The sequence below is a fragment of the Apium graveolens genome, chromosome 4, assembly GCF_009905375.1.
Source record: "Apium graveolens cultivar Ventura chromosome 4, ASM990537v1, whole genome shotgun sequence".
Lineage (NCBI taxonomy): Eukaryota > Viridiplantae > Streptophyta > Magnoliopsida > Apiales > Apiaceae > Apium > Apium graveolens.
Genome location: NC_133650.1, coordinates 75,053,122 through 75,125,210, shown reverse-complemented (window position 1 = coordinate 75,125,210; position 72,089 = coordinate 75,053,122). Strand labels below are relative to the sequence as shown.

The 72,089-nt window shown below is 34.8% G+C and overlaps 1 protein-coding gene, 1 non-coding gene and 1 pseudogene across 2 annotated transcripts; 2 read left to right on the top strand and 1 right to left on the bottom strand.

Annotated features, from left to right (window-relative positions):
* Positions 1–12,363: 12,363 nt before the first annotated feature.
* LOC141722183 (small nucleolar RNA R71) lies at positions 12,364–12,470 on the bottom strand. The gene has a single exon (XR_012575208.1). It is a non-coding gene; the product is annotated as a small nucleolar RNA R71 (small nucleolar RNA).
* Positions 12,471–38,820: 26,350 nt separating this feature from the next.
* LOC141718638 (cinnamoyl-CoA reductase 1-like) lies at positions 38,821–39,663 on the top strand (annotated as a pseudogene).
* Positions 39,664–43,774: 4,111 nt separating this feature from the next.
* LOC141718067 (pentatricopeptide repeat-containing protein At3g60050-like) lies at positions 43,775–46,524 on the top strand. Its single transcript, XM_074520420.1, has 2 exons — positions 43,775–45,863; positions 46,023–46,524. The coding sequence occupies exons 1-2, from the start codon at positions 45,402–45,404 to the stop codon at positions 46,053–46,055; spliced, it is 495 nt and encodes a 164-aa protein (XP_074376521.1). The 5' UTR covers positions 43,775–45,401; the 3' UTR covers positions 46,056–46,524.
* Positions 46,525–72,089: the final 25,565 nt, after the last annotated feature.

Sequence of the window (72,089 nt, the reverse complement as noted above, 5' to 3'; positions counted from 1 at the left end):
ACCAACCTTGAAAAGGTGGATTCATCCAGTGGCTTGGTAAATATATATGCAAGCTATTTTTCACTTGGAATAAAATGTAGTTCCATAGTACCATTCATTATATGTTCCCTTATGAAGTGGTACTTGATGTCTATATGCTTTGTTCTTGAATGCTGTACTGGATTCTCAGTGATGGCAATTGCACTTGTGTTATCGCAGAAAATGGGAATTCTTTCCACTTGCAGACCATAGTCTAGCAATTGGTTTTCATCCACAAAATCTGTACACAGCAACTGCCAGCAAAAATATATTCAGCTTCTGTTGTAGAAGTAGAAACTGAATTTTGCTTTTTACTGAACCAGGATACAAGCTTGTTTACTAGAAATTGACAGGTTCCTGTTGTAATTTTCCTATCAATTCTACACCCTGCATAATCTGCATCTGAATAACCAGTAAGATCAAAACCAGAATCTCTAATGTACCAAATGCCAAGTTTTGGTGTACCTTTGAGATATCTGAAAATTCTCTTAATAACAATAAAATGAGATTCTCTAGGATCAGCCTGAAATCTAGCACAAAGACATGTAGCAAATATTATATCTGGCCTACTAGCTGTTAGGTATAGCAGTGAGCTAACCATGCCTCTATAACTTGAAATATCCACAGACTTTTCAGTAGTGTTTAATTCAAGTTTAGTTGCAGTGGCCATGGGAGTTTTTGTAGATGTGCAATCCATTAGTTCAAACTTCTTTAAAATATCATAAATGTATTTAGTTTGACTAATGAATATTCCATCACTAACTTTCTTAACTTGCAAACCAATAAAGTAAGTTAGTTCTCCCATCATGCTCATTTCATACTTACTTTGCATCAATTTGGCAAACTTTTTGCAAAGTTTTTCATCTGTAGAGCCAAAAATAGTGTCATCTACATAAATTTGAACAAGTATGCTAGAGCCATTAACATTTCTAAAGAATAAATTTTTGTCTACAGTACCTCTAGTGAAGTGATTTTCTAAAAGAAACTTTGACAAAGTATCATACCAGGCTCTAGGTGCTTGTTTCAATCCATAGAGTGCTTTCAAAAGATAGTATACATGATCAGGTAGATTTGAATCTTCAAAACTAGGAGGTTGACTGACATAGACTTCCTCCTCCAAATTTCCATTTAGAAAAGCACTCTTGACATCCATTTGATAGACCTTGAAATTTTCATGGGCTGCATAGGCTAAGAAGATTCTGATGGCTTCAAGTCTTGCAACAGGAGCAAAGGTTTCATCAAAATCTATTCCTTCTTGTTGATAGTAGCCCTTAGCAACCAATCTAGCTTTGTTCCTGACTATTATGCCATTTTCATCCATCTTGTTTCTGAATACCCATTTGGTGTCTATTGGATTCTTTCCTTTAGGCTTGGGTACCAGCTTCCATACATTGTTCCTTTCAAATTGGTTTAGCTCCTCCTGTATAGCTAAAATCCAATCAGGATCCAGAAAGCTTATACTACCTTCTTTGGTTCTTCCTTAGATAGGAAACTGCTATATAGACATTCTTCCTGAGTTGTTCTCCTTGTTTGAACTCTAGAAGATACATCACCAATGATGAGCTCAAAGGGGTGATCCTTTGTCCATTTCCTTTGTTGAGGTAGATTAGCTCTAGATGAAGAGGCCTCATTGTTGTTTTGATGTGTGATTGAGTTTTGATTATTAGAAACTCCCCTCGAGTTTGTAAATCTATGATTTGAGAAAGAGGGACTTTCTGTACGTGATCTATTCTGACTTTCAGCTTCTTTTGATGACCCGACGGATGGTGAATTATGAATTCCGATGGATGAAGTTGATTGTCTCCTGATGGATGATGCAGATTGTCTACCGACGATGAAGCATTTTGTAACTCGATGGATGTTGAGTTATTAGCTTCATTGGTTGTAGATTTTTCTGCACTATCCTTATTAGTGGTTTCTTGATCACTTTCATCATCACTGTCATCACTAACCATCTCCACATTGTCAAATTTGAGGCTCTCATGGTAATCTCCATCTTGCAGTCCTTCAATCTTTTTATCATGAAACATAACATGTATTGATTCCACAACAATGTTGGTTCTCATATTGTAGACTCTGTATGCTTTACCAACAACATATCCAGCAAAAATTCCTTCATCTGCTTTAGCATCAAACTTCCCATTCTGATCAGTTTGATTTCTCAAGATATAACATTTGCAGCCAAAGACATGAAGAAAATTTAGAGTTGGCTTCTTGTTCTTGAACAATTGGTAGGGAGTCATGCATTTTGCTTGATTAACCAGAGAAATATTCTGAGTGTAGCATGCAGTATTAACAGCTTCAGCCCAGAAGTATGTTGGTAACTTTGATTCTTCAAGCATTGTCCTTGCAGCTTCCATAAGTGATCTGTTCTTTCTTTCTACTACTCCATTTTGTTGTGGAGTTGTTGCTGCTGAAAACTTATGCATAATCCCATTCTCTTCACAAAATGTTCTCATGATAGAATTCTTGAACTCAGTTCCATTGTCACTCCTAATTCTTATAACTTTGAAATCAGGATGATTGTTGAGTTGCCTTATATGATTGATGATTATTTCACTAGCCTCGTCTTTAGACTTTAGGAAATATGTCCAAGAGAACTTTGAGAAATCATCTACAATTACTAGGCAAAATCTTTTCCTTGAGATGGACAACACATTGACTGGTCCAAACAAATCCATGTGTAGCGATTGCAAAGGTTCTTCAATTATTGAATCAAGCTTCTTTCTGAATGATGCTTTGATTGCTTTCCCTTTTGGCAAGCCTCACACAGTCCATCCTTAGAGAACTCCACTTGAGGAATATCTCTAACCAGTTCTTTCTTTACAAGATCATTCATGGTCATGAAGTTTAGATGGGATAGCTTCTTGTGCCATAGCCAACTTTCATCTTGACTTGCTTTACTGAAAAGACAAGTAACTGATTCTGCATTTGATGAGTTGAAGTCAGATAGGTACAGGTTTCCTTTTCTCACTCCAGTGAGAACCACTTTATTCATCCTCTTGTTTGTCACAACACAGGCTTCTGTAGTGAAGGTTACTGAATTGCCTTTATCACAAAGCTGGCTGATACTCAACAAATTATGCTTGAGACCATCCACTAAGGCAACCTCCTCAATAATGACATTGTCTTTTGAAATCAAGCCATATCTTACAGTATAACCCTTGTTGTCATCTCCAAAAGTAATACTTGGTCCAGCTCTTTCCTTGAACTTTGTGAGCAGGGTAGAATCTCAAGTCATGTGTCTTGAACAACCACTATCCAAGTACCACATATTCTTTTTATTTCCCTGCACACATTAAAATCAAATCAAGTTGATTTTGGTACCCAAGTTTCCTTGGGTCCTGCCTTGTTATCTTTCTTCTTTTGTTTCTTAGGTTTGATCTCATTTGACTTGGGGATATCAGATTCATCCTTAGTCATCTGAGTTGGACCTTTGAAACCATTCATTAAAACAGAATTATCATGCACATTTTGATTTACAGGAAATGGCATGCTATTTTCAAACATGTTAATCCAGTAGGGCATGCTAAATGGCATTTGAGGCATACTAAATGCAACATAATAAGGATTAGGTACAAATGGCATATTAGTAAACTGTGCATTCATATTTTGTGTAGACATAGCATTCATAGGCATAGAAGGCATAGCACTCATGTTGGGAAAAGAAGGTGGTACATTCATGGAAGTAGGCATAACAAGTTTGCAATTAACAGACAGATGATTAACACTACCACACTTAACACAGATTTTTCTAGGAGCATATTTATCAGGTGTGTAGTTGTTATGTTTGTTAATCACTACTTTCCCATTGTTAATCACTACTTTCCCATTTCTATTGTTTTTCTTTTTAGCCTCTGTTTTAACCTCAATCTTTTCTAACCTGTCATTCAATTGCTTTATGGACAGATGACCAACATTCACTTTCTTCTCCTTCTTCACTTGACTAGATTCTCCTGAAATAAAGTTTTTGGAAACTGATCCATATTTTTCATTTAACTTGGCAATTTTGGCTTTACTCACAGGTTTCCTTACGGCCGACGGATGAGGATTTATGTCACTCGACGGATAACCCTTTTGATTATCCGACGGATGACTCTCATCATCCGTCGAGTATGCATCTATTAGCAATCCTTCAACCAAATTGGATTCTAACTTCTCTTTACTCTTTTTCCAGGCTGCATCATAGAAAGACTCAATACCTTGAACTTTGGTGATTTGAGCATGGACATCTCTAGATGATTTCCATGTTTTAATCACCTCATGTTCTCGTTCAAGCTGCTTCTTCAAAATCTCTTCTTTCTTCAAGGACTCAGTTAATTCATCCTTAGCAATCTTACGTTCTATTCTCAAATTTTCAAATTCAATAAACTGAGACTCTAGCACATTATTCCTCTCACTTAAAAACAAATTGTTTTCTTTGATTTTAGCATTTTCCTTAGTGAGAGACTTAAGTGTAACACGCAAATGATATAGTTCAGTAGACATGTCATTTATTGCATCATTACACTCACCTTTAGATAAATGTGCAAGGTTAGTGGTGATTACCTGATTACTTGAACTTGTCTCTGTTTCATCAGACTTGGCCATTAGGGCTAGATTGACATAGCTGACATCTTCATCATCATCCAAACCACCTAATGCCCAGTCATTTTATTGTGTAATAAAAGCCCTTTCCTTTTATCTGAGCAACTCAAAATACTTCTGTTTATAATCCACATGCTCAAACTTTTTCTTGTTGGAATCTGACTTTCTACACTTACTGGAAAAGTGCCCTGCCAAGCCACATTTGAAACATTTGAATTTTGATTTATCCACCATGTTTCTATTTGGCTTAGCTGCTCCAAAGTTCTTCTTGAACTTGAGCTTGGAAAATATTCTGGAAAGAAATGCAAGATGTTCATCAATATCATCCATATCTTCTTGGCTCAAAGAATCTTCATTTTCTGCTACCAGCCCATTGCCCTTATTTTCACAGACCTTTGAAGTAGACTCAACAGCTTCTATCTTCATCTCATTCTCTTTCTCTAACTCAGCAACCGGTGCAATGGACCCTCCTTTCTTTCTCCCTTTCTCCATTCTTTTATCTTGCTCTATTTCAAGCTCATAAGTCTTTAGAATGCCATACAGTCTCTCTAGTGTAAACTCCTTGTATTCTTGTGAATTTCTCAAAGAGACTGTCATTGGTTTCCATTCTTTTGGAAGGGATCTCAGGAATTTGAGGTTAGAATCTTTGGTTTGGTAGACTCTTCCATACAACTTTAGAGCATTTAGTAGCTTTTGAAATCTACTGAAGATATCAGTGAGAGTTTCACCTTCTTCACAGTAGAAATGCTCATATTACTGAATTAGTAACTGCATCTTGTTTTCTCTAACCTATTCAGTGCCATCACAAATTATTTGAATGGTGTCCCAAACCTCCTTGGCTGTCTTGTAATTGATGATGTTGTCAAACATGTCACCATCAACTCCAATGAATAAGATATTCATGGCCTTCTTGTCTTTCCTGACTTGTTCAATATCAGGATCTGACCATTCATGCCTTGGCTTGGGAACTAATGGCTCATTTCCAGTTACAGCTCTCATTGGTACATGAGGACCTCTCTCTATACAATGCACATAAGCCTCATCTTGAGAAAGTAAATGAAGATGCATCTTTACCTTCTAGTGATGGTAATTATCTTTTTCCAGAAAAGGAATCTTGACTCCAACATCCTTCATGTTCATCTTGATGTTTGTTGTGATCTTTAAACTCTTTGTGCTTCAAGAGCTTGCTCTGATACCAATTGTTAGTCCCTAATAATACAACAAGAATTACAGAAGGGGGGGTTGAATGTAACTCTGGCTATTTTTTGAGATTAATAAAAAATTGGTTCTAACATAATAATATATAAGTGTTTGATTTGCAAAGTGCAGAATGAAGAGTTAGATAAATCAAAACACAAGTAATAAAAACATAAGTCTTTAAAACTTTCTGGTGGATTTGAATGTATCCACCAGATATATATGTATATATATATATATATATCAAGAGAACCCTGTGAAGCTTGAATAGCTCACAGCTGCTTACAAATATGAACAACTAAACTTACAGAGAAATGCTACAGGATACAGCTTACAATTGTTTCTCTGAGAATGTATTTGCTTAGTCTTCTTTTTTTTTCTACTTGCTACTCTTGGTTTATATATCACCAAGATTACATAGTAATAAGACAAGATTTTAAAACAAAACCTATCAAGTCTAATACCATGCTGCTTCACTACTCTATTCCTGCATCTTTGAATATCTTCATAATAGCATGGAAATGGTAATGCTTCTTTGTTCTCAAAAAAACCCAGCTGAATAGGATGCCACATTCCTTTTGCAAACACTCGACGCATGTGACTGTGTTGTCACTGTCAACAGATGTTTGAATTGATCATTCGTCGGGTATATGATTATCATCTGTCGGGTTGCTTTGTTGATCATCCGTCGGGTAGCTTTGTTAATCATCCGTCGGGTAGCTATTTGACACTTGACTTCATTTCATTTATGCAGAATTACAAGACATCTTATATTTACAATTAATCAACCTATTCTGTATTTCTAATTTAAGTCAACATGACTTTTATTCTACTACAGAATCTATACAAAGGTGTTTGCGGAAATGTGCTACATGACTTATTGTTACATAAGCTACTTACTCGATGGATGTCAAATCATCATCCATCGGGACTATATTGAGTCATCCGTCGGGACTATATTTGATCATCCATCGAGTGCTACATTTTTCACTAAGTTGAATCTACTAAGGTGTTTTGTTAATGTAATCATCAAGTTCACAGCATATTCCCAACACGTCCACTATCTCTGGTTCTGTCTGAGATAAAAAAGAATGGGAGAGACATTCATTCTGAAAGACTTTTCTAATATTCACACCAATATTACGATTTCCAATAATTAAATCAAGAGTGTGTGACTTAGATTATAATAAAATATCTCATAAAGTTTTCTCAATTGTATAACTATTATCGGACCCATGAGTATATCATGGTTCTCCCCCTCAACGTGTGCTTCAGTATTTGAAACTTGACTGTCATTAGTAAAGAATGGCTCACCAAAGTTTGATGTTATATGAGGTTTTACACTATCAGTATTTACATTAATTTCATAATTTAGATGTTCAGCATATGGTAATTCATTTTCAAATCTCAGTTGGTCATGATCATTAGCATCTTCAAAGCCAGTTAACTTCTTGTCATAAAAAAAACATGTATTGATTCCATGACCACCATTGTTCTCAAATTGTAAACTCTGAAAGCCTTTGTTTGCAGTGGATATCCAACAAAAATGTCTTTATCAGATTTTAGATCAAATTTGGCTAGTTGTTCATTATGATTTTGAAAACAAAATACTTGCAGCCAAAAATGAGAAAGTACTTCAAATTTGTCTTATTTCCTCTCATCGTCTCAGATGGTGTCGTGACATACTTGTTGATCAAGGTTGCATTCTGAGTGAAATAAGTAGTCTGCACAATCTCAGCCCAAAAATAGGTTGGCAGCTTAGCTTCCCCAAGCATGGTTCTTGTTGCTTCTATTAGAGTTATATTCTTTCTTTCAACAACTCCATTTTTCTATGCAGTTCCAGGTTAGAAATTCACTTTTAATGCCCTTGTATTTGCAGAACTTTTCTATAGTACTATTCTTGAATTATGTTATATTTTCACTTCTAAGAATCTTCACAGTGTGCTTTGATCCTTTTTATAGTTGTCTCACATATTCAAGGAGAAAAGATGGAGTTTCATCCTTTGTATGCAGAAAATACACCTAAGTGTCTCTCGTATACTCATCAAACATGACAAGTGCATATCTCTTCTTTGCTATAGACATGCATTAACTGGACCAAAAAGATCAACATGTAATAAGTTAAATGGATCAAGAATTGAGGATTCAATCTTACTCTTACATGAAAATTTTCTTTGTTTGGCCATCAGGAGTAAACTTCACTTTGAGCAATCCTCTTACTAGATCTTTATTCACAAGTTCATTGATGTTGTTGAAGTTCAGGTGCCAAAGTCTATTATTTCAATTTCATATTTCTTTCAATTTCATATTTCTTCCATAGTTATTCTACTTAGTAGATAATTGTAGAGCCATCAGTATTTATAGAGAGCTTGGCTTCATATAAGTTACCATGTCTATAGCCTATCATAATAACATTTCCAAATGATTTGCTAAAAATTTCATAGTGTTCATCGTAAAAATCCACATGATAACCTCTGTCACAGATTTGACTCACACACATCAGGTAATGCTTGAGTCCTGCAACTAGAGCTACATCTTCAATAATGACATTCCCAAGTTTGATATTATCATAGCCCAGAGTCTTCCCTATATTGTCATCTCCATAAGAAAAACTTGGGTCAGCCTTCTCTCAAAACTTTGATAGCATGATTTTTTTCCAGTCATGTGTCCAGAGCATCCACTGTCTAGGATTAGGATATTTTTTATGTTACCATGCAATCAAATAGGTCACTAGGTAGAATTTTGAAGGACCCATACTTGCTTGGATCATTTGGCCTTATTAAATTTATTAATATTTGCAGTAGAATTCTTTATACCAGAGTTTCTGTTAACAGTCTTAATATCAGGAGTTACACATGCGGAAATAACTTTCTTTTTATTTAAAGAGGGTTTCAGTTCATAATTTTCATAATACAAACTGTGATACTCTTTACATGTGTAAATGGAATTCGAAACACTACCATAATGAATGCAAGGTTCCTGTGGTTTATATCTAATTATTCTATTTCCAAACTCTGATTTAAAGGGAAACATTATTTATTTCTTTATTCTTTCTGCAAGCAACAACATGATTATTAGTACTACCACAATTTAAACAAGCTTTTCTAGATGCATTAGAAATAGGTTTATACTTTTTTATTACCATATTAACACCTACTTTATCATTTCTATTCTTTCTAGGCTATTTTTCTTTTTTCTTTGTGATTTCTTTCGGCTTTTGTTGAAGCTGTTTTTGAGACATCAAACCAATATTTACTGTCTTAGACTTACTCTGTTGAGAATTGTCAGTGTTAAAATTTGACTTGGCTCCTGATGAAGAACCCTTTTCATTTACTTATTTTAGTATATTAGCATTTAAGTCAAAATACAGGATTAACTTAGACCTATCCTTTTTTATTTGATTATCGGTATTTACTATTTTATATTTCTCGGTTCCCGTTCTCTTTCCTTTATCAGCATTAGGCTTGTCTGCATAACCTAATCCTGAATTCCAGCAACCTTTTTCAATTAAAGTCCGAGTTGATTTCCCTAAGTTAGTCCAAAATAGGGGTGTAATCAAGCCGAGCTGAGTCGAACACTGTCAAACTCGGCTCGAGCTCGATTAAAAATATTCAGACTCGAGCTCGAGTTTAACCAAACATTAAATTTTAAGCTCTAAACTCATCCTGTAAAATGTTTGATAGGCTCGAATTCAGCTTGAAAACTCGAATCCATTTCACCAAATATTGATAAAAGCTCGAAATGTAATCGGTTCAACTCGGGTTTGATTTGATTAAATATATGAAATATAAATTAAATAGTATATAATTATACAAAATACATTTATATTAAAATAAATTAAAAATAGTAAAGGCTTGATAAGGATCGCGAGCCTTACGTGCCGAGTAATTTGAAGTTTGAGCTCGGCTCAATAAAGAATTCGAATAGCTCGAGCTCGAGCTCGGCTCGATTACTACCAAGACGAATTCAAATATTTTATGAGCCGAGTTCGAGGAGCTCATGAACAGTTTGACTCATTTACACCCCTAGTCCAAAGCTTAACGATTTCTCGTTCTCTAGACAATTCCTTTTCTAGATAAGCATGTTTTTCAAGTAATTTTTCTTTAACATATAAAGCATCATCTATTTCTTTTTTTAACATCTAGCATAAAGAGTAAGTCAGCTTCTAATAGATCGTTCATTTTTTTAAGATCAAAATTTTCAATTTTAATCATTTCATTTTCAAGAGTTTGATTCCAATAGCTAACATGCATAGTTTTGAGGTACCTAAATCTCAAGAGTTGTAGAGTCAGTATCAGCATTTTCAACGAGTGCATAATTGACTTTCTCATCGAGTCTGAGGTGTCTGCCCAATCTTTCTTTTTTGTGATCAAAGCTGGCTTCCTTTCATCTTTTGACTTCCTGTAGTCAGTTTAAAAATGCCCAACTTCATCACAGTTGTAGCCTTTGATCTTGGACTTATCCAATATTCCTGATCTATACTCATTTTTATCGGATTTCTTGTAGTTCATCTTATCAGAATTTGAAGAACTAAACCTCTCATAGAGAATCTCTTTCCTTTCTTTATATCCTTGTAATCCATCTTCTCAAATTTTCTCACCATCAAGACAACCATTTGTAAAAGCTTCCCATCATCACAGTCATCCATATCAGAGTCTGTGGAATTATCAGTATCTGAGTCATCATTGGTACTTGATGACTCTGTATCAGAACTTAAAACCGTGACCTTTCCTCTTGAACGGTTCTTTCTCATAGAGTTCTCTTTAGGCTTCTCTTCAAACTTCAAGGCAACTGGCCTTGATATTGAACCTTTCCTTTTACTTCTATGCTCCATCTCAAATTCATGAGTTTTGAGCATACCATAAATTTCATCTAGAGATGTCTCTTCAAAATCAAAATTATCTCTGGTGGATGTTGCTTTTAAGTCCATTTTTCAGGAAGTGCAAAGAGAAACTTTAAATTGGAATCTTCAAGATCATATTCCTTGTCAACTAAAGCTAGATCATTTAACAATGTCAGAAATCTGTCATATAGATCTATCAGTGACTCATCAGATCTTGAGTCAAAGTGCTCATACTCATGATGAGTATAGTCATCATATTATTCTTTATATTTGTTGTGCCTTGGCATTTAACTTCCAAGGCATCCCAAATCTTCTTAGCAGTTTTACATCCAATCATCCTATTGGACATTACATTATCTAGGCTGCTATGAAGGAGATATCTCACTTTTGCATCCTTTATTATGGAGGATACATCTTTAAAATATAGTCCTTCTTTTCTTTAGGAACCATCTTCTTAGGTTCATCAGCAACAACAACTGCCAACTTCTTTGGCTTGTGAAGACCATCATATGTTAGGTACCGAAGCATCGTAGAATTGGATTGAATATGATACTCACTAAATTAAAAAAAAAATCAAATCTTTTGCGAGTAATAAAATTTAGTGTTCGGTTAGTGGTTCCGTGTTCTTTAGGTGAATAATGTTTTAAACATTAAAATGAAGAACACAAAATTTCGGGGAAACATATACTTATACATAAATTCTCGAGGAGTTTGCTATACTCCGGTGAATAAATTAATCAGTTACAATCCAAGAATAACAAAGTTCTTAGCGACAATAAAAATCAAAAAAATGAATCATATACAAAGATCTAGCTTTTGTTTTCCTAAGAATTTAACTACAGGATAACGAATATAATGCCCCGTAAGAATATACAAGAGTTAAATTTGGCATTATAGCATTTCTCTAGTAAAAAGTTTCATGAATAAAACTTAATGTGTATCTCCTCTATATCTCTTTGTAATTTTCTTCAGAGCTATGTTGGTGAAGATGAAGAACGGGACTACTTGTTTATGTTGCTTTGTGTAGACTTTTTATATCAATAAAGTTGATGCAGAGGTGCTAAGATTCGACAAGTTTAAAACCCTGCAATACAATCTTAAAACCCGACAGTTTAATTCTTCGAATTGAATTTAAGATCCGACAAATACATGGTCGGGCCTTGAGACTTGCATTTTAATTTCTTCTTTTTAAAGCCTGATAAGTGGCATTTTATACCACTTAGAATGTCTTATAATAGCTTGAATTGGTGTCTTGAAATCAAGTATTTTGTGTATTTGATGTATTTTTCTAGTGTTTGTGCATTTCAGGGTATTAGTTGCATTTCGGGAGAGATTTCATCAATAATATGCCTTGGCATGTGTTTAGCATTGCAAGTGAGAAGATAGGAGCAGATTGCAGTGAAAAAATGGAAGAAAAACATATCAATTTCCAGTAGGGGGCTGAGCGCCCGCTCAGGAATGCTGAGCAGCCGCGCAGGGTCGGATTTTCAGAATTAATATTTTAGACTCCTATTTATGTTTGACTTCCAACTTCTGAGTTAGCTGGGCTTTATGGGACTCCTATATAAGTAGATTTCAGAGACGTTTCACAAAGGTTGGATCGTAGTATTAATCGAAGAGCAAGAAGATAAGGAAGAAGACCGTTTTAGCACACCACTACTTGGCAAGATCTTGCGCAAAAGTTTCTGGTAAAGTTTTATCCAATGGCGAAGACTGTTGCTATGAGGAGTGCTCTTACTCAGTTTGCGCAACAACCTACAGAATCTATGTGCGAAGCTTGGGAGCGCTACAAGGAGATATTGAGAAAGTGTCCACATCATGGAATGCCTGATTGGATGGTGATCACTGGTTTCTATAATGGTTTGGGGGTCCAATCTCGTCCCGTGCTCGATGCAGCAGCTGGAGGCGCCTTGTGGGCCAAAAGCTATACTGAGGCTTATAATCTTATTGAGACTATGGCTGCAAATGAGCATCAAAACCCAACGCAAAGGATGATGCCTAGGAAGGTAGCAGGTAATCTGGAAGTCGATGCAGCTACAGCTATTGCAGCGCAGCTCCAAGCGCTGTCTATGAAGGTCGACTCTCTAGCCACCTATGGGGTCAATCAGATAGCTATGGTCTGTGAGATTTGTGCAGGTTCTCATGCTACGGATCAGTGTTCTCTTGTTAATGAATCTGTTCAGTATATGAACAATTATCAGTGATAGCAGCAGCCTGTGCCAGCTACGTATCATCCTTAGAACAGAAATCATCCAAATTTTAGCTGGAGTAATAATCAGAATGTTATTCAGCAATCATATCAGCAAGGCATAAGTAAACAGTTCAATCCACCTGGATTCCAGCAACCAAAGCATTATGCTCAAAGGCAATCATATCCTCAACAAGGAGGTGCAGCTCCACCCTCTAGTGCTGATTTTGTGGAACTTAAGCTGTTGTACAAGAGTCAGGAGGTTTCTATCAAGACCTTGGAAAATCAAATCGGTCAAATAGCCAATGCAGTGCTTAATCATCAACCTGGCACACTTCCCAGTGATACTGAAGTGCCAGGCAGGAAGGAAGCTAAAGAGCAAGTCAAGGCTATTACCTTAAGGTCTGGAAAAGTTGCTGATGCTGAAAAAGCAAAAGAAAGAGAAGCTGAAGTTGGTGATGAAGAAGCTAAGCAAAAGGAGAAAGTGGCGGAACCAAGGAAGACTACTGTTGAACACACTCTGCCTGCAAGTAATACAGGGGAGAAACAGCTCTATCCTCCACCACATTTCCCTAAGAGATTGCAATAATAAAAGTTGGATAAGCAGTTCGGTAAGTTTCTGGAGGTGTTCAAGAAACTTCACATCAATATACCTTTCGCTGAGGCTCTGGAGCAAATGCCTAGTTATGCGAAATTTATGAAGAGTATTCTTTCAAGGAAGGTGAAACTGAATTACCTTGAGACTGTTGCTCTAACGGAAGAATGCAGTGCTGTTCTGCAACAAAAGTTACCTTCAAAGCTAAAAAATCCAGGTAGCTTCACCATTCCTTGTACCATTGGCAAGTTGTCTTCAAGTGCCTTTGTGATTTGGGAGCAAGCATCAATCTGATGCCGTTGTCAATCTTTAAAAAGTTGAATTTTCCTGATACAAAGCCCACCTACATGTCTCTCCAATTGGCTGATCGTTCTATTACTTACCCACGAGGCATAGTGGAGGATGTGCTAGTAAAGGTGGATAAGCTCTTCTTTCCTGCAGACTTTGTTATTCTGGATTTCGAGGAAGATAAAAAGATTTCAATAATCTTGGGAAGACCTTTCTTGGCTACAGGCCGTACCTTGATAGATGTGCAGAAAGGTGAACTTACTATGCGGGTGCAGGATCAGGATGTGACATTCAATGTATTCAAACAATGAAATTCCCTACAGAAGATGAGGAGTGCTTAAAAGTGGATTTTATTGATTCTGCGGTTACGTCAGAACTTGATCATATGCTAATGACTAATGCATTAGAGAAAGCCTTAGTGGAGAATTTTGACAGTGATGATGAGGATGGCAATGAGCAACTACAATATCTAAATGCTTCTCCCTGGAGGTGAAAGCTAGACATGCCATTTGAACCTCTTGGTACTTCTGACCTCAAAAATGCTGAAGGAAAGCTCAAATCATCTATTGAGGAAGCACCTACCTTGGAGCTTAAACCATTGCCTGAACACTTGAGGTATGTTTTTTTAGGTGATGCATCTACTTTACCTGTTATTATTGCATCTGACCTTTCAGGTAGTGAGGAGGACAAGCTCTTAAGGATCTTGAGAGAATTCAAATCAGCTATCAGATGGACTATAGCAGACATCAAAAGGATCAGCCCTTCATACTGCATGCATAAGATTCTGCTAGAGGAGGGTAGTAAGCCGACTGTTGAGCAATAGCGCAGACTTAATCCTATCATGAAAGAAGTGGTGAAGAAAAAAATTCTGAAGTGGCTGGATGCAGAAATCATTTATCCTATTTCTGACAGTTCTTGGGTGAGCCCCGTGCAATGTATACCTAAAAAAGGAGGTATCGTTGTGGTAGCAAATGAGAAGAACGAGCTCATCCCCACGAGAACAGTCACAGGATGGAGGGTATGCATGGACTACAGAAAGTTGAACAAGGCCACAAGGAAGGATCACATCCCTCTTCCGTTTATTGATCAGATGCTTGACAGGTTGGCTGGTCATGAGTATTATTGTCTTCTGGATGGCTATTCAGGGTATAATCAGATTTGTATTGCACCAAAGGATCAAGAAAAGACTACCTTCACTTGTCCATTTGGCACGTTTGCTTTTCGCAGAGTTTCATTTGGCTTATATGGCGCTCCGGCTACTTTTCAGAGATGTATGATGGCTATATTCTCTTACATGATTGGAAATAATGTCGAGGTGTTCATGGACGACTTCTCCGTCTTTGGAAATTCGTATGATGAATATTTGAATAATCTTCGTGCAGTACTCAAAAGGTGTGTGGAAACTAATTTGGTGCTCAATTGGGAAAAATGTCATTTTATGGTGCGTGAAGGCATTATTCTTGGGCATAAAGTCTCTAGCAAGGGTCTTGAGGTGGACAAAGCCAAGGTGGGAGTCATTGAAAATCTTCCACCACCGATCTCTGTGAAAGGAATCCATAGTTTTCTTGGTCATGCGGGTTTTTATCGACGTTTTATCAAGGACTTTTCGAAGATATCTAAGCCGTTGTGCAACTTGCTTGAGAAGGATGTGCCTTAGAAATTTGATGATGACTGCTTGACGGCATTCGAGACTCTCAAGAAGAGTTTGATAACTGTACCAGTTATTACAGCACCTGATTGGACAGCCTTTTGAGATAATGTGTGATGCAAGTGATTATGCGGTGGGCGCAGTTCTTGGGCAGCACAAGAATAATCTCTTTCATGTGGTCTACTATGCTAGCAAGACCTTAAATGGGGCCTAAATGAACTACACCACTACTGAGAAAGAGCTCTTAGCTATAGTCTTTGGTTTCAAAAAATTTCGATCTTATTTGCTTGGGATAAAGGTGACAGTGTTCACTGATGATGCGGCCATTCGCTATTTGGTTTACAAGAAGGATTCGAAGCCGAGACTCATTTGTTGGGTGCTCTTGCTACAGGAATTTGAGTTAGAGATCAAGGATCGGAAAGGTACTGAGAATCAAGTAGCTGACCATCTCTCTAGATTGGAGAATCCCGAGTCTACTTCACATGATAAGACATTGATCAACAAATTTTTTCCGGATGAGCAGTTGTTCACGGTTCAGGAGGAAGAGCCATGGTTCGCAGATATTGTGAATGATCTTGTCAGCAATATAATGCCTCATAATTTGACCATAGTCCAAAAGAAAAAGTTTCTGCATGAGGTGAAGTGGTATATGTGGGATGAACCGTATTTGTTTAGACAGGGAGCTGACCAGATCATCAGGAGATGTATCCCATTCTGTGAGACGGAGGGGATATTACGATACTACCACTCCACAGTTTATGGTGGACACTATGGTGGTGAGAAGACGGCAGCTCGTATTCTGCAAGCAGGTTTTTTCTGGCCTACTTTGTTTAAGGATGCTCATCAGTTCGTTTTAAGGTGTGATCGTTGCCAAAGAGTGGGAAATCTTACGAGAAAGGATGAGATGTCGTTAAATGTGATGCTTGAAGTCGAGGTCTTTGATGTTTAGGGAATCGATTTTATGGGGCATTTTGTCTCGTCCTGCAATAATCAGTACATCTTGCTGGCAGTCGATTATGTCTCAAAATGGGTAGAAGTCAAAGCTCTACCGACAAATGATGCAAAGGCGGTGTTGAATTTTCTTCATAAGCAGATTTTTACAAGGTTTGGAACGCCACGAGTAATCATAAGTGATGAAGGGTCGCATTTCTGCAACCGTAAGTTTACTTCTATGATGCAGCGCTATAATGTGAATCATCGTGTTGCTACTGCCTATCACCCGTAAACAAATGGTCAAGCGGAAGTGTCTAACAGAGAGATCAAGCGCATTTTAGAGAAGGTTGTTTATCCGTCAAGGAAGGATTGGTCTTTAAAGCTCGATGAAGCTGTTTGGGCTTATAGAACAAGATATAAGACTCCACTTGGGATGTCCCCGTTTCAACTTGTGTATGGTAAGGGATGTCATTTACCTGCGGAGCTTGAGCATAAGGCCTATTGGGCGTTGAAGAAGTTGAACCTGGATCTAGATGCAGCTGGAAAGAAGCGAATGCTTCAACTTAATGAACTTGATGAATTTCGATTCCAAGCGTACGAGAACAACAAAATGTACAAGGAAAAAGTGAAAAGGTGGCACGACAGGAAGCTTCATCCTAAGTTATTTGTGCCGAGGCAGCAAGTTCTTTTATTCAACTCTCGTCTCCGACTTTTTCCTGGGAAGTTGAAATCAAGGTGGTCTGGACCTTTTATTGTCAAAACCGTATTTCCACATGGAGCGGTGGAGATTTTTGAGAATGATCCGGACCAAGCATTCAAGGTTAATGGTCAGCGTTTGAAGCACTACTATGGGGACACGGCAAACCGGGAAGTGGTTAGTGCCGTTTTATTGTGACTTGAGTAAGGTACGCTACGTCAAGTTAATGACGAAAAAGAAGCGCTTCTTGGGAGGCAACCCATGATTTGTTGTTACAGGAACCCTTAGAAGTTAGTAACCTATCCAAAACCACAAAAAAAAATCAGAAAAACAGGGCAAGGAAAAAAATTTCCAGAAGACCCCTGAGCGCCCGCTCAGCTTTGCTGAGCGACCGCTCAGCAAGCTAAGCGCCCGCTCAGCTCTGCTGTGCGACCGCTCAGGGGCCGACTGGAAGAAATTTTTTAAGTCCAATAAAAATCCAAAAAAAATTGAAAAATAAAAAAACAAAATACAGCCCATTACCCACGACCTATTTCCCCATTATCCCATGTTTTTAACCCTCAAACCCACTCCTAATCAAATTTTACCCTAATCCCTACCCTATATATACATACACCTATTCCATATACTCCCCATACACTTTCAAACCTTAAACTCTCTCCCAAATCTAAAAACACAGATCTTAAACACTTTTACTCAGTTTCGATGGCACCCAAGAGATCCAGGACTATCGATAGCAGTAGCACTGTCCCTACTGCTGATTCTTCGAGGGGTACTGTTGCGAGGCCTCGTTTGAATGATAGGGCTGCTGAGGAGGAGTATACTAGGCTTCTGGGTAAGCCGATTTTGAATGAGAGAGGGTTTTTACCATCAGGGAGGGATGGTGAGTTGTTGCCTATGATTGCTGAGAAGGGTTGGATTGTTTTTTGTGAGTCTCCTGAAGCAGTTCCGATGAGTATGGTTCGCGAGTTCTATGCGAACGCGAAGGCTGAGAAGAATGGGTATTCTGTGGTTCGGGGGATGACGGTGGATTATCACCCTGCGGCGATTCGCCGTGTGATTGGGCAGCGACAGAGGAAGCCCACGGAGGAGAATTGGAACGAGAAGACTGCTGAGGATTTTGACTTGGACTTGATTTGTGTTACTCTCTGTAGGCCGGGCACAGTTTGGACCTTCAAGAATGGGACTAACGAGTATCGCCATTTTCCGGCGATTGCGATGAACAGGTATGCCCGTGCATGGAATGCTTTTATTTGCGCTAATATTCTGCCTACTTCACATGCACATGAGGTCACAGTTGAGAGAGCACAGTTGTTATGGGGAATTTTGAATGAGGAGTACTATGTGGGCCTTGGTAAGTTCATCTACCAAGGAATTCTGAAGTTTTTGAGGGGAGCTAAGCACATGAACATCCCTTATGTATCCACGGTTACAAAGCTTTGCCGAGCAGTGGGAGTTAAGTGGTCGTCTCATGAGCAGTTGCAGTTGTCGGCCGCTCCTATTGACTCGGGACTCTGCATGCGATGCAGGAGTGGACCGGTGGTGAGCCCGAGGAGCATGGGTTATCATCTTCCAGGAGGGCGTCCAGCACGAGGAGCTACCATGGCGAGGCCAAGGCGAGATGAGGCTGGTTCTTCTAGAGCTCAGGAGGGTGCTTGGATGGCTGATGCCCAGTATAGGAGGCTGTCGAGGAGGATGGATGCTATGTATGAGACACAGAGCAGGTTTGCTCAGGAGCTCACCCTTGCACTTGGGACTGCTTTTCGAGGCCTTGGAGCTGACATCCAGTGGCCAGTTTTTGGTGAGGACTCTGCATATCCGCCTCCTGATACACCACCCTCTGAGGGTGATGATGATGATGATCTCTCCGAGTAGGTATACCCTGTGTTCCTTTCTACTACCTTCACTAGGGACAATAAAGATTTTAAGTTTGGGGTGGTAGTTAAGGAATATTTTGTGTGTCATATAGTTGCATATTCATGATAGTTTAGTTCATATAGTTGCATATTTTTTTCCATATATTTTTTTTATTTATAGCTTTATTTATCATGTCATGTAGAACATGCATATACCATGATCCCTTTTGCGCTGATTTACCAATTAATTTGTGATGTTGATGCGAGTGTAGTGATAGCCTTAAAGTGATGTTGAGTCGTGTAGGTTGATATGCATGCCAGAAACACTTGTAATTTCACCAAGTCTTAGAGAATGCTTAAGGACTAGATTGTTGTTATGGTTTGATGGTTTTCGAGGTTAATCTATTGATTATGCTTAGAATTTTATAATAGGTTCTTAGTGATAAAAGGCATGAAAAGAAAAAAGAATGGAGTGAAAAATGGAATTCATTGCTAATTGTGGCTAGGCGTCAAATGACTAGTAGCCGGCTCGTATTTTTATGCGAGTAGTCTAGGGTCGAGCAAGAGGGAGCGAAACGCACTTGCTCAGAAATTTTGAGAAAAAATAAAAAAAATAGAAAAAAATAGAAAAAAATAGAAAAAAGAAAAAAAAAAGAAAAAAAAGAGAGTTAATGCATAATTGATCACGAGTGGTCTCTTTGGTATTCGAGTTATTAAGTTCTTAGGGGACTTTGTGCCTAGTGACCTAAGGCTTTTATAGTCTGGGATCCGCTAACCTAACGCTCGCTACATGGATGCTATTGCATAAGTCTTTTGTGGACCTCACTGATTGCACGGTCAAATAAGCATTTGTTGTTATAAATAAAAAGCATGGTTCCGTAATAAGCTCCAGAATCTTGAAGTGGTATAAGTCACTTTGTGCCTAGAATTTTAATTTTTCGTATAATCATGCGATTGCCTTGAGGATAGTTGAGTTATGATAATTGATCTAGTTTCGAAGCATATCTGTTAAGCATCTGCACACACCACGTTTCTGACTGTATGTTAATTTGCATGATTTGATTGATCTTTATTCGCCTAATTGCATTTGTTGAGATGTCGTAAGTTGGTTGGTTTTGTCGTAGTAAGGGGGATCGTTGTATTTCATATAGATTGCATTCATGTATGTTTTCGTTTTGATTTTGAGTCTGTGACGCTTGAGGACAAGCATCGATTTAAGTTTGGGGGTGTGATAAGTGGCATTTTATACCACTTAGAATGTCTTATAATAGCTTGAATTGGTGTCTTGAAATCAAGTATTTTGTGTATTTGATGTATTTTTCTAGTGTTTGTGCATTTCAGGGTATTAGTTGCATTTCGGGAGAGATTTCATCAATAATAAGCCTTGGCATGTGTTTAGCATTGCAAGTGGGAAGATAGGAGCAGATTGCAGCGAAGAAACGGGAGAAAAACAGATCAGTTTCCAGTAGGGGTTGAGCGCCCTCTCAACTCTGCTGAGCGACCGCTCAGGAATCTGAGCGCCCGCTCAGGAATGCTGAGCGGCCGCGCATGGTCGGATTTTTAGAATCAATATTTTAGATTCCTATTTCTATTTGACTTCCAACTTCTGAGTTAGCTGGGCTTTATGGGACTCCTATATAAGTAGATTTCAGAGACGTTTCACAAAGGTTGGATCGTAGTATTAATCGAAGAGCAGGGAGATAAGGAAGAAGATCGTTTTAGCACACCGCAACGAAGAGGAAGCATATTTTCTTGTGATTCTTTATTTTCGTTGTAACGTTGGATGCTAGTTTTCTTTACTTTGAACCTATTACTCTTGTGACGTACTCTGGTTTAATATAAGTAGTTTTAGTTATTATTCTCGTGTGTTATTATCATGTTTTCATATGAACCCATGATGACGATGAGTGCTATCATGGGCTAATCGTGATCATGGGGTCGTAACGGATTTACTATGGAATTCTTTAGTTAGTTGTTTAATACCTTAATGTGTGATGATTGTATGATATCTAGTATTGGTTGTGCGTATTCGTCTTATGTGCGTCGCGAACATATAAGATAGGGTGTTAATCTCTTGTGAAGCGACGGTGGATCTTGAGATTTAGAACTTGTCATGCTAGCATAGGTTCATGTAAGAGTATGCATGATTAGTGGGTAACTCTAACCGTTTTATTCGCCCTATATAATCAAAAGGAATAACTTGTGCTTAAATCGTTATGTTGTTAATTTCTGTAGACATATAGGGACTCAACATAATTGATGCATATTCAACTTCTATCTTAATTGTGGATGCTTGGTAGAATGGTATTTGTACAATGAAAGTTGGCTTTTATCAGTTTCGTGTTATTCGATTAATATCATCACTGTTGCATGCTAAGGGTAATAACAATAGCTATTGAAGGAAGTAGTAATGAAGTTGTGATCTCATGAGTATTTTAATATTGTTAATTCAAGTCTTAATTAAGTGTTTAATTCTAGTAGTTAATTGTAGTTAATAACTAGTTAATTAAATCTAAGTGTTATTGTCTTAACATTGAGAAGTAATCATACACTGGTGAGTGAGTTAATTGAACATAATTAGTCTGAGTCTCTGTGGGAACGAACTAGAAAGTATTTTATATTACTTGCGAACGCGTATACTTGCGTGTGTTATTAGCGCAAGTTTTCGCCCTAACAAAGCCCGACACTATAATTTTTTCAAGCCTTAATCATTTGCTTTTTCTTTCCTTTTTGTTTAAAAACCAAACAAATAAATACCACATGCCTTAATTCTTTTGTACACTAAATTGGCCGCCTACTTTTCTTATTTAAGTTTAAATTATAAAATTAATTAATTTTTAAAAAATTTATATATAATTTATAAAATAAACTAGTTTAAGTTTATAAAATAAACTTATTGAAATTTTATAAAATAAATCACTTTAAGCCTATTAAATTAAATAAATTAAAATCCATTAAATGAATTTATAAATGTTAATAATTAGACTTGATTTCCAATTTCTCGAACTATTTAGTTGTATACCATGCACACCTTTTCTCGTACTTTAACAATGATATGTTCAATCCAAGTACGCTCTTCAACTTAACAATTCTTGTATAAATAATACTCAGATTCCTTTCACGAACCGCTGAAACCTAGTGCAACTGGTCTGGTTCACAAACGACTAACTTTGATTCACGTCTTCATATTATAGTGTTGATTACATTGTTAAATTTGTAGCAACTTCATTACTTCGAACACTGACTTTCAATAAACACTATACTTTCACTAAAATCCTTGTTGGTACTTAGACAACGTCTCCAATTCTACTACAATCTTGAATTGTTCATTCCCTGTTCTTCACCGACACTTGAACATATAAATGAACTCTTTTCAGTGAGTAAAACTTTAAGACTGCGGATATCTTCTTTAACCCTTGTTTATACCATGTCTTAAATTTTTCATATTCATATGCTTCGAACACTATATATCTCCAATCAATGTTAATACACTGAAATCTTATGGTGGCACTTTTACCCTGAATCCTCAACACTTCTGAAACCCTGAAAGTCTTCAAACTTTATTCTTCACTAAGGCATGCACATATTAATGAACTTCTTTCAGTGACTTGTAAGCAGACTTCAAAACTTCTTCAAATATTTAGATTCTTTGTATTTTCCTTGTCTTCATTTCTTCGTGATTTCTTGTATAGACATAGTATTGTTTATATATTACATTCTAGTGTTGAGTTATCACGTCTATTGTTGATACAACTTCTCAATCTCATCAACATCAAATAACTTGTCATGATATTCAGGAATTATGACTTTTGAGAATATATTAATCTTCATTTTCAAGTAGGGTATTCGCCAACCATCAGTATTCGGATTCTTATTATTTAATATTTACTTGTGTTAACACTAGTACTTGTAACTGGTGGTGGTTTTTGTGTTTGATTAGCTTTATCAGCCATTATTGATTGTTTTAATGGATCTTAAACTGTTTGTGTATCAACAACAAGCTTCGATACCAATTCTTAGGCCTTTAAATGTACTGTCGAGGGAGTGAAAATAATTTTAACAATCAATTCGATCAAATACGTTGTAATATGAAAAACTGTTTGTATGGATAACTAAAAACTGTTAATAGATTATAATATATTCTCTTAAATGATGAAAATATATTCTTGAGAGCTGTTAGGTTACACGAATTAATATCAATGTTACGTAATACAGATAGTGTAAACCTAATCAACCCTTTTAAAGTACACAGTTACATAATCAACCTAAAAATATGATAAACATGAATATGAAAATACTATACATATCTTATTGTTGATTGCTACGATTACTAAAGCCCTATACCAATATATCTCTACAAATATTAACTTTTCACAATAGTACCAATATTCTCCTATAAACCAGCTTTGATAAATACTGATGAGTAAACACTGATATCAAATATCGATATTGTCAAATGATGATATGGTGATAAACGTCGATATATTTTATTTTAGATATTAATGACAAACTCTGATAGTAAATACTGATATCATCAATTATATATAACAATCCCAACAAAGAATGAAAACCGATAAAAACAAGCATCGTCGAGATGTGGAGTTTAGGTTGCGACATGTGTTTTTGAGGTTGTAGCTATGCATGTAGACCTCTCTTTATGGGCGAGCAAACGAGAAATTGGCCCCATAATATTATGGTCCTTTCTCTATAAACCAGAGGGGGGAAAGTAACTTATCGCCTCGATTTAGCTTCCACGGCCATGATTCGTAAAATTTTCTATATCTCGCAATTGAAGCAAGCTATAGGCAATCATCCAGTGTCACATACCATCCCTGCCCACATATCTTATGATATGGTTTTCACAGCTGATCCTGAATGGAAGTACGAACTTGCACATATCTTATGATATGGTTTTCACATATCTTATGATGAAGGTTCTAATAAAATGGAAGGACTCAATAGTCTGGGAAGCAACTTGGGAAGATTTTGAAGACATGAATCTGCGATGCCCCGAATTTTACCTTAAGGACAAGCTAACAGTTTGGGCTAACTAATGGACAACCCCATTGCTGATAACATATTCTCGGGGTAATGATAACAATTTTTTTTTAATTTTGTTTAGTTTTAGTACGTTGGGTCTATGGAGATAACAACAAATTTTCCATAGTATGCTTTTAATAATCTAGTTGATGTTGGATTTTAAATGCAGCGGGGCATGGCAAAACACTTTTACACATACAAAATCCAAATAAAAGCATACAGATCATGAATAAAAATTCGAGAGATCGAATCTAACCTTTAAAATAATTCGGAGACAACGATCAGAGATCCTTAGCAGTTGCTCCTCAAGTGTGAAGCACTCCACCGGTATCCACCAAGAAAACGATGTTAAGGAGGAGGAAGGAGGTGGAGAGAATTGGGTTTTCCAAACTTTTTGGGTTTTTTTTGGGGTTCCAATAAAAATAGGGTCTATAATAGTGTATTTATAGGCAAAATTTTCAGCTGAAATTTTCCCATAAATATTATTATTATTATCCCATTTATTATTCTCATTAATAATTAAACCACCTTTTAATTATTAATTCTTTTTCTAAACACTTTAGAAATAATTCTCTCTCTAGATTTAATTTCCAAAAAATTAAATCCTTAATTAATAATATTAAGAACTTTTCTTAATTAATTTATAATCAATTAAATCTCATTTAATCAATTATTAAATTTTCCAATTAATTATTTATTTCACAAATAAATAATTATTTAGCCATTATTAATTAATTCCTCCACCATTAAATCATTCTCTTTTTATGGTGTGACCCTGTAGGTTCAATATTATGCCGGTAGTAGAAATAAATAATAATAAAACTATTTTATCATTATTTATATAAATTCTCTAATTTATTAAATATGATTAATTAATTAATCACATTTATTCTACATCGTGAGGGATACTTCTCAACATATCGCGACTATCCGGATAATATGAATTCACTGCTTAGAATACCAAGAACCTATTCAGTGAATAGTTACCGTACAATAAACTCCTTCTACCCTACAATATCCCGATTAAATACAAGGCATGGATCTCGTGTCAAGCCTATCTAAATCAATCACTTACTTACCATTTACTATGCGTAGTTCTATGCAAATTAGAAACTCCTTTCTAATTTCATTTACTCTGGCCATAGATTCCTGAACCAGCATAAGTGGATCAGCCTTGAACATTCGCTTCCTTCACTAGAAGGGGTAGATCCTTTATTGATCATACACTATCTTCGTGTACAAATTCCTATACCCAGAAGAGCCCTAATAATTGTCCCTGGAGACTAAGAACTAAACCAAAGCATAGTTCAGTGTACACAAGATGACTATGATGACCTCAAGTCTAAGGATACTTGTACAACTATCACTATGTGAACAACTGCTGACACGTGAGTGAACTCCATCAGTTGTTCAGCTGTGCGAGTCATGTTCAGTGAACTTATTCTATAATAAGCACCTACATACTAGCTATAGTGTCACCACACAAATGTCTATGAGAACAGACATCATTCATAATGAAGCAAGCATAGTATGTACCGATCTTTGCGGATTATTAATTACCAGTTAGTAATCCTATGACCAGGAACTATTTAAGTTTAGAGTTATCATCTTTTTAGGTCTCACTATTATGATCTCATCATAATCCATAAAAAGCTTTACTCTAAACTATGGTATATCTTATTTAAACACTTAAATAGATAAAGCCCGTAATAAAAAAAAATAAGTCTTTTATTAATATCAATGAAATCAAAACAGATTACATAAAAGTTATTCCTAAATCCTTATACATGATTGGACTTAGGACATATTCCTTTCAATCTCCCACTTGTACTAAAGCCAATCACTCTGGTATCTAATACCCATCTTGTCTTTATGACGATCAAAGTGACTTTCATAAAGTAGCTTTGTGAGTGGGTCTGCTATGTTATTATGTGTGTCAACTCTAATTTAATACAATACAAGAAATGTTACCGCGCTCCCACTAACCCTTTTGTAAACGCATGGTTCATCTACGTTTTTGATAAAATCAAACTCTTTGATTGTCTCATCAAAACGAATGTTCCATCTTTCGAGAAGCTTGCTTTAAACCACATATGGTTCGCAGTAGCTTACACACTAGGCTTTCATTTCCCTTGGAAAGAAAACCATCTGGCCATTTGCCAGATCTCATAGTTGTAGTAAGCAGCAATCGCAAGCAAAATCCGAACTGATTTTAACAGGGCTACAGGTAAAAAGTTTCATCAATGTCAATCCATTGCCTTTGTTTAAATCCTTTTGCCACAAGCCTGGCCTTATAGATCTCCACCTGGTCATCTGCTATAATCTATCTTTTGTATACCGTATACATAGATTCCATTCTGGATTTCATGGCACTATGCCATTTCTCTGAGTCAACACTACTCATAGCCTCATTATAGGTTACAGGGTCATCATCATCAATGATCGACAACTCATTGTCATTCTCAATGACAAGGCCATAATACCTCTCAGGTTGGCGAGATACTCTCCCTGATCTATGAATGGGCTGTTCCACAAAAGGTTGTTCAGTCAGAACAGGTGTTTCCACTTGATCCGTAATAGTTTATGCTTCTTGAACTTCATCAAGTTCAATTTTGCTCCCACTGTTTCCTTCAAGGATAAACTCCTTTTCCAAGAAGGTAGCATGTCTGGAGACAAACACCCGATGATCGGTGCAAAAGTAATACCCTAAAGTCTCTTTAGGATATCCCACAAAACTACATTTTACGGATCGATATTCCAGCTTATATGGGTCAACTTACTTGACATAAGCTGGACATCCCCAAATCTTAACGTGTTTAAGACTCGGTTTCCTTTCTTTCCATATCTCATACGAAGTTTGAGGAACAGATTTTGGAAGGCACCTTATTCAGTAAATATGCTGAGGTTTCCAATGCATAACCCTATAGGAATACTGGAAGATTTGCATAGCTCATCATGGACCGAACTATGTCTAACAAAGTTCAATTTCTCCTTTCAGATACTAATCTGGAGGAGTCCACTGGGAGACTATACCATTTACTTTGAGATAATCTAGAAACACTCCATTAAAGTATTCACCACCTCGATCTGATCGAAGAGTTATAATACTATATTTGGTTGTTTCTCCACTTCATACTTATATTCTTTGAACTTTTCAAAGGCCTCAGACTTGTGTTTCATCAAACACATATCCGAATCCAGATCTATCATCTATGAACGTAATGAAGTATGAAAATCCACTCATGGCTTGCGTAGATATTGGTCCACATACAACTGTGTGTACCATTCCTAGCAAATCTGCAGCCCTCTCTCCATGTCCACTAAATGGAGACTGCAGTGCCACTATAAAGTGAGATTTTCATTATCCCTTTTCTTTTATTAGTTTGTTCAATCTGAAGTAAATTATGTCACATATATACAGACCATTATTTAAAGTACCACGTCCATAAAGAATATTATCTCTAAGAATAGAACATTCATTATTCTCAATAATAAATGAAAAATCCAACCAAGTCTAACATGGGAATAATATTCCTCACAATCGAGGGAACAAAATAACAATTATTTAAAACAATAGTCTTGCCCGTAGGCATATGTAAATGAAATGATTCTACATCTTCAGCAGCAACTCTTGCTCCATTTCCCATCAGTAGAATCACCTCCTCTTCCTCAAGAGTCCTACTTCTCCTTGGTCCCTGCAACAAATTGCAGATTTGAGAACCACAGGCGGTATCTAATACCCAAGTAGAAATTTGATTTAATGACATATTCACTTCTATCATGAACATACCTGAATCAAAAGCGGTAGTCTCACTACCCTTCTTCTTCTTCAATTCTGCAAGATAAACCTTGCAGTTCCTCTTCCAGTGCCCCACCTTGTTACAGTGAAAGCAAACAACTTTGCTCTCGGGGTCTTCAGCTTTTGGTGGAACCGGCTTTTTTTCACCTACTTTCTTCTTCTTGGAAGGGTTCCTCTTCCTTTTCTTAGGATTGGAACCTTCACCAATTAGAAGAACAGAACTCTTCTTAGGGGGAAAATTCGATTCCGCAGTCTTCAACATGTTGTGGAGTTCAGGCAGGCTGACATCCAACTTATTCATATGAAAGTTCACAATAAACTGTGAGAACGAACTCGGAAGCGATTGCAAGACCAAGTCTTGGCTCAGCTCCCCATCCATGGCAAACCCAAGTTGTCCAAGACGTTCAATCAAATTGATCATCTTAAGTACATGGTCATTCACAGATGATCCCTCAGATATCCTACAACCGAACAACTCCTTCGATATCTCATATCGAGCTGTCCTCCCTGCCACATCATACACTCTTGTAGATGCATGAGGATAGTGTGAGCATCCATATGCTCATGTTGCTTCTGTAGCTCAATGTTCATGGAAGCTAGCATGATGCATTGAGTAACATTTGCATCATCTATCCACTTACGATACACAACATGTTCATCATTATATGCATCACTAGCAGGTTCAGTAGGCTTAAGTGAGTCAATCACGTATTCCAGCTTCTCAATCCTGAGAAAAATTCTCAAGTTTCGAAGCCAGTCAGCATAATTAGGACCAGTCAATTTGTGAGCATCTAGTATGCTCCTGAGTGATAGTGCAGAAGACATAACGTACAAAGTAAATCTGTAAGTGATAAACACATAACAACACTTAGCAAATATTTAATTTTATTTCAAAACACTATATGAATCGGGTCTTTATTCATAAGTGGCTCCCACTAGTTTATCTAATTTATTCAACCCCCTACGTGAAAAATTAAGCATTCATAATGCTAGTGGGAATAGGGATCCTACATTCCATTACACAACCCCGGCTGTAGCACGAACCGCCATGTAATGTTCAATAAGCAGACAACTCTTGTCAATTACATCTTATGTTATTCCCTAATCAAACTTTAGCCTCTTGAATAATTGAGTCTCGGCTGTAGCACGACAAACTCAATATTCTAAGTCAAGTCAAACCCAACATTCCGTACAGTTGAATCAGTCCCCAAAGGCCCACGGCTGTAGCACGTACCGACCTTTAGATTCTTATTCAATGTACACATCTCTATGTAATAGACAAGTATTTCTTATTTCGAAATCAAAACCCTCGGCTGTAGCACGAACCGACAATGATTCAAAAATAAGAACTATTTTCTATCATGTTGGAAGGTTATGACCGACACAAGCCCGTTGTGTCATTGGCCAATTACTACTTGATATTATTTAATTTTAGAGGGATTATATTACGTTACAATCATAATCATATTATAAAGAAATTCTTCCTTTTAAATTAAATATTTCAAATCAATAATCAATAATCAGATGATTCCCATATCGGGTGGAGCATTGTCAAGAGGCGTCACTTAATAACCCTTTCTTACAGATAGAAATCTGTTGTTGACAGAATCATCCTTTCTCTCATATCGAAAATTCATATTCAATTACGTGTTTCATAAACACAAGAATCTCATGATTGTATTCATAATATTATTATTAAGGTTATGAAACAATTTCACTATACTAGGTTGTCTAACAAACGCCTTATGTTTATTTAAGTTCACCTAAATCTATCATCGCATGATAAACTAAGCATATATCACATATATCAACATGAATAAACATCAAGGTAGGCATGTTATATCATCTAGCACATTAGTCTAAGCATTATACATCTCTATGTATCACATGAAGCATTTAAAAGCAATTAAAAACAGTCAAAAACAGCTTTAAAATACTTCATGGAAATATAAACAGTTCAAAACTTTTATATAAACTAAAATTGATCACTCCATTAGATCCGTCTCGGAAAAACGAATCCAACGATATATTGCACGCCCAAAACGGAGTTACGAAACTCCCAGAAAATCAATTTTAAAATCAACAGAAGGGATGTAACGCATTACAGGAACGCGTTACAGGACCTGTAACGCATTCCGGTGATGCGTTACACCCCTTTTTAGCCATTAAAGGGTGTAACGTATTCCGTGAATGCGCCAAAGGTGTGTAACGCATTCCCGGAATGCGTTTCACCCCTATTTTTTTTTGTTTTTCAGCAGCCGACAGCTTTCTTCCTCGGTTTGCGCGCCTGACAGTCACAACAGTACAGCCGCCTCACATGTCTGTTCTCTGTCTGCCTCCTTTTCCGTGCAGCAACAAACAACACAGCATATACAGACATATATATATATATACTATATATACATATATTTATACTTATTTAATTACGAATTTAATTGCAAAACTTCAAAAATTCATAATAAAAAATCTATACATCCTAAAATTATGAAAAAAATACTCAGACGATCTACAACACTTGTAGAACCCAGATAAACATTCAAAATTATTCTGAGAAACGATTTCTCATTAGACAAAATTAATCCATGATATAACTTGTAAAAATCATAATTAATTCATACAAGCACATAAAATTCTGAAAATTTTACCACAGATCTATATGCATACAACCTATGCTCTGATACCATTGTTGGATTTTAAACACAGCGGGGCATGGCAAAACACTTTTACACATACAAAATTCAAATAAAAGCATACAGATCATGAATAAAAATTTGAGGAATCGAATCTAACCTTTAAAATAATTCGAAGACAACGATCAGAGATCCTTAGCAGTTGCTCCTCAAGTATGAAGCACTCCACCGGTATCCACCAAGAAAACGATGTTAAGGAGGAGGAAGGAGGTGGAGAGAATTGGGTTTTCCAAACTTTTTGGGTTTTTTTTGGGGTTCCACTAGAAATAGGGTTTATAATAGTGTATTTATAGGCAAAATTTTCAGCTGAAATTTTCCCATAAATATTATTATTATTATCCCATTTATTATTCTCATTAATAATTAAAACACCTTTTAATTATTAATTCTTTTTCTAAACACTTTAGAAATAATTCTCTCTCTAGATTTAATTTCCAAAAAATTAAATCCTTAATTAATAATATTAAGAACTTTTCTTAATTAATTTATAATCAATTAAATCTCATTTAATCAATTATTAAATTTTCCAATTAATTATTTATTTCACAAATAAATAATTATTTAGCCATTATTAATTAATTCCTCCACCATTAAATCATTCTCTTTTTATGGTGTGACCCTGTAGGTTCAATATTATGCCGGTAGTAGAAATAAATAATAATAAAACTATTTTATCATTATTTATATAAATTCTCTAATTTATTAAATATGATTAATTAATTAATCACATTTATTCTACATCGTGAGGGATACTTCTCAGCATATCGCGACTATCCGGATAATATGAATTCACTGCTTAGAATACCAAGAACCTATTCAGTGAATAGTTATCGTACAATAAACTCCTTCTAACCTACAATGTCCCGATTAAATACAAGGCATGGATCTCGTGTCAAGCCTATCTAAATCAATCACTTGCTTACCATTTACTATGCGTAGTTCTATGCAAATTAGAAACTCCTTTCTAATTTCATTTACTCTGGCCAGAGATTCCTGAACTAGCATAAGTGGATCAGCCTTGAACATTCGCTTCCTTCACTGGAAGGGGTAGATCATTTATTGATCATACACTATCTTCGTGTACAATTTCCTATACCCAGAAGAGCCCTAATAATTGTCCCTGGAGACTAAGAACTAAACCAAAGCATAGTTCAGTGTACACAAGATGACTATGATGACCTCAAGTCTAAGGATACTTGTACAACTATCACTATGTGAACAACTGCTGACACGTGAGTGAACTCCATCAGTTGTTCAGCTGTGCGAGTCATGTTCAGTGAACTTATTCTATAATAAGCACCTACATACTAGCTATAGTGTCACCACACAAATGTCTATGAGAACAGACATCCTTCATAATGAAGCAAGCATAGTATGTACCGATCTTTGCGGATTATTAATTACCAGTTAGTAATCCTATGACCAGGAACTATTTAAATTTAGAGTTATCATCTTTTTAGGTCTCACTATTATGATCTCATCATAATCCATAAAAAGCTTTACTCTAAACTATGGTATATCTTATTTAAACACTTAAATAGATAAAACCCGTAATAAAAACAAAACAAGTCTTTTATTAATATCAATGAAATCAAAACAGATTACATAAAAGTTATTCCTAAATCCTTATACATGATTGGACTTAGGGCATATTCCTTTCAGTTGATAATTGTAATTTTGTTTTATCCTAACCCTGTGATATACATTAATTCTACTCCCTGCATACCATTCCAATAGTACACTTTGCAAAATAAAAATTTCTCAAAATATATGTCATATACTTTAACTTATGCAAATTTTATAGTTCTAATATTGACTAAATATACTTCTCATAAATATACTTGCATAGAAACTGAAAGTGCACAATATTTTATGATATTTTATGTGTGTGTATATGTATATATATACTTAGTTACTTATTATTGGAGTACGTGTAATTAATAAATGTGTATAAACTTAGTTGTAATATTGTGTAAAAAGAAGAAGAGAATGATGCATTTCTTATTTCTTAATACGGTTTTTATGTGGTATGCCCACACTAAGCACAAAATTTTATAATTTTGACTTGTTTTGATTGACCAACATTTTTTAATAGTGGTAGACCCCTGCATTTACAACGACTAAACCAATCAAAACACTCAAAAAATATAGATTTTAGTGCTTAGCATATGCTCATGGGCACACACTATAAGTTTTAGTGCTTAGCATGTGCCCATGGTCACACACTAGACAAACCCTTAATAAAGAAAACAACAAAGACGAAGCATATTAGATTACCATCAAGAGACAAGCTACCACTTAAGACGGCCAATAAAAAGGGGTGACAAGTCCCCATCATGCTAAAGTAAAACTACCGACTAAGGGCAAATCCAACGGTGATCCAAAGATCCAAATTTGGGGCACATTACCCCAAATTCCATTCCAACAGTGATCCAAATGATGATTCAAATTTGGATCACTACTGTTCACTGATTCAAATTTGGATCACTTGGTTTAATATAAAATAATGGTCTTGTTATTTGTAATTTATGAGATTTTAAATTAATTTTTAATTTTTTAATTATATAATTAATAACAGAATATAATTAATAGTTAACAAAATTTATTTTTAAAATAAAAATTAAAAGAATGAGAAAACATAATTTCATTAAAATTTAAATAGAATTACATTGCATAAAATAAAAAGTACATAAAATGCATAAAAGAAATTACAACACATAAAATAGAAGTGCCGGATATAGAAGTTGAGACTATTCCGAGCGATGAAAATACTCGATTTCAAGAATTTCTGAACCGCCATGGAAAAATATAAAATAAAGAGGCACATATTGCACTTAGTGATGCATTAATTGAGTATTTGTGGGAAGAATATACTAATTCGAAAAATTAGTGTGTATCAATAATATTTTGTATGTTAATTATTGCAGTAAATGTGTTTTTCGTGAATTAAGTGCACAATTTTAATATTTTTATGTGTATTATTTTTTTTATTTTATTAATTTATGAAATGTTATATAAATGATTAATAATGATTAAACGATAAATTTAAGATAAAATTGTTTAATATGATATTTTATATTATTATATGTAAAAGGTAATTTGGATCATATATTTGGATCACACTGTTGGAGTTGATCAGAAATTTGGATCAGTATTTGAATCAGTTGATGATCCAAATTTGGATTTTTGCATCACAATTGTAGGAGATGGTCTTAATATAATTGAGAAATAGAGATAAATGTGCTATGAATTTTAGCAATCAGACATTTAAATTTACTACTTAAGTACAAATTTCGCTGGATGTTGGAATTATCAGTTTTCGTCTATTATAATATTGGGTTTTTTGATGTGCGTCAAAATACACACAATAAATACTAACTCCCGAATTTGGTGTATTTTGATTGGTCCCATAATCATAAATATGGATGAACTCCTATTATTTATAACAACTTCATCAATCAATAAAAATGTACAAAACTCATAAAATTTAGTGTTTATAGTGTGTCATCGGACACACATTAAAAAGACTGTTATAATATTATATAATTGTGTAAAAGGACCCCGATTTCAAACATATTAGGTGCAACTGTAAAAGTAAAGTCCATATGAGAATGTTCCATAATAATACCATAAAGTACGTACCGAAGTTGCATTTGTTATGCTATCTGATCTACTTTTTTTGTTTTTTTACGGCAACTATTATTTTTTGGGTGCGCAGTAATAAAGCCTACGGATTTATGTAAAAACCTGCAAATTATGTGAATCAAGTATTTGATCTATCTTCCCTAATAAATAATTAAATAATCATGAAACAATCACTCTTCGCCTTACTTAATATAAATAAATATCATTTCGGATGAGCAATGGCGACTCCAGCATTTAATTTAAGAGGGAGCGAATATATATGTATTAATTTTCAAAGATGAAATACACCATTCCGTGCTTTTTTTTTGAAAAATATCTCTCCATTCTATTCTAAAAAGGGAGTTAAAATTAAGTCAAATGTCAACAAAAATACATAATAAATATTATAAAGGCAATTAATCAAACATTTGGATGTTGAACAAAAATACAGGCTTAAACGGACAACAAATTTTAAAGGCAGCCTCGTAAACTGAACTCAAAACCACGAATATGGAAACACTTTCATATTTCATTCTTACATTGTACCAAAATTTAATTTGGGACAATATCATGAATGAGTGAAAAACTGAAAAATTTTGTTAAACGGAAAATATCCAAAGTAAAAATATAACGGACCTTAAATTGAAAAACAAAGAGATAAAAACTGAAAAATGAGGAGATTGGTTGAGAAAAAGAGCAGTGTATAATTGTTGTAGGAGAGAAGAAAGAATAGAGAAAAGTAAGCATTTTTTGAAAGTAAAAAAAAAAAAGAATTACGAAATTTTTTAAAACCAGCGACTACATATTAAATTTAAGTAACATGTTTTTTAAATTTATATTGAATTTTTTGTAAAAAAATTACAATAATATGGATCAAACGAAGTTGATAATCAATATATATTCACATTAATGTTCTAATGAGTATATTGAAAACATGTGTGCATCGACTCATACATATACATGTTACGAAACATGTAATTTGTTGAATGAGTATCGTTATATATTTTGAATTGATTTTCAAAAAAATTCTTGAATGATGTGATACGATATTTGACCTGTTTTAATTTGTATTTATATATATATATATGAAAGATTATATTTTATAATTAGAAAAATTCTCAACTACACATGTTATATGTGATCAATTGGAAACGTTTTTGAAAACCAATTCGAAATATCAAGTATTTTTCTTGCGGAATTATTCTAAAAATATGAAGGAAACGACAACATATGCTCTTATCTGTGATGTATACCATAATTTTTGAAGAACTAATTGAATTCGTTTTCATTTCATATAATAGAAATGTTAATTCAAATATTAATACATCAAATTAACATTCGGACCCCGTCGAATAATTTTATTAGGGTGACTTACCAGTCAAACATCTTGATAATAAATTCAAATTTACAAAGGAAAAATAGACACCCATAATAAACAAATTAATTATATTTTACGATATGCAGAGGCTTTTAGTTTAATTAACACTCAAATATTTTAAATTGTCGGTTGAACGAATTTTTTATTTCGTATAATTTGATTATTAGCTCAAATGATATTGTTAAAATTAACGTATTCACGTCAAATAAAGTTATTAAAAAAACTTCGATGCAAACTTTGCGATTAAAACGTAATTATTGAACGAGAATGTTTATTAAATGTCAATCAACAACGTATCATTTCATAAATTGTCAATGGTGATAACTCCTTGTGGCGGGGCTGCTCCTTCGACGCCGTCCTGGATCCTTCGCCGCTGTAGAGGTGTAGCTGTGGTTGGGTTCCTACAAAACAACACCGGAAGGGGGGTTGGAGTCCCGCGGCGCCTCCGGCGTGAGAGTAAGAACTAGCTTTTTGGGAAGATGAAGATGAATATGAATGTCGGGTGGCTGTGTGTGTATATGAGTGTAAAAGAATGATTCACCCCAAAACCTCACCTTCTTGGGTTATTTATAGCTCAAGGGTAGGGTTTTGGGGTTGGTACCTTTGAATCGTAGCCATTGGTTCTGGGAGCGGGGGGCACCTGGCTGGAGTGGATGCTTTACACGTGTCAGCGCGGGACTGGTCGAGGAATGTTCTGAGGATCCTCTGACACGTACCCTGATTATTCCCACGATTGATGTGTGACAGTTGTTCCCGTCACGTGCTTGGGCCAACGTCTCACGTGTCGGGGTTTATCAAGGTTCCGCTTGCGGGACTGAGCTGGTCAGGAGTGTTAGTGTGCGGGACTACTCCTTCCAGGAGCTGCGTGGAGTTATGAGCCTAGGAGTAGGCATCCCAGGAGCTGTATGGAGTTAGGAGCTTAGGAGTAGGCCTCCCAAGAGCTGTATGGAGTTAGAAGTTTAGGAGTAGGCCTCCCAGGAGCTGTATGGAGTTAGGAGCTTAGGAGTAGTCCTCCCAGGAGCTGTATGGAGTTGAAAGCCTGGGAGTAGTCCTCACAGGAGCTATATGGACTATCAAGAAAAGCTTAACTCCTGATAAAAACAACCACCTTAGTCCTGATTCTCTGAACTCAATGCACTCCGGACTGGGGGCAAGAAAAACTCAACTCCTGCTAAAGACAACCACCTTAGTCCTGATTCTCTGAACTCAACGCACTCCGGACTGGGGGCAAGAAAAACTCAACTCCTGCTAAAGACAACCACCTTAGCCCTGATTCGCTGAACTCAACGAACTCCGGACTGGGGGCAAGAAAAGCTCAAGTTCTTTTAACAAAACAATCAAAAGCTCATGTTCTACAAACATACCCAAATTCACTCCCCCATCCAGAAAATCTGCATAAGGGAGTGGGGGGCACATGATAGTCCATATAGCTCCTGAGAGGACTACTCCCAGGCTTTCAACTCCATACAGCTCCTGGGAGGACTACTCCTAAGCTCCTAACTCCATACAGCTCCTGGGAGGCCTACTCCTAAGCTCCTAACTCCATACAGCTCCTGGGAGGCCTACTCCTAAGCTCCTAACTCCATACAGCTCTTGGGATGCCTACTCCTAGGCTCATAACTTCACGCAGCTCCTGGAAGGAGTAGTCCCGCACACTACCACTCCTGACCAGCTCAGTCCCGCAAGCGGAACCTTGATAAACCCCGACACGTGAGACGTTGGCCCAAGCACGTGACGGGAACAACTGTCACACATCAATCGTGGGAATAATCAGGGCACGTGTCAGAGGATCCTCAGAACATTCCTCGACCAGTCCCGCGCTGACACGTGTAAAGTATCCACTCGAGCCAGGTGCCCCCCGCTCCCAGAACCAATGGCTACGATTCAAAGGTACCAACCCCAAAACCCTACCCTTGAGCTATAAATAACCCAAGAAGGTGAGCTTTTGGGGTTAATCATTCTTTTACACTCATATACACACATAGCCACCCGGCATTCATATTCATCTTCATCTTCCCAAAAAGCTAGTTCTTACTCTCACGCCGGAGGCGCCGCGGGACTCCAACCCCCCTTCCGGTGTTATTTTGTAGGAACCCAACCACAGCTACACCTCTACAGCGGCGAAGGATCCAGGACGGCCTCGAAGGAGCAGCTCCGCCACAAGGAGTTATCAAATGGCATCCCTGAGAATACCGCATGAATAATTGAGCATGCAGATGCCAGATCTCACACATGCCCCATCAAGATTGAAATCAGTTGAGTAATTAAAATAAATCCGGGGAAGTGATATTTAATTAAAAAAACGAAACGGATTTGCTGCCTGACGAGGTTATTACGCAATAATGGTGTCGTACTTAATCTACCGCGACACAAATTACGCACGAAAATTTATAAATTTAAAATATTTTAATTTATTTTTATTTTATAATAGTGATGGACCACTCTTGCATTCGCGATAATTTCATCAATTAAAATAACCTAAAATTATAAATTTTCGCGTCCATAAGCACATAATAGAAAAATCTCATTATTTTATAATTACGTGCCAGGTACATTAAAAATATTCATAAAATTTTATTAAACAATATTTAAAATAACACCTGAATTTTGATTTGGAGATCCATATATATGCTTGTTGGGTCCCATATGTATTATAATATCTATATATCTTAATGACTACTTCTTAATTTACCCATGGATAAAAAAATTTACCTACGACCCAAATCATATATTATTTCCTATATTCATGAACAATCCAATTAGTTTCAATTGACCCATCATAATTAATATTTGACTAACTTTGAATTTCAAAAACAATCTATCTATGAAAATTCAAATTAAGATATTAACATGATTTTCTCATATCACTTATTATTTATAATATTTTTGAATTTTGAATTACTTATCTATGGAAAATATCAACCAAAATCAAATTGTGCATAATTGTCTCTGGTATGTTATACTCTCTTTCTCTCTCTCGCTCAATCTCCTCCACATCTCTCTCATATTTTAGTAACTTCCTCATTATCAGTAAAACCAACAAAATCAAATCATGCATGATTTGCTCCTTTATTTACTATATTTTTAAATTTTAAATTTCAAATTACTTATCTATAGAAATTATCACTCCTTGATTTCTAAATTGAGTTAAATTAGATTGATATACACGTCATTTACTCTTCTTCTCTCAAATTTCAAATCTCAGAATCTCATTTTATCTCTTCCTTTTTGCAGGTTACATGTAGATTCTAATTGAGTTTCATTTGCTAATGCAACACAATGAACAAACCGGTTCGTACATCATATTTCTTCTTTTCTCCATTTTTCATTTAATTCGTCTCTGCACTCCTTTCTTTATGTAATTTTAGTATTGTTTTTATATTGATAATATGTTTGTACTATTATTTTGTACATATATTAGTTTAGGCAGAAGATAACTATGGGTTGATTAATTTTATAGCAGTCATTATAGAATCACGAATGAAGGTATGTACACCAACTGTTTAATTTTATATCTCAAAAATCTCGGTTACAAAAATTTGAGTACTTATGTGGTTTGTATTTTTATCAGATAATCCGAAAAATGGCCATTTAAGAGAGCTGGAAGGTGCAAAGGATAGGTGGATGTTATGCATAGCTGATCTTCTTGATTTTGAGAGTTTAAGCAATGCCATTAGTGGTTGTGATGGTATTTTTCATTCTGCTTCTCCTATCACCGATGATCATGTACGTGCATATTTAATTTTTAAAGATTCTGATAATGATTTGGCCTGATAATGGTGGTGACATTATGTGTGCAGGAACAAATGATGGACCATCTGTTATTGTAATCAGAAATGTGATTGTTGCAGCCGCGGAAACAAAAGTACGACGAGTAGTCTTCACTTCATCAATTGGTGCAGTTTACATGTACCCTAACAGAGACCCTGATGAGGTCATTAATGAAGATTGCTGGAGTGATCTTGAATTCTGCAAATCCATCAAGGTAATTAAACTTTAGTGTCCTGATCCGTTTTTTAGTATAACATCGTGATAAACCAGTAGGTTTATTTCGTTTAGTTGTAAATTGATTTTTATTATGCGGAACTGGTACTACTACGGAAAAGCAGTGGCATAAAAGTCTGCATGGGAGGAGGCAAAACAGAGCGGAGTAGACATGGTGGTGACCAGTCCAGTTCTGGTGCTTGGTCCATTGCTGCAGCCCACTGTAAATGCCAACATCGTTCATATTCTAAAGTACCTCACCGGCTCAGCCAAGACTTATGTCAACTCGGTCTGGTAATCTGGTTACACTACATGCATATAGGAAAACGTTCAGAGACACTTTGCTGATTAATCTTTAGCTGCATATGTGTAAATTGATAAACTAGTAGGTTTAGTTCATTTGGTTATAAATTGATTTTTATTATGCAAAACTGGTACTGCTACGGAAATACAGTGGCAGAAAAGTCTTCCGGGGAGGAGGCAAAATAAAGAGGAGTAGACATGGTGATGATGAGTTCAGTTCTGGTGCTTGGTCCATTGTTGCAGCCCACTGTAAATACCAGCATCGTTCATATTCTCAAGTACCTCACCAGCTCATCCAAGAGTTATGTCAACTTGGTTTGGTAATATGGTTACACATATATGCATATAGGCAAACGTTTAGAGACATTTTGCTGATTAATCATTAGCTACATCCTTTGTATAGTTCTAATAAGTGATCTTGATTATTTTTATATGGTTGAACACATAATAGATATTGAGTTGATGGTTGTTTGCAAGTATATTGTATACTGGTATAAAGATAGAGCTTTTCCTATTTTTGTTTTCACCATAAATTCATTCTGAAATTGGAGGTGCAAGATGTCAAAGATAAGAGGAAGATCATGAAGACTGTCTACATTCTTTCAGGTATCCGATATTCATATGATTCCTACTAAATAATTGTGACACTTTCCGCTTCTTTTGAAAATTCAGTAAACAACAAGAGGTTGAGGACTTATGAAACACTACAAGAAAACAAGGCTAAATACAACTGCACAAATACAACCGACATCAAATTCAACCGTTTTCGGTTGAAACTAAGGGTGCGGCTAAATACAACCGCATGCGGTCGTATTTAAATACGGTTGTATTTACGCGGTCGAATTTAGTACTAATTACAACCGAATAAATACAACCGTAAATATATACAACCGTATACGGTTGAGTTTAGGCGTGCTCCTAAATTCAACCGCATTCGGTCGAATTTAGCCTTACTAATTACAACTGAATAAATACCACCGTATTTATATACAACCGTATACGGTTGAGTTTAGGCGTGCTCCTAAATTCAACCGTATTCGGTCGAATTTAGCCTTGCTAAAAAATGGAGGGAATTTTTCCCGCCAACGCATTTTGTACTAAATTCAACCGATTCAGTCGAATTATTTTTAAAAATGGCGAAAAATTTCTGGGAAAAAATATAGAATAAATTTACACGAAATTTATATTTTAGTTCTTGCAAAAAAATTATTATGGTAGGGAGATATTTATCGTTCAATTAATAATTATAGTTTGAGTTTCAATTTATTTTGTATTTATTTTTTTCTAAAATTTTTGTCATATAACTAAAATATACAGATATTGACATCCGTACGGTTGGATCATTCATTAATATTTTTAAAAATATCGAAACATCAATATGGGATTAAACACTAGTTAGAAGTACTGGTCAAACTACTGTTTGACTGTTAAAAAGGCAAACCTAATATATTTATTTTTTTCTAAAATTTTTGTCATATCACTAAAATATATTGATCTTGACATCCGTACGGTTGGATCATTCATTAATATTTTAAAAATATCGAAACATCAATATGGGATTAAACACTAGTTAGAAGTACTGGTCAAACTACTCCCTGACTCTTAAAAATGCAAACCAAATATATTTATTTTTTTCTAAAAATTTTGTCATATCACTAAAATATACAGATATTGACATCCGTATGGTTGGATAATTCATTAATATTTTTAAAAATATTGAATCATCAATATGGGATTAAACACTAGTTAGAAGTACTGGTCAAATTACTAGTTGACTGTTAAAAAGCAAACCGAATATATTTATTTTTTTCTAAAATTTTTGTGATATCTCTAAAATATATTAATCTTGACATCCGTCCGGTTGGATCATTCATTAATATTTTTAAAAATATCGAAACATCAATATAGGATTAAGCACTAGTTAGAAGTACTGGTCAAACTACTCTTTGACTATTAAAAAGATAAACCAAATATATTTATTTTTTTCTAAAATTTTGTCATATCACTAAAATATACAGATATTGACATCCGTACGGTTGGATCATTCATTAATATTTTTAAAAATATCGAATCATCAATATGGGATTAAACACTAGTTAGAAGTACTGGTCAAATTACTAGTTGACTGTTAAAAAAGAAAACCGAATATATTTATTTTTTTCTAAAATTTTTGTCATATCTCTAAAATATATTAATCTTGACATCCGTACGGTTGGATCATTCATTAATATTTTTAAAAATATCGAAATATCAATATGGGATTAAGCACTAGTTAGAAGTACTGGTCAAACTACTCTTTGACTATTAAAAAGACAAACCAAATATATTTATTTTTTTCTAAAATTTTTGTCATATCACTAAAATATATAGATCTTGACATCCGTATGGTTGGATCATTCATTAATATTTTTAAAAATATCGAAACATCAATATGGGATTAAATACTAGTTAGAAGTACTGGTCAAACTACTCTTTAACTCTTAAAAAGGCAAACCAAATATATTTATTTTTTTCTAAATTTTTTGTCATATCACTAAAATATACAGATCTTGACATCCGTACGGTTGAATTATTCATTAATATTTTTAAAAATATCGAATCATCAATATGGGATTAAACACTAGTTAAAAGTACAGGTCAAATTTCTAGTTGACTGTTAAAAAAGCAAACCAAATATATTTATTTTATTTCTAAAATTTTTGTCATATCACAAAAATATACTGATTTTGACATCCGTACGGTTGGATCATTCATTAATATTTTTAAAAATATCGAAACATCAATATGAGATTAAACATTAGTTAGAAGTACTGGTCAAGTTAATGTTTTGATTTTTTCAAAACAATTTTTGAATGATCCAACCGTAAGGATTTGAAGATCTATATATATTAGTAATATGATAAAAAGTTTAGAAAAAAATAAATTTATTTGATTTGCTATTTTAACAGTCAACTAGTAGTTTGACCCGTATTTCTTAATAGTGTTGAGTCCCATATTATTGTTTCGATTTTTTCAAAACAATTTATGAATGATCCAAATATAAGGATGTGAAGATCTATATATATTAGTGATATGATAAAAATTTTAGAAAAAAATAAATTTGTTTGCTTTACTATTTCACAAGTCAAGTAGTAGTTTGACTAGTATTTCTCAATACTGTTTAGTCTCATATTAATCTTTTGATTTTTTAAAAACAATTTAAGGATGATCAAACCCTAAGGATTTGAAGATCTATATCTATTAGTGATATGGTAAAAAATTTAGAAAAAAATAAATTTACTTGATTTGCTATTTAAACAGTCAACTAGTAGTTTGACCCGTATTCCCTAATAGTGTTTAGTTCTGTATTAATGTTTCGATTTTTTCAAAACAATTTATAAATGATCCAAACATAAACATGTGAAGATCTATATATATAGTAAAACCCAATAGGAGAATTTACTAATATTTCAAAACTAATTTGACTAAATAGTAAAACCCAATGGAAGAATTTACTCTAAGCATCCATGTATGAAATATTTTTTAAGTTATATCTTAAAAAAATATTTTTATAATTTTTTTAGTTTTATTTTGAATATGAAAATAAAGATAAGTTTTGATTAGTTGGAGTAAATTGACATCTATAACCGAATTCATAGTATTTGTTTTAATAAAAAAATTAATTGATCAAATGATAAATATTTGCGGTATTTATGATAAAATTGATCAAAATCATGAATTCAAAATAGTGATTTCTCAAAAATAAATTTTAAAATTTTGAATATTATAGTATTTTAGGGAAAATATTAATTAATTATATAAGTCTTATTAAAGGGAATAAATTATATAATAATAATAATAATAATAATAATAATAATAATAATAATAATAATAATAAGGACACTCCTAAATTCAACCGAATACGGTTGTATTTAGAGCCACGTCAGCGATCCGCGTGAGTTATATCTAACGGACCAAGTTCAACTACTATCGTATCAATCCAACAGTTGATTTTCCATTTTACAAGAAATATTTATAAATCAAAATAAAACAAAATTAAATAAACTAAAAATAAAATTTATTAAACCCCCACCCCACCCCACCCCACCCCATCCCATCCCATCCCATCCCATCCCATTACTCCGCTCACCATTCCTTCTTGCCTCACGGTTCAACCAACTCCCTCTGCATAACTCCCTGTATACACACTTTTTATTCCAAAATCATTCATATAATCATCAACAATCTCTACTATGGTCCCAAACTCACGTATAATCATCACTATCATCCCAAACTCACCCACCATTTTTCCACAACCCGTCCTAAACCCACCAGATCTGAACCCATCTAACCCAAAATCGTTCTAAACGAACCCGATAATAATTATAATATAGCTCGCCGGAGATCGAAGAATGGTTTCCGTTTGCGTTGAGGGTCAGCGACTGCAGGAGATGATAGTTCTTAGACACGTTGAATGAGTTTAAAGCGGGTGATATGACAAATATAAGTGTTGAGTGGTCAGATGTGATAATTGTTATGAGTTTATTTTGAATGCACAAAAGTTGTATGATGAAAGTCCTCAATGAGTTTTTTGCTGGTATTTTGAAACTTTGATTTTTTGGGGTACCGGGTTGAATGGGGTGCTTTAATTTGATGCAGATAATGTGTATTTTTAAAAGGCTCGCCGGAATCTGGAAACCTTCCGATTCCGGTGAGGTATTTTTTTTAAATTTGGTGTTCCTTATTTCGACTGAATGGGGTTGTATTTAGCAGTATATTTTTGACCATATGCTGTCGAATTTATTTTTTTGGGGACTGTTCAAATTTTTTCAAAAAATTTAAAATTTTGGGCGGGATTTTAAAATTTTAACTGAAAATTTAAATTTGACTGAATGCGGTTGTATTTATGCGGTTGTATTTACGCGGTTGTATTTAGCCGCTCGTTTGACCGGTTGTATTTAGTGTAAATACGACCGGTCTACTAAATATGACTCGAGTATTTTCGACCGGCCCAAAAAACGGTTGTATTTAGTTAAATACAACCGAATTCGGTTGTATTTAACTAAATACAACCGTTTTTTTGGCGGTTGTATTTAGGCGTTTTTTTGTAGTGAAAATTCTGAAAAATATTAGATGCCGACTACACTTTATACCACACTTTGAGGAGTAAGAGGTTGAAAATTCTGAAAAATATTGGAATGGAATAAATGGATCTGGTTGAATATATTTTTTTAAAACATACTTTCATGTGATTTTTCTGTATTCATTTATCTTCTTTGATCCTTACCAGTGTGAACTTATGCTCAGCAAGAGTCACTCTAAGAGTATAGATAGAAAAACTGAAGCAGTGGATCTTAGGACTCTTCTGATCAGTATGGGACACCACTTAAGATACTTGGGTGATTTTACTTATAAAATTTAGTATTTAGTAAGCTGAATAGTTGTCTGACATGCTTTGTTTTATAAACTAATTGTGCTACAATTTGTTAATTTTTTATTATGACATAAAATGATCTTAATAAGTTGAATAGTTGTCTGGCCTGTTTAGTATTTCATAAGTTGAATGTTGCAGATATGTATTTAGTAGGTCTGTTTAGGGATATTGACGAATATTAATTATGCCAATAAAACCAGGTACGCAAAAATGGGTTATAAGTTCTTTATGTGGGTTGGTAAACAAGAAAACTTTTTGCATACAGTGAATTCATATCATTTGATGATGAAGATTTTTGCGATTCTGAGGAATATAAAGCTATGTGGAGATTAGTTGATGAAATGATCGAGAAAGGATTACCGACAACTGCACGAATGTTCAACATTGTAATATGTACCTGTGGTCAAGCAGGTTTAGCTAGAAAAACTGTAGAAAGATTTGTTAAGTTGAAGTCATTTAGTTATAGGCCATTTAAGCATTCCTTCAATGCAATTTTATACTCCATTCTTACAGTGAAGCAGTACAAATTGATTGAGTGGGTGTACCGGCAGATGTTGATCGAAGGTCATGATCCGGATATATTGACTTATAATGTTTTAATGGTTGCAAAATATAGGCTCGGGAAGCTTGAACAGTTCCACAAACTACTAGAAGAAATGGGTAGGAATGGATTTTCTCCTGATTCTTATACATTTAACATCCTTCTTCATGTTATTGGAAAAGGTGACAAACCACTACCAGCATTTAATCTTTTGAACTATATGAAGGAAGTTGGCATTGAGGCAAGTGTTCTTCACTTCACTACATTGATAGATGGGCTGAGTAGAGCTAGAAATTTGGATGCGTGTAAATATTTTTTTTACTGAGATGACTAAATATGGATGTTCGCCAGATGTGGTTTGTTAATTACACTGTTATTATTACAGTATTTATTGTTGCAGGAGAGCTGGAGACAGTCAGGAATATTTTGCTGAGATGATTGTCAAATGCCAGGTCCCAAATGTCTTTACCTACAATTCAATGATCCGTGGGCTTTGCATGGCAGGGATGTTTAAGGAGGTCTGCTTGATGCTTGAAGATATGGAATCCAGAGGGTATAATCCAAATTTTCTCGTGTATAATACCCTGGTTAGTTACTTGCAGAATGCTGGAAAGATGTCTGAAGCTAATGAAGTTATAAGAGTTATGGTGGGAAAGGGGAGGTATGTTGATCTTATATCAAAGTTCAAGCGTTATAGAAGATGCTAAGGCGGCTAACTATGCGGAATTCAGCTGTAAATTTATAAGAGTACTTATTGGTGTAGATATACATGATGCTTCTTTTTTATACTGTGTAAGTTTAGCTATGTCATTGTTTAATAAGTTGAATCTTTAATAAGGGTTAAAAAATGTGTATACGGAGTATAAATTGTTACATAAACAGATTTTATGCAAGTTTAGGTTCTTAAGGAATTATCATATTAGTGCATTGCATTTGATTAGTGCATTCCATATGGATAATAAAATTAACATACCTAAGATTTGTATTTTCAATCATATTAAAGTATAATTTTTTAATTTTATATTTACTTATCATCTTTTATATTTTCTTTACAATTATACAAATTTAGATTTTATTTAGTAACATGCAAAGTTTGCAAATAACTATATAGTTTTCATTTATTTATAATATATATTTACCATTTTGAAAATTTCGAATTTTATTTTGCTAATATGTAACCAGGCCCGGTAAAAAAGGATGAAGAAATGAAAACCATAAATGTATCTAACGATTTAATAATATATTCTATAATTACATTTTTTAATTTAATAATATTTAAAATGTGATGTCATGGTGCAACTCAGAAAAGTTTATAATTGAATCTTCTAATTTTATAATGTTTCAAATTACTTATATTGTTAATTACATTTTTCATTTTGACAATTTTTAAAATTTTAAAATATCTATAGTTCTAAAACAAATTTTTATGCAAATCAATTACAAAAATTTTCCAATTATTTAAAGAAAAAATTATATATTTTATATAGCAAAATTATATTTTAATGCCAATATTTAATTCAACTTCAAAATAAATTATACTATGTATAATGATATTTATAATATTTTTCTGTCCGATTAACTTTTATATATTCAACAAGCAAATAAGTTATGGTATTCTAATATTTAGTATAGATAAATGATTGTAGTCGGCTTTTTATAGTTTCATTATAAGATCACTTTTCTAATCTAATTTTTTAAAATAAAAACGTTAAATGATAAATTATAGTTTTTGGATTTTAAAAAAGTACACTCATAATTTCTAAAAAAATTATAATCTTTTGCATTATAAAATATATATTTATATTTCTCAATATTTTGGTATTTAAATTTTAAAATATGGGATATAACAAACATGAATTCTAAGTTATGAAACTTTTTTTATTTTGACAATTATGAGTGACAAATTATATTCTCTTGATAAATAAGAGATTTTTTCAATAGTATGCCATAACTCAAATATTTTGACAATTATAATAAGATTATGTCATTTTAAATTTTTTTTGAGCAAACTCTGTTCAAAAAAAAATTACAATTTTATAAATTTTTTTGAAAAATTAATTTTATAATGTTTAAATTAGGAGGTGTCACTTTAAGGTGACTATCAGTATGATTAAAATGATTTTTTAATAAAAAAAACTCCATTAGCGAAATAATTTTAATGGGCTAATGTTTAATTTTGCAAATTGTATACGTCAAATATAACATAATAGTTGTTAATTATTATATTTTAAAATAACTTATTTAAAGTAATTACATTTTTAATTTTTTCAAAGTTTAAAGTGTGAGGTTTTGCCGTAAGCCGACGATGAGTAATATTGAAATAAATTTTATATCAAAATTCATCTACTTTGAATATAACTATATAATTTTCATTTATTAATAGTACATATTTACAGCAATTGTATTGATTATAGTTGGGAGCTGCTGGCGCAGGGATGTTGCTAGGGCCATCCATTTATAATAATTTTATGTAATTTTAATTTTTTTAGAGCAAACTGTGTCGAGGAAATAAATATTTTAATTTTATAATATTTTTGTTCAAGAACTAATTTTATAATATTTAAATTAGGAGTGTAAGTGGGGCTATCAGTAATATTTAAATGAATTTTTAATAAAAAAAAACTGTGTTGCCAAAATAGTTTTAATGCACTAATGTTTATTTTTGCAAATTGTATACATCAAATATAAATAGTGATTGTCAATTAACATATTTTAAAATAATTTATGTAGAGTATTTACATTTTTTATTTTTCAGAGTTTAAAGTGCGAGGTGTCGCCGTAAGGCGATACCGAGTAATATTGAACTAAATTTTATATCAAAATTTAATATATGTTAATTCTATTAGAGGAGTAATAGACAAAAAAATGATTTCGAGTTTATATGTTTACTTTGTTAGAACCACGATCAACTGAAATAATCGTTTTAAAAATAACATTTATAACCTACAAAAATTGTATAAATTATATTTATCTACTGAAAAAATGAATTTTCAAAGATGAAACGGAAACAATATATTAACGACTCTCTCAATTGAATTAATTATATATATTACTAACAAAATATTTAGTAAAAATTATTCACCTTAAAATATTTTGAGATATGAATGCTAACATTTCTGAATATGATTGTATAAACAACAACATTAGAAGCAGCCATGTGAACCTCACTTTTGCAATATAGCAGATGAGGGACATTAGCTTCCACTGGTGAACTATGGCAGGTTTTGATCCTGCCACATCTATGGATATCAGATGGCAACAATTGCACTATAAGACTTGTGCTATTGAATAGTTTACGTCAATTCTATGTATTCTAATGTCTGAAAATTTAAGTTCTATTATCTTAGGTAGAACTTATCTCAAGTATCAATCTATCTATATGTTATGTTTTATAAACTTTTTTTTGTTATAAGTTTCTTGACATTTATATTGTGCATAACATTTTTATGTTACACGACAAATTTAAAAAACTTTAATGAATGCAGATTGTAAGATAATAGTGGTAGATTACATTTGCTAAATCTTTCTCAAATGTAATTTCTTTTACAACAGCAATGAATATTCGTACTTTCTCGATGGTTATCCTATTGATGTGCTCTTTGATACTATTTATGTTAACATGTTATCAAATTCTAAGACGCGGAATAATATTTTGCAAGTAATGTTGTGTTAGTCTCTTAAATATATTATTGCAACATATGTCAAAAATATTATTCCCGTTAAAATATAAGCGTTAAAAAGAGTAATGTTGTTTTAGTGTTCAACTGAGAAATTTCGTAAACAACATTTATAAATTGAAAACATTGCGTGAACTGTGTTTATTTGAAAAAATGAATCAAGACGAGACGAAAAAATATATGAAACAATTCTATTTATTGAATTAAAATATATATCACTAACAATAATTTTAAGTAGCATTAAATCATTTAAAATACTTAAAAAATGTACTATATATATAATAAACTTTACATGTGTTCACACTAGGTATATATTAATTACTTTTCAAAGTAATTAATTTAATTCTTTTTATATATTTTTTTATTTTATTTATATTTTTAACATTTAACCATTATCAAAATATTTGGGAAGTATAAAACTTATAAGAATATGAGATCTAAATTTCAATTATCGAATGTAATTTTTTATATTAATTTCTTACAAGTAGAAAATTATTCAAAAAAAATTATTTCTTATAAAATAATAGTACAATTTTGAATTTTACAAAATAATTTCTTATAAGGTTGTTTAGGATTGATGTAACATCAATAACATTATATAATGGTAAAAAAATTATTTTGTAAAACTCAAAATCGTATTATTTATTTTACTTGGTAGCTAGATTTATGCATTTGAAAGATCTAATCTAAAAATGGTATATAAAAATATAAAAATAAACATGCTTCAATATAATTTATATAAAAACAATAACATATTAAGAACGACATGATAAGAATAATACTTTAAGTATAAATTAATGAAATGTAATGAAATTTCACTTAAAAAAATCTAAATTTTAATATTTAAATTTTTGAAGATTTTAAAAAATGTCAAATTACTGCAAGATTTAGTATTTTCACATGAAAGAAATTGTGGTCAAGTTATTTTTATAAAATTACTTTTTAATTAGAGTATTACATAAATCATTTAAATTTTCATCTTCCTAAATTCACTCGCAACCGCAATCCTCACTAATTAGTAACACCTCCCGCTTCCTCTTTAACCATATAAATTTATCTTATACAAAATGCGAGACGGCACCGTGAGGTGACGTCGAGTAACGCTGGTTGAAATAATTACACTCAATGAAATTTACGAAGATTAATATACACAATCGAGATAATTATCTTTTTATATGGCTTTTGAATCACTAATAATGTCAAGAATAGTAGTAGGTTTAGGTGAAAAGATAGAAATATTAATATGTGAATATGTTGCATATGTTGAGGGTTAAAAATGAAAAAAAATTGCATAGATATGTAGCGTAGGTAAATATGCTTTATTATGATTTTGATAAATATTGTAGTAGGTAAAACTCCTTCTCTCTGAAGTAGCAGGTGTGTTATTCCTTAACGGTGGTGTTATGGATTAAAACTACTATATAATTGCTGTATTTAATACTAAGGAACGTGAGCTCCAAGGCTCGATTTGACTGCTCTTGTGTTTCGTGACTCAATCTGCCTTAACAAGATGCCTACGTACCTTGCTGATTGCCAAGGATCAAGTCAAAAAACGTAGTTCTGATTGGTGGGGGTGAGACCCCTTATATAGATGTTGGTGGTCCTTGAATTGGACTTGGTATAGGAGACTTGGTGGACAAGCCTCTGAATTAGGATAGACTTAGGAGTCCTAGGAAGTAGGAAGCTGATTCCTTATCCTTTTAGGTCCCCTTGAGGCTAATCTCTAAGGATTTATATCCTTATCGGAACTCTTTTCAACATCTGATTTCTCCCTTATTAATTAATTACGAAATTAATTAATAATCAGGGCTTTTGGGCCTTTTTCATTCCATTAGGCCTGATCTGGTCCATCAGGCTTAACCTTTCTGGTCTGAATATTATACATCTTATTATTGGGCCTATCAGCCCATTAATTATAAAATCAGGACTTATTTATCCTTATCATTTGCCCCCCAACTTTTGGGAAACATTGATTAGGTTTCGCAGAAGTTATTCGTTCCCTTTCAGGGTTTCGTTTTTGCGTAAAGTGTGGAGCGACCTACACATTTACAATGAATCTTCCTTTTATTCAGAAATTATCTTAATTTCCAGGAATTTTTCCCTAATTTTCTGGGATTTTCCTTAATTTTCTGAGATTTATCCTTAATTTCTGGATTTTTTCCCTAATTTCTGGGATTTTTCCCTAATTTTCTGGGATTTATCCTTAATTTCTGGATTTTTTCCCTAATTTCTGGGATTTTTCCCTAATTTTCTGGGATTTATCCTTAATTTTCTGGGATTTATCCTTAATTTCTGGATTTTTCCCTCAATTTTCTGGGATTTATCCTTAATTTCTGGATTTTTTCCCTAATTTTCTGGATTTATCCTTAATTTCTGGATTTTTCCCTTAATTTCTGGGATTTATCCTTAATTTCTGGATTTTTCCCTTAATTTCTGGGATCTATCCTTAATTTCTGGATTTTTCCCTTAATTTCTGGGATTTATCCTAATTTTCTGGATTTTTCCTTAATTTTCTGAAAATATTAACATTTTTCAGAAATTATTTAAGGAATTTCCTTATTTTTCTGGATTTTTTCCCTAATTTCTGGGATTTATCCTTAATTTTCTGGATTTATTCCTTATTTCTGAAAATATTAACATTTTTCAGAAATTATTTAAGGAATTTCCTTATTATTATTTTTTGTAATTTTCCAGGCTTTTTCTTCCCTTTTTCTTCCTTTTTTTTTTATGCAATTTTTCGACCAGGAATCCATTCGACCAGGATCCTGGTCGAATTAACCTTCTTTCAGCCCTGGTCGAAGGATTTTCGAGCAGGAATATTCGAGCAGAGGTCCTGGTCGAATTTCGGCCAGGATTTCCCCCCCCCCTTTTTTTTTTTATACAATTTTCGACCAGAAATTTTTCGACCAGGATTTTTGTCCCTTTCGGTCAGGAGTCCTGCTTTTTGACCGAATTAGCCATCATTTGATGCCTTGGTCGAAGCAATTTCGGGCAGGATCCATTCGACCAGGATCTTGCCTTGCTTTCTGGTCGAAAGTTCTTCTGTTTTATTCATTCTCGATCAGAATTCTGACCATTTCGGTCAGGAACTAATATTTTGACCGATTTAAGTACCATTTCGTGCCTTGATCGAAGCAATTTCGACCTCCTGTATTTCGACCAGGATTTCCCCATGATTCCTGGTCGAATTGGGTCATATTCCTGATCTTTTTATCCATTTCTCCCTGGACTTTATTTTTGGGCCACCTTCACTTAGCTGGGCCTTCATTCTTTTGGCCCATTATGACTGGATTTTGGGTTATGGGCTGTTAACCTTAAATATCTGGGCCCTTTTCTGGGCTTTTTAAACACTTGGGCCCTTAGCTGGGCTTTATTTTTTCAAGGTTTTTTTTTTAGAATTGGGCCTCATTTCTAAGCCCAAATTCCAAACTCTTCTAATATCTTTCTGGATTCTTCCAAAATCTTGAAAAAACTCAAGTTTTTCTTTTGATTTTTTACTATAATTCTCTTGAATTTTCCAGGAACTTCCAGAACCTTCCAACTTTTGGGCCCAAATGGGCTTTTTAAGGTCCATTATCCATTTATTTCTCCTATATATAGGTGGGATGAGAGTGTGATTCTTCACACCTCTCATTTCATTTCTCTTCATCTCGAACTTTCTAATCTTCTCCTCTCTCAAATCCACTCCTTCCTCCCAAGTCTTTTCCAGTCTTTACTAGATGGCTGACAAGAGTTCCGAGAGGGCGGCCAAGATAGCCTCGGCTTCAAAACGAGGTAAGGATATCGAGATCCGCTCTTCATATATGTCTTTAATTGATATGATTAATACTAGGGGGGATGAATATCCTTCCACTGCACATCTCGACTCCTTTAATCACTGTAATACTTGGCATAACATAGATTTCAATAAACTAAATGCTCGTTATAACGTCCCTCCCCCCTTTAGACTAGTTCCAGTCTCTGGTGGTGACCGTACTTGCCACTGGAGGCCCGATACTCTCTTCATCTACACCGACGCCCTTAATGCTGGGCTTAGGTTCCCTTTCCATCTTTTTATCCCTCATCTTTTGGCTGACTTACAAATCAACCCGTGTCAGCTTCCTCCAAACGCCTGGAGGAATATTCTATGTTTTATGGTTTGTTGTCTTAGGGAGGGCTTTCCTCTTTCTGTAGCCGTTTTTAGGAAAGTCTTTCAATGTTACAATAGTTCTTCCAATATTTGTGGTTGGGTTTATGTCAAACAAAGGCCCAAAAGCAAACATATCTTTAATAGCGCCTCTATTCCTGATAATAATCCAAATTGGAGGAATAGTTTCGTTGGGTTACGTTGGGAGAATGGCGACTGGGGCACGCTCTTTCGATCTTCCTTCGGGAAGGTCAGTGATGGTAGCCTCAAATCCATACACTTAACTCCTGAAGAAACTATCATTTACAATGGGCTCACTCAGGATGATGGCACCACCACCAGCTGGACTCTTTTAGAAGAGTTTTCCCTGATTCATGTGGGACTATCCTCTGTTTCTCAACAGGGTATTTCTCTTCCCTTCTCAATTTTTCTTTATTTCACGCATTATTAACATCACTTATTTTGTCTTTTGCTTTGTTTCAGCTGCTAAGGAGATTAACGAGGACAATGTCCCCTTGGTCGAGGAAACAGCTAGGATGAAGAAAGCTCGGTTAGCAGGCCTAGACACCCGAGGAAAGGCGACAGAGCCTATCTTCTTGAGAAAGCACAAGGAGCCTATGGGGGAGGCTTCAACTGAAGGAGCTGAGGGCCATAATGCTCCTATCACTGCTGCTGCCCCTGCTGCTGCTGCTACAGGCGCCTTTCAGCCTCTCTGGGGATTCCGCCGAGGGGATACCGTGGTTGGTTCCACGAAGCATGCTTGGGATTGGTCCTACCATAGCGTGACTCCAAAGGACTTTACTGATGTGGTGGCCACCCCTGACCTTGAGAGGATTAAGCTCATGGGAGCCCAATCTCTGGCTTCGGTATGCCTTCTCTTTTTTAAACTTATTTCTCGTTCTTGTAGCACTTTCTTGCCTTATACTTTGTTAATTGTTTTGTTTCAGTCTAACGCCTACTTTCAAGGCGCTGTGAGGCAAGCCGAATCATGGAAGCGGGCTTCTGATAAGGCCGATAATGCCCTCAGGAGGCAGCAGAAGAAGTATGCTACCCTGGAGAAGAAGCTCAAGCGCAAGGAGGAAGAACTCGGAGAGTCTAACGCCGAGCTGGTGGTACTTCGGGCGGATAAGGATAAGGCTATAGACAACTATCTGGACTCGGAGGAGTTTGCCCAATCTATGAGGATTAGGAATGATTCAGTCTTTCCCGAGTTTTTTAGGACTGGTTGGGACACGGCCCTTGGGACCGTGAACGAGGCTTGTCCTGATATTAACCCGGCGGACTATATCTGTCCTGATGACGAGGCTTTGCTACAGAGGTTTCGTACCCGAGTAGTTGTCTCAGACCATGTTCCTCAGGATCCACTCCTTCCTCCTCCCGAGTCTTCTTCCAGACCTGCTGAGGACGACAGCTCTTCCTCCTCCTCCGAGACGACAGAGACATCCAGCGAGAGTGGAGAGGACGATGATATGGATGCCGAGGGTACTTCAGCTCCTTAGAGCTTTTTCAGCCCTGCGTGGCTTTTTTTATTTTCGAGACTTTATTTATCAAACTTTTGTAACATCTATCAGATCTATTTCATTTATCACCTTTTATGCTTGCATCCATGCATTTGATTTTTATTTGTTAGGCCACAAACATACTTTGAAGAACTTATGAATTTCATAAAATTGTCTGGGATTCGTCCCTTACACAAGTCTTAATAAATTTCGTAATAAAACTAAAACATATAAATCCTAAGCAAGCAAAGCTTCAAGGTGCTTTTCAACCTACTCGCCATCCTGACGAGTGAGAATCGTACTTCGACCATCTCACATGTAGTAAACCTTCAGGTTTTGTGCGTGCCAGGTTCTCGGGACTTCAAAACCATCCATAGTCTCCAGCTTGTAGGTTCCTCTACCCTGAACGCTCTTGACTCTATACGGCCCTTCCCAATTTGGGGCAAGCTTTCCTTTCTGTCCGACACCAGAAGCCTCTATTTTTCTCAAGACTAGGTCACCTTGTTTGAAAAACCTCTCTTTAACCCTTAGGTTGTAGTAGAATGAAGCCTTTTTCTGATATTCTACTATCTTTGCGTGTGCTTTATCTCGCACTTCATCGATTAAATCCAGGGCTAACTTCTGCCCTTCCTCATTTTCTTTTTCATCAAAAGCCTGAATCCTTGGAGAAGAATGTGATATCTCCACGGGAACTACTGCTTCTGCCCCATATGCCAACATGAAAGGAGTTGCATTTGTCGTGACTCTACAGGTAGTCCTATAGGCCCACAATATGGGAAGTATCTCGTCCACCCAATTATTTCTTGACTTCTCGATCCTCTTCTTTAATCCATCCAGGATTATCCGATTTGCTACCTCCGCTTGCCCATTGGCTTGCGGGTGAGCCACAGAGGTGAATCGTAACTCAATTTCATTTTCTTCACAATACTTCTTGAATTCCTCATTGTTGAATTGCGTTCCATTGTCAGTGACGAGGATACGGGGAATTCCATATCGGCACATAATGTTTTCCCACAGGAATTGTGCAACCTGCTTAGTTGTGATTTTGGCCAAAGGTTTGGCTTCGATCCACTTGGTGAAATAATCAATGGCTACAATCAGAAATTTCCTTTGTGCCGTGGCCATAGGAAAAGGCCCTAGAATATCCATCCCCCACATGGCAAAGGGAATAGGTGAGTTGATAGAGGTCAGCATCTCGGGGGGTTGTCTAACAATTGGTGCATGCTTTTGACAGCGGTCACACTTCTTCACATATTCTTTGGTATCAGCCATCATTTTTGGCCAATAAAAGCCTAAACGGGTTAACTTATGAGCCAAGGCCCTGCCCCCCAAGTGCTGCCCGCAAATGCCTTCATGCACTTCCTCAAGAGCCAAGCGTGCCTCATCGGGCCTGAGACACCTCAAGTAAGGAACCACGAAAGATCTTTTATATAGAATCCCATCTATCAAAGAGTACCTTAGTGCTCGAACAGTTAACTTCCGTGCCTCAATTGTATCGCTTGGCAACCAACCGGTCTGAATGTGAGCCTTGATGGGATCAATCCATGACGTCCCCAAGCCTACGGGAGCCACAAGCTTAACATCTATGCTTCGTGTCTTCAAAACACGGAAGTACACACTTCCTGAACTTTCTTCAATCTCAGATGAAGCAAACTTTGATAGCGCATCTGCTTTAGCATTTTCTTCCCTTGGAATGTGTTCAACATGGCATTCATTAAATTGGGTCATCACAGCCCTTACTAGGCGAACATACTTTGCCATCGTATCATCCCTTGCTTCAAATTCTCCCTTTACCTGGGATATGATCAACTTCGAGTCTCCACGGACCTTTAAGTTTTTGACTCTAAGTGTCCCAGCTAGACCAAGGCCAGCAATCAGGGCTTCATACTCTGCCTCATTGTTTGTGGTTGGGAAGTCTAGCTTCATGGCATACTCAATTAAGAATCCATCAGGGCTTTGCAAAACCAACCCTGCTCCACTGGAATTTGTTTTTGATGCTCCATCAAAATAGAGAACCCAATATTCTTTCTCCTTGTCCCCATTGTCGACTACCTTGTCTTGAGGTGTGGTATCTTCCTGCCCCCCGACTTCTTGGTTGGGTATGGTACATTCCACCACGAAGTCAGCTAGTGCCTGGGCTTTTATGGCCATACGTGGCTTATACTTGAGATCGAACTCTCCCAACTCTATTGCCCACTTAATTAGTCTCCCACTTGCCTTGGGACTGTGAATGATATTTCTCAGTGGCTGATTTGTTAGCACTTCAATTTGGTGAGCTTGAAAATAAGGACGCAGCTTTCTTGAAGCCATTACCAAGGCTAAAGCGAATTTCTCAATGGCTGAATAATTCAACTCAGCACCATGCAAAATTTTGCTGACATAGTATACGGGTTTCTGGACTTTCAGTTCCTCCTTAACCAACACCGCGCTCAAGGCGCTTTCTGAAACAGCCAAGTACAAGAATAAAACTTCACCCAGAACTGGCTTGGCCAACAACGGGGCCTGGCCCATATACTTCTTTAACTCTTCAAATGCCTTCTGATTTTCCTCACTCCATACAAAGTCTTTAATGTTCTTTAATGACTTGAAGAATGACAAGCACTTGTCTCCTGACTTGGAGATGAATCGTCCTAGCGCAGCAACCCTTCCTGTGAGTTTCTGAACATCCTTGACAGTTTTTGGGGGTTCCATGTCCAGGATTGCCTTTATTTTATCGGGGTTAGCCTCAATTCCCCTCTTTGAGACCATCAATCCCAAGAATTTTCCAGATCCTACTCCGAAAGCACACTTCGTGGGATTCAACATCATCTTGTGGTACCTCAGGACCTCAAAAGCTTCCCTCAAATGGGTTATATGATCAGTCTTTACTAGACTCTTGACTAGCATGTCATCAACATAGACTTCCATAGTCTTCCCAATAAGATCCTTAAAAATTTTATTCACCAACCTTTGATAGGTGGCTCCTGCATTCTTGAGACCAAACGCCATAACAAGATAACAATAAACACCAAAGTCAGTGATAAATGATACCTTTGGAATGTCATCCTTATGCATTTTGATCTGGTTGTATCCGCTAAACCCATCCATGAAACTCAGCATCTCATGTCCAGCGGTGGCATCAATCAAAGTATCAATTCTAGGCAGCGGAAAACAGTCTTTGGGGCATGCATCATTCAGATCGGTGAAGTCTATACACATCCTCCACTTTCCATTAGCCTTCTTCACCATTACAGGGTTTGCTAACCACTCCGGAAATTGAATCTCCTCAATGAAACCAGCCTCTAAGAGCTTTTCCACTTCCTGCTTTATAGCCTCTTGTCTTTCCGGGGCAAAATTTCTTTTCTTTTGTTTCACTGTCTTCCGGCTTGGATCCACGTTTAACTTGTGGGTAATTAACTCCGGGTCTATGCCTGGCATATCAGCTGCTGACCATGCAAACACATCACTATTTTCTTGCAAAAATTTCACTAACTTCCCTCTAAGGGGCTCCTCTAATGTAGCTCCAATGAAAGTCATCCTCTCAGGATTCTTGGGATCTAAAGGAACCGAAACCAATTCTTCTGCTGGCCTTCCTCTATTCTCATCATTTTCTCGAACATCCATATCTTCAATAGGAAGAACCTGCCCCCCGACTCCATCTGCCCTCAAAGAGGCCACATAACAGCTTCTTGCCATTTTTTGATCTCCTCTCTCTTCTCCAATCCCGTTTCGGGTGGGAAACTTCATGACTGAATGGTAGGAAGAGGGGACTGCCTTGAAGGCATGTATCCCTGTTCTCCCCATGATAGCATTATAAGTTGAACTAGCCTTTACCACCACAAAATCCAGCATCTGCGTTGCTTGCCTTGGCTCCGTACCTATGGTGGTTGGCAATTTAATTATCCCTTCCACAGGACATTCTACTCCAGCAAATCCATATATCGGCATGTCGGTTGGTGTCAACTGGGAGTCGTTATACCCCATCCTTAGAAAGGTGTCATGGAGCAAGATATCCACAGAAGCACCATTATCCACAAGGACCCTCTTAACCGGGCTATTTCCTATTATCGGCGTTATGACCAGCGGGTCGTCATGGGGAAACTTCACACCCTCTAGGTCGGAATCATCAAAAGCCAATGTTACTTCTGTCCTGGCCCTCTTCGGGGCTTCTCCAACAATATGCATAACCTCTCTAGTATATGCCTTTCTGGAATTTTTGGACAATCCAGCAGCAGTTGGACCTCCAAAGATCGTGTTTATCACAGGCCCTCGAGGTCTCGGCCCTCCATAAATGGTGTTTATAACTGGTCCTCTAGGTTGGGGATTCCGCCCCTGATCATCTTGGTCCCTCCTACGATCTTCAAAGTTCTTCCTTCCATTATTATTTCTGTCTCCTCCATCTCCAGTATACTTGTTCAATCTTCCTTTTCGAATCAAAAACTCAATTTCATCTTTCAACTGCCTACACTCATCGGTGTCATGGCCAACATCTTTGTGAAACCTGCAATACTTGCCCTTATCTAGCTTGGCGGGATCAGCCTTCAAGGGCTTAGGCCAGCGAATATCTCTGTCTTTCTCAATCTCCATCAAAATCTGACTTCTGGGAGCATTCAGCTTAGCGTATTCAGTGAACTTTTGCCCAGGTCCTCCCTTCTTGGGGGTTGAATCAGGGTTTTGTTCAGTTCTAGGATATTTATCCTTAGCGATATACTCCAAATCAGTTTTTCGTTTCTTGCCTCCAGTGGGCTCATTACTTACTACGGTCTTCCTCATACTTTCTTCAACCTTGATATACTTCCCTGCCCTCTCTTGGAGCTGCAACATGCTCTCAGGGGGTCGTTTAGCCAAAGACATCTTGAAAAACTCATCCCTAGTTCCTTGTTGTAGTGCTATCATGGCTACCTTATCATCAAGGTCTGGGACTTTTAAAGGCTCCTTTGTAAAACGATTTAGGTAATCTCTTAAGGATTCTTTAGCTCCCTGCACAAGACTCATAAGAGATGCTGAACTTTTCTCATGGACTCTTCCACTGATGAATTGCTTAATAAAAGCCTGACTTAATTCTCTGAATGATCCAATAGAATTTGGGGGTAGGCGACTGTACCATCTTTGAGCCATACCCGACAGGGTTTGAGGGAAGGCCCGACATTTTATAGCATCATTCACGGGTTGCAGCAGCAGTGCATTAGAGAATGTCCTAATATGATTAGCGGGGTCTCCCGTGCCATCATAGGCTTTGATAGTGGGCATCTTGAATTTTCTTGAGATATGGGCATTCATTATCTCTTCTGTGAAGGGTGGAGTTGGATCATCAGGATCTCCAAGGGGAAGGAGATTGCTTGGATCAGTTCTTGGGACAGCAGCCCTTCTTCTTACCGGATCATCCAGGTCTATGATAGGAGGAGGATTTCTCCCCCTAGGAGGTATGTGGGGTCTGGTGGCTTGGTGAGCCTCCAAATCACGCCTCAGCCTTTGGATTTCAGCCTCATGAGCCCTGATCTTTTCCTGTACTTCTTGGGGATTCGCCCCTGGGGTGCTTTGGGGGCGTTGCCTTCCATCGGCCATTGGCTCTTTTCCAGGACGCCTCCTTCTCGGGGCTACTTCATCATCCGAAGATTCGGAGTCTCTCTCAGTGTATGGACCAGAAAATTCTCGATCCTCAGGGATAGGATCCAAACCTCGTATATAGGGGGGCGACCGCCCTCGTGCTTCGCTTCGCCCAGCATATCCACTTCCTCCAACCTCAGGGTGAAGGGGCATCCCATAAGGGGGGTTAGTAGTAACAATAGTTGAATATTCATACCCGACGGGTCGAGAATTCACAGGTATATGTATTTGTTGAACTTGAGGATTCGTACCTTGATTAGTCGGGGGAGTTGTCCCTTGTGGCTGAGGATGAGTTGCCCCTGTCTGGGCTTCCCCCTGAGTAGATGCATAAGTTGAATGGGGAGGAACCTCCACGGTTGATGAAATCACCTGGGTTGTCCCTGATGGTGTTCCCTCCTCCAGAGTGCTGGTTGTTCTCCGTGTTCTCGCCATGGTTGTTGTTCCGTTTTTCCCACAGACGGCGCCAAATGTTATGGATTAAAACTACTATATAATTGCTGTATTTAATACTAAGGAACGTGAGCTCCAAGACTCGATTTGACTGCTCTTGTGTTTCGTGACTCAATCTGCCTTAACAAGATGCCTACGTACCTTGCTGATTGCCAAGGATCAAGTCAAAAAACGTAGTTCTGATTGGTGGGGGTGAGACCCCTTATATAGATGTTGGTGGTCCTTGAATTGGACTTGGTATAGGAGACTTGGTGGACAAGCCTCTGAATTAGGATAGACTTAGGAGTCCTAGGAAGTAGGAAGCTGATTCCTTATCCTTTTAGGTCCCCTTGAGGCTAATCTCTAAGGATTTATATCCTTATCGGGACTCTTTTCAACATCTGATTTCTCCCTTATTAATTAATTACGAAATTAATTAATAATCAGGGCTTTTGGGCCTTTTTCATTCCATTAGGCCTGATCTGGTCCATCAGGCTTAACCTTTCTGGTCTGAATATTATACATCTTATTATTGGGCCTATCAGCCCATTAATTATAAAATCAGGACTTAAGTGTTATTACTGGAGATCACGTAATTTTCTATTATTTAAAATTTTTAAATGTATATTTGATAAACTTTAAAATTTAAGCATATACCTTACTTTTACAATTTTTAATATTTTAATTTTATAATGATTAAACTACGATGCGCCATCCTACGACGCTGACGGGAAATATTAAAACGAATTTTAGAAAAAAAATTCTCCATTAGCAGAACAATTGACTTTTATTTTAATGCTCTAATTTTTACATTTTTCAGATTTTAAACATTAAGGTGTAACATTATGATTTTCAGTTTAACATATTTTAAAATAATTTATAATAAGTATTTACATTTTTTAATTTTTTCAAAATTTAAGCTGTGAGGTGTCGCCGTAAGGCGACGACGAGTAATATTGAGTTCAAGTTAATATATTTAATGTGTTAAATATATTCTTGCAATATATGCAAAGAAAATATATCCGGGTAAAAAATGTTTATAAACGGAAAAATTCACGTAAACTTAATGCTCTAATTTTACATTTTGCAGGTGTAACATTGTGATTTTCAATTGAACAAATATTAAAAAATATTTTTGTTAAATAATTACATTTTATAGTTTTTCAAAGTTTAAAGTCTGAGACGACGCCGAGTAATATTGAGTTCAAGTTCATATATTTAATGTGTTAAATACATTTTTACAATATACGTAAAAAATACATCCACATAAAAAAACTGTTTCTAAACTTAAAAATTCACGTTAATAATATTTAGAAAATGAAAAAATCACGTAATCGATGTTTATCAAATGAAAAATTGAACAATACAAAAAAAAGAAAGAAAATATCAACACCTGTCTCAATATTTTAATAATAATTATTGAATTTAAAATAATTTTAAAATTGAAAATTTATTAAGCGCACGTAGCGCGAGCAAAAATCTCTAATTATTATGAAAAAAATGACATTTTTAGCATTTGTTGGTTCCTTTATTTGTTTTTCCTATTTACTCTCTCTCTGGACCAGAAAGGTGGTAAAAGTCGGAAACTTGTTTAACTCGGTCTTGTTTCAGAAAAATGTGTATTCCGAAATCTAACTGTATGCGAAATAAATATTCATAGCACTACTTGAATGTTAATTTTATAATTTTTACTCAAAATATTAAATTCAACAATTATATTTTAGTATTAAAATATATTTTTTAAAATAATAGGTTATTATTATTTATTAATAATATAAATACAAATATCCTACTAGTAATATTTTAAGACTTAATTGTGTATATATATATATATGAAAATTAATTTATTTTTTTCTGATATGACTAAATTTTTATTTGGACAAGTATAATAGCTAGTTATTTATAAAGTGACTAGGCAGTGGCTCGAAACTTTCTCCATTAGGTACTCCGTTTAACCTAACAGGTTAAAGTAATTGAGGTTGCAACGGTGTTCTTTATCTTGTGAAAAATAAAGAAGCAGTATATTGTTTTTCGGTTTTCTACGAAAGCTGAATGCTGATCCATAGCGCATCCATGCGAAGAAGTTAAGTAGCTTCACAGTTTTCTTGCATCACTTGATTTGTTTCATCGTCATCAGTTGGTTTATTTTGTACTCCCTTTGTCCCAAAAATATCTCCTGTTTTGTTTTTTTACATTATTCATGATAAACGATTGACTATAAGATTAAATATAATCATGAGTGATCTTGTTGGATTCGTATTTATGAGTATTTTAATATCATGAAATTTTATATTTAATATTAATACGAAATTAAAGATATTAACAATTAAAATTGTGCATTGACAAACATGTCTAACACAGAAAACAAAAGCATATAGGAACGGAGGAGTAATAATAATCAGATTGCTTTAAATAATGCGGCCAATTCCGTTTTTTAATGAAGCTACCAAGCACACATTGAGTTCGAGAACTCCCTGCTGCTGTGATTATTTCGTGTGCTCATATTGGCATCTGCAGCAATTTGCTAACATTTAAACGGTTTTCCAATACAACAATCAAAAGAAAGTGTTATAATATAAAAATGGTAAAGTGATGATAATATATTAAGCTAAACAGAATGTGACCCGAATATTGTGGCCTGGTAGGCGTGAAAGATTTTATTCATCCAGTTGGAAAATGCGTTTGGTCAATCAGTACCTATCATATCAAATCATACATGTATGTATCTTCATTCTAAGGCCTCCACTTGTTTTCAGATTTGGATCCCACTTTTAATGGAATTCTCACTCTATGCATTTGGGCATCTCCGAAAACTCCTCATCTCTATAATTTATACATTTGAGCATTTCCAAGAGGCTCCTCATCTCTATTCTAAATATAGTATATAATATTAACTCCTATCTATATATTTATATTATTTTAAAGGCTACTATTGCCCATATAAGATTTACTCATAAATTTACCCATGACCCATGTTCCATTTTATTTTTTTTACATATAACATTTTATATTATACACATATATATGGATCTTTTACATAAATATTCATCTCAACCCATGAACTTACACCTAAACTGCTCCATAATTATAGCAAATTAGCAACTATATCTTATCATCATTCCAAATCAATTTTCAAAATTCAAAATTGTAAATCATTCTATCTCTCAAGAATGGCGATACACACAATCAATTAATTTTTTTTTCTTCTTTTTCCTTCTCCTTCTTCATTTTTATTCCCTCTCAATTTTCTGCTTTATCCTGCTTCTCTTCTGTTTATATATTGATGTATACACTTTTCTCGGAACTATTTCAAGAATGGCGAGACATACAAAATTATTAATATATTTTTTTCTTTCATTTTCCTTCTTAGACTTTTTTCTTTCTCTCAATTTTTGTCACCTTCTTTTTTTTATATATATATTTGTATATGTGTGTGTAAATTATTTAATTTGTTTGATTTGTGCAGGATGAAACGTATGTCAGTGTAACTGATTTATGTTGGATGAAGGTTTTTTGATTTAGGTTCTATTAAACCAGGTAAAAATTCTTAAACGGAGACAATTATATTAATTTTGTTTATGAGGTTTACATGTTTGATGAAATTTTCTAAAAGAGATTCGTTTTTAATCCTCCGGCTCAATTTAGATTACTTGAAATCTAAATTGATGATAAAGACGTTTTGATCATTTGTGGGTTAGTTACGGATATAGATCCACCCTCGACAAATTCATCCTCGAGATCTTCACTTACAGGTTTGATTTTTCATCAAAGTTTAATAGTAATTTTTGTGGCCATGTGGAAAATGAGTAACTTCTGTGTGTTGTTTTCTTTAGGTTTAAAATGTAGGATTTGGAGTCAAAACTCAGAGAATGTTCATCCAACATTTCTAATGCCACCGCGGTACTATTCTTACTATTTTCTTGGATTTCCTTTTGTTTTATGTCTGATTCAAGTGTAATTTAATTCATTTAGATGATTTTACAACTCTGTTTAAGACATGTTGTCAAGGCGCCTCAAACCATACTAATGTTACGTCAGCAGGTAAATACTTATCAATTTCGACATGATTGTTGTCTAGTGAAATGTAGCGTGCTTAATTTGTTTACTCTATGCCTTATTATTTTCTACAGATGTTGGTGACATATATAATTGATAAGTAATCTCCCTTCGTGCACAGAGTTTGATTCACTTTTATCTGTATTCCGTTTTAAAGCCGGGAGCGGTTCTGCTTGACCATCGTCTCCTTCCTCTCAAACCATTACCAGGTCATATAACAATGATGTATGTAAATATTTCTATTAGGAATTCTTGATTTAATTGTTTACATATACTTTCTTTATATCTTATTTTAAAATACTTTTCATATTTTTTTGATTCAATTGTAGTTATTATTCAAGATTATATTTTTTAATCACAGTGATCATAAGTTGGGTATTTGGATCTACTTAATTAGCTTAAATCTTTTTAGACACTAAGTAATGATTTACTATATATAGCCTCATGTCTCATCTGTTTGAAGCATGACTTTTGTAGTTTTTATTGATATTTATAAATTTTATAATGCAAGTGTAAATGTACATGTTTGTTGATTATTTTCTCGGCCAAATTCTATTGTCTCACTTTGTATTTTCTCAGATTTCTGTGTCCATATCATCTCGGATAATTTTTCAGTTATTTTTATAATTAAATATGATTCATGCCTATATATTTTTTGAACTATATGTATATGTGTGGATTGTAATTGGTCGTGATTATGGATAGATTCTTTGCTTCTAAAACAGAAGTTTGCATATGTGTTTACAATTGTAGGTTTGCTTGTTTTCTTTCTCTGACTCGTTTTTTTGCTTATGTATATTTTATTTTTCATTTTTTTATTTAATTTATTTTTTCAGATACACATTCATGTTACTTACTATTTTCACATTTATTTCATGCCTTGATATGGCAAGGCAATGGAAGTAAAGGTTTAAGATTTATATAACAATATGATATGGCGTATCATCATATCCGTCGTTCATCATTTATATGTTATTTTGTCTCTGCACAACAGGATATGACGTATCATAATAATGCCAAATATTGTTGCTCAAGAGTTGATGTTTGCTTAGACTGTTGGCATTCGATGACCGTTGTAGTTAAAGTTCTCGACACTTCCCTTATAGGTTTGTACATAATATTTTCCAATTATTTCAAAGATTATTCGGTACCAAAATATAGTTTGTTTTGTTTGGATCTATCAATGTTTAAGTTGTACTATTGAATACCTAATATAAGTTTTTCTGTATTTCTGAGCTTACAAAGTTCCCTGCCCAAAATTGGAATCTGGAATTTCTTGAATACATCATTAATTTGAGTGTTATATTATTTAAAAAAGGAAGCAATCTTCTATGCAGTAATTGACGTTGTCGTTCATACTTGCAGACACATTATCAATAACTTTTCATCACCAACTCCGATTGTAAACTCAAACGCACCAACAATTTAAATTGTGAATCTTAAAGAATTAAGAGAGAAAACAACATCAGATTTTTTAAAGGTATTATTCTTTACAGTGTTAATTACTTTGTTTTTTATATTAATGTTGTACGTTAAACTAATGTTTCATGTTTCAACTTCTTGGTGTATTTTGTGATTGAATTAATGGTCACTCTGAGTTATACTGCCACTGGGGGAAGACCAAAAGTGAGAAAGGTGTAGGGACTTTATTGTCTGTTACAGCAAGCCTCAAACAGTGTATTAAACAGTTTAAAAAGTTAAATTATCTAAAGGGGCATAGAGATCCAGATCCACAACCATGTTTTAGAATGTTCCATGCCACTCAAGCTTTCACAAATGCGCAGATGAATAAATTTCTTTCTACAGTGTTTAAGTGGTATAGATTTGCTGACAATAGGAAGAAAATTGTCAATTTTTGTGTATGTATATGTGATTTGTAATTTGTTTACTTTATTTAATTATAAAAATTTGTGCAATATGAAGGGATAATGGACCTTACACCAATTGTTTTGACAATTATATTTGAGATTTATGTGTATATATACATATGATACATTGAGGTTTGTGTGTGTTTATATAGATATGATACTTTACGTCCCTTCTACTTTTTTGATTTACTATAGTATTTTGATTTTTAAATGATGTTTTTTTCCATTATGTAAGAATATAAATTTGTATATGTGTATATATATTTGTATGTGTCTATGAATTTGTGAATGGATGTTGAGTTTAAGATTTATGTGGTTATGCCAGACTATTTTTTGAGTCACCTAGGAGAATTATGATGCTGCTCAGGAGGAGGAGGATAAAGGGAAGTCCATGGAAGTAGTTGATGAAGGTATTATATTATTTTTCTGATTATTGTTTGTGTCAGCGTATCCAGTGGAGTGTTTAACATATTTTTAGAACGTTAAGTGTCATGTCCTATACGTATACACAAATCAAAGTTTTCACAATTGTTTGCTTAAACAAATTTATGATTTTTCTGAGATATAGTGGTGATTCAAAATGTGAAGAAAATGATGGAGATTTAAATCCAAATGCACCTTCGCAGAAGATCAGTATATGACAGAGCTGGCCTAATTGATAAATTGATCATCCAATCAATCATCTGACAACCTTAATGTTATTGAGCGCATAAGTGTTTCTTATCTTGGTGTCATGGGTGCTAATCTTGGTGGATAGTCTGTGAATTATGCAACTAGTTGTTGAATGTATTATATTATTTTTCTTTTAAACATTACTAATGGTTTATATGTTTATTTGTCGATCAAATATTTAATTGAAGTTTTGATAGAGTCTTCAATTAATTATATATATATCAACCTTAATATGTAAAATATTTTATATTGATATTACTAATAAATAATATGACAAAATTATGACGTAGATATAATGTCCATGCCGGAATATGCATTCTAATAATTAATGGATCGATATTTCATCAAAGTTCCTTATTAAATCTGTGAGTTTCATGTGTTTATAGGTTTATAACCTTAATACATACAAACTATGTTGATTGTGGAAGTGTATGTGCCTCATAGATAGCCTGCATATATCAGTCAATAAGATCTCTAAAGTCAGGCTTAAACAACAAAGTAAACAAATATGATACTATATTTTCAGAACAGTTCAACTAATGAATGTTTCAGTTGCGAGGATGATGTAATTTTTGCACTTAGAATTGTATATGGACTAATTAACATTTTATAATATATTTTTCCATAAAATTTCAGTTGTATATGGACTAATTAATATTTTACTTAGGATGATGCAATTTTAGCACTTAGAATTGTCTATGGACTAATTGTAAATGTTTCAGTTGCGATACCTGAGAGATAGACGAGAAGGATCCAACATTTTTGATGTTTCTATCACAAGGCAAGTCATAAATTTTTTTCATGTACCATTTTTACGTTTAAGAGGTCACAGGCCCTGGCCAAATTTAAGATTGTAATTTACATGCCAACCAAGAATATGTCAGTATTACATGTTCTTTGTAACGCCCCCAAATCCGGGGTCAGAGGATTTGGTCGTCACTATAAAACTTCAATCCAAATTAACCTGTTTAATTAATAAACAAATGTCAGCGGAAGATATTTATCATTTATGACCCCAAACTAATTCAAGATCTTTTGAGGTTACAGTTCTAGAAACAAGATATCCAAATTCCACAAATAAATTTTTTACTTTCTTTTAAAACTCTTTTCAACAACTCTCAATCTCAAAGCTAAACCCCCTAGTATAACTTCAAAAAGAAGTATACTAGGCCCAATTAAAATATACAACTATAATATAATATAATATAAACAACTTTACACAATAAAACTTACACTAGTTCGTAAACCCTGGACTAAACACCTTCCAAAAGCTTCTTCTTTGCTTCCTCGAATTACGCAGCTAAGCAGCGCAAGCTAATCCTCACTGGAGGTTAAATTTGAAAACATGCAAGTATGAGTGAAAGAAATGCTCAGCATGATCATTATAGCAAATATAGGGTTATTTTGATATAAAACCGACATCTGCATTAGAGCAGAACATTTAAAATTATAATTGCCGAATCATAAAATTTTAATTGAGGAATCCCAGAATTGATTCCTTAATTGTATTCAAAACCATTTTGATATTTTTGAGCAAAATGCTTCAGCAATACTTTGAATCTTGACGAGAATCAAACTCGTAAAACATTGTTTACGGAAATATCATAAACAACAATAACAAGAAGCAATGATTATGGAATGAATCATAAACTTTACTCAAAACCGAACTCTTGATATCAATACTTATTTTGTTGTCATATCAAGTTAGATATCAATACGAACTTTGATGCTCACAACATTCCATACTGAAGTAAACATCAATCATCTATACTAATACTACCTTTGATATTTAACAACAACGTAAGTATCAGCATAAACCAGAATTTGAATTAAAACCATATTTTTCCTTTATTCCAAAACAGAAACAATTGATAAATCATTTATTCTATGATTATCAAAATAATAAAGAAATTTAAATATCAATTTAGATTGGAACCAATTATATTTCATGTTGTTTCCGATGATCAGTCGCGAAACAACACCGGTATCCCGCAACCATACCGTAAATATAGGTACTACCCGTATTCCGAAGACATACGGTACCTATAGGGCGCCAGAAAAGACATAACTAGCCTTGAAAGATATTACAGCTGGACCGATATCTCGATCACCTACGCTGTAACCAGTAACTGGTAACCATTCCAATCTTAAAACCTTTTTATTGAAAAAGGAGCCGAATCATTCGACATCCTAAATAATTTTATTCCCCCATTTACTTGGGCAGGAATACTCGCAACAAAATCATCTTTCTCAAAATCCAAAATATTTATAAATCCAGTAATTTGAATAGTAAAATCACTTAGCTATCCTGAACATAGAATAGCAGAAGAATACTTTCATAAACAGAATCATTTAATTCAGCGATATGTAAAATATTTATCTATTCCGAACTGAGAATAGGGAAAGCAATACTTGCATAATGAGATTCAAAATAAATATTACTTGAACGATAAGTGATGATAGGGATACTTGCATAATATGATTCGAAATAAACGTCACTTGAACGATAAGTGAAGTCAGGGGTACCTGCCTTTGAGTTTTAGCAGTTAGTCACACTCGCAATGACACATCTATTCTCACATTTTGTCTCAAAACGTCTCCGTCTTTCTTTTCAACATTTCACCGATATGCTGCTCCTGCGATTGCTAGAAGCCATATACCCAATATCATTCCATCTTACTATTTATCCAACGTCTTGTCCTGATCAACTCGAATGATCCGCATTTATAATTAAAAGATATAACTTTAATCGTCTAAACGATAATAACTCGACGAACTGCGCGTCAATACCTTATCGTCTACCCATATGATAGCCCACACATAATGAAGACAGTCAAACACAGGACTCTTGACCCATGTACGCACATAATTCACATAACATAAAAACACGTAACTCACGTATCACATAATTCATATCACATATGACTCGGTTCATCAAAAGGTTCGACTCGGTACGTTTAAAACTGAAATCGGGTCAAAAATATGATTTATCGATCAATAATTGACTCAGAATGACTTGTAAAACAAGCGACCTTTCGAAACAAAAGGATTTGGGTCTCGAAAGTATTTTTATTGAAAGCGGAATATTTTTATGAGTCTGGAGGCGTTCGTTGCATATTAAACGAACGAACGGTTGATTTATTATAAATTTTGGAACATTTTTCAGAATTAAAACGGGTCTTCGAATTATTTAATAATTAAATAATAGGGCTCGAACACCCGAAAATTATTTTATAAGTATTATCGAGCCTGGAAAATAATTTAAAATAATATTTTAAAGCTCGAAACTATTTTTCAGAATTTTTAAATCAAGAATAAATAATTAAATCTAATTAAATAATTAATTAAAGTTAATTAATAAATTAATTAATTAATCAATTAATATTTAAATTAATTGACTAATTAAATAATTAATTATCAACTAAAATTAATTAACTAAATAATTTGGATTTATTTTTAAATTAAAAATAAATTTTCAGAATTAAAATAATAATTTTTAAAATAAAAATGAATTTTTTTAGAAATTAAAAATAGGATTTTTGAATTATTGGTAAAAAGAAAAACCAGAAACATATTTCAGAATCTGATTTGGGGGAAAACAGGATTAAATCCGGGTTGCAACCGGGTTTTATCCCGGGTCCGACGAACAGACCGGGTTTTGCCGGCCGGTCTAAAATCCGGCAACGAACCCGGATTCTGGCCACTCAATTCATCCCAACACAGCGATGAAACCAATTGTTTTTCACAGGGCTTTTATCCTACAGTCCTCCAGAAACATGACCCCGTCGTTCTTAGCCATCGTGGCCGCCTGCACCGTCTTCTCCGGCCGAAACGTCGCACATCGCCGGCGAGGCATTCTAGATTCCGACGATCTCATTTTCAAGCTAATATAAAGATTGTTTGTACTGGTTTTTACAGGGTTTCGATTGTATACGAGTTTCTAAGCTACAACCAATCATCAAATCAATCTCATAATCCCTTGAATCAAAACGCCTAAATTCCAATTAAGAACATTAAAACTCAATAAACCCTAATTTTAAAATCCGAGAATCAAACAACAATTTGAACATGTTACTGAACTCTATTTTTGAAGTTTAATATATGAAATTGACCAGAAAAATATGCTCTATAACATGGAATCATCAAAACACTCAGATAATCATGTCTGCAAAAATTCATATTTTATTCATTAAATAATACGAATTAAAATAATTAAGTAAGAAAAATACCTTGATTTCTGGGCAAAAACTGATGATTGATTCAGAAAGAAGATTTCAAGAGCTTCGTTTTGATATGCTACACCCCCGAATCGGAGTTCGATAACGCCTTCGTTCGTACGATTGATTCTCACGAACGTATCTGTTTCTAGGGTTTTTCTCTGTATTTACTGTATTTTTACTGGTTGCAAATGAATAAACAAAATAAATGAAATAAGAAATATGCTATTTATATTTACGGAATATTGGTTCATTCTGGATCGATAAATTAGCTGCTTAACCGCTAAGTAACTACAAAACGATCTAAAATAGATTACTTAGCCGCTAAGTAACTATA

Bases quoted from the DNA above. Each gene is read 5' to 3' on its own strand.
- LOC141718067 (XM_074520420.1), top strand. From the start codon at position 45,402: ATGTGGAGATTAGTTGATGAAATGATCGAGAAAGGATTACCGACAACT. The intron at 45,864-46,022 runs GCAAGTGTTCTT...TTATTGTTGCAG, and splicing joins TGAAGGAAGTTGGCATTGAG to GAGAGCTGGAGACAGTCAGG.